At 41.3% G+C, this 72,089-nt stretch overlaps 1 protein-coding gene across 3 annotated transcripts; it reads right to left on the bottom strand.

Moving 5' to 3' along the window:
* Positions 1 to 13,642: 13,642 nt before the first annotated feature.
* On the bottom strand, positions 13,643 to 44,507 carry NEIL3 (nei like DNA glycosylase 3). Of its 3 annotated transcripts, none has more exons than XM_050945341.1 (10): positions 44,321 to 44,507; positions 40,160 to 40,284; positions 33,832 to 33,966; positions 30,136 to 30,349; positions 29,193 to 29,267; positions 27,833 to 27,999; positions 22,851 to 23,020; positions 20,215 to 20,641; positions 15,872 to 16,046; positions 13,643 to 14,382 (listed from the first exon to the last, which is right to left on the bottom strand). In XM_050945341.1, the coding sequence occupies exons 1-10, from the start codon at positions 44,459 to 44,461 to the stop codon at positions 14,200 to 14,202; spliced, it is 1,812 nt and encodes a 603-aa protein (XP_050801298.1). In that variant the 5' UTR covers positions 44,462 to 44,507; the 3' UTR covers positions 13,643 to 14,199. The 3 variants fall into 3 exon arrangements, with proteins under 3 accessions (XP_050801298.1, XP_050801299.1, XP_050801300.1); XM_050945342.1 differs by having other exon boundaries at positions 30,325 to 30,349; XM_050945343.1 differs by lacking the exon at positions 44,321 to 44,507 and having other exon boundaries at positions 33,832 to 33,985; positions 40,160 to 40,191.
* Positions 44,508 to 72,089: the final 27,582 nt, after the last annotated feature.

Below are 72,089 nucleotides of genomic sequence, written 5' to 3'. Positions count from 1 at the left end.
CCTGTGGTGCAAGGATAGCTAGGAGCTTTGATACAAAAACCCTGAGGAAGAGGTGCCCTCTCCTGAGATTGAAGTTAGGCACTAAGAGACTGCTTTTCTGCTTTGTACTTGAATCCCAGAATATTGAAGAAAATCACATAGAACAGAGTGGAAATATTCTTACAAACTTTCATCCTTCCTAGTGATTGCCTTAAACACAGCATCTCTGCCAAGAAGTGGGAAACAAAAATGTCAGTGATAGGTAGTATATAAATTCATCTATCCTTTCCTTCCCAGTTAGAAAATGTTTAAAACAATTGTAGGTGCCCACTAAGTGACTGTATGCTCCCTTCTTATGACCAAGATAAGATATTTTAAACTAGAATTATAGTGTAGCCTTCTCAAAGTATGGCAACATCTATAACTTGGTAGGCTGAGAGATCCATTTCCTATTTCTGAGACAGTCTCCTAGTTTAGCCCTATCTTTTTACTGCAGATTTAGAGCTCTTTGTCAGTGTTCCATTTTTCAGATTTATACTCAAACCTTCCTGTAGGGTAATGTTACTTACAACATCTACTAATAATAAACACTGGTGGATTACAACAGAAGAGGGTCATAGCTAAAACAAGGGAATATTATTTACCATGAATTTTGCATCCTTTTCTCCCATTTTCCCATCTCTTTGGTTTCCCTGCTTAAGAAGTGCCACGAGCCTTACCTATCACTTTCCTTCTACAGTTTTGTTTCTTGCTCTGAAATTGTTCTAAAATGGGGCAAATTGGTGCTAGTGTTCCACCTGTGACTGTCTGATCTTTGTCTTTTGCTTTGAGATAGATGAAGGTGTGTTCAGGTTCACATGAGAATGGGAGAAGAAAAGACTACAATACACAATTACTAGTGAGTAATCACTCTTAGTAAATAAGCATAACAGGATGTCATTGTAGGATATTACACTATACATCAGGCTAAATTGTAAGCCACCAGAGGTTGAGACTATATAACATGTTTTAGTATTATGAAATCAAGCTAACCTTTGAATAAATCCTTCACTTATGAAAAATATGTAATTGTAGAAGGCTAACTAAAAACAGGGAAGAGGAAAACTGAAACACTATAATCTGACATTCTTAAATGCAATTTGTCTTGTTTTTAATCTAGTTTCATATTTAGAACTATATTTGAGTCTAAGTCTTATTGGTTTATCTTTCTGAACCTATTTTTCTGTCCTATGCTCCAAGCACTGAGTTGTGCATGTCTGTCACTAGCTTCTTTGGAAACTGCTTTTAACTTTGGTTTTCAATTAAAATGATTACATTGGAAGTTTACTTACTACTTTATCAATTTAAAATTAAATGAAAGCAAACTTATCATAGTGAACCCCAGCAAAAACCTTGATGTTAAGTCACACTACTTTGAGGTATACTTTTTACATAGAGATTTCATGGTATAGGAAAATTATTGCAGTTCAGTAAGTGTAAAAGTTAAGCACAACTACCACATGTATTTGTATTTCTCTTCTGAATTTATAATTGAAGGCCAAAATATGTAGTTCTTCATTTTGGAAATACCTGTTATCTATATAGAAAACTCCTAGTGGCATGGTGTAACATTTACATCAGCATGAATAGCAGATGGTTGCATTACTCAGTAACTGCAAAGCCATTAATCACTTATGTGGGTTATCTCACATTATGGTAAATAAAATCTGCCACTATACACATTGTCAAACGTTTGACAAAGTATTTAAGAAGTGTCAAATACAAAAATAAGCTAAGTGTATTCCTTCGCTTCTGACCCTCTGTAGTAGCAATGGTCCCAACTGTAAGGAACTAAGGGAGAACAAAATTAACTTAATTTAAATAAAACCACTAAAAACTTTTCTTTAGCTAAATGTCAGGACACTAAAGTCCAATATCTCAGAATTTACAGTATTTGCTTCTAGCCCAGGATGGACCAATGGATGTGGTGCCTTTCTTTAACACTGCAAGTCTGCTAGCTATCAATCATAACTCTGGCACTGGATTAGGACTGACTGTTTCCTGAACCAGTGGATTTCTGGTGGAAGAAATGCTACATTGGGAGGAAAGGAAATGTTTTAAATGGCCACTGTCTGAATGATACTGGAATTCTAGAATAGATGCCAGTGGAGATGGCTTAATGGACAAAGTGCATGTGGGGCAATTAAATGAGCATGATTGTCGTGTTCTAAGGCCTAGGTTATGTGAGAAAACAGACTCGATCATCATATCTGGCAGTTTAATCTCAGAATAAATGCTCTTTAATAGATGGATATCATTTATCAAAAGTGTGCCAAGTAGAGATCTGGTTTCTTGATTAAAATAACTCTCAAATACATGTTTGAATCTGGAGGAGACACCTTGCTACTTCATATTTTTCTTGTCTCAGTCTTTTTTCCTATGAATCTTATCTATCTGGATTCTGTCAGCTTTTGGGTGCATTCTGATTTTCTTCTTCTGAATTCTTCAGAGTGAACATTCTCCAAGGTAAAGAGTCCTCTTTGTTTGGTACATATCTCTGCTGTCATTTTTATTAATATAAGACATTTTTTTCCAAAGTCCAAAAATCTTGGTCATCCTTAATGTTGAACACTTTTCCACCTCACTCCTATGTAGAAATCTGTTACCATCTCTAGCACATTCCTCAATTCTTCCTCTGAAGCAGTTCTCTTCCATGCCTTAATCACATTCCTTATCAAGTAGTGCAAGTCTCTTTACCAATTTGCATTTGTTAAGCAAAGAAGCTTGCAAAATGCTGCAGTCAGATGTCACTCAAAGAGCAGGGCCATATCACTTCCACCATCATTGGTTTGTTAACCATATCCAAATATAACTAGGAACAATCCTCCTTTTTTTTTTTTTTAAACTTTCCCTCACTCTTAGACTTTCATTTTGCAACTCTAATTTTGGCTTCTTTTGTCTCTTTCCTTGTGTCTCAACAGCTGGGGCCTTACTTTCAATTGTACACCCAGCTATCTGCAGCAAGGTGCCATTCATCTTAAGCCTTCCTACTAAAAACAAATACAAAATTTCTAGCTCACACCCACAACCCTAAGAGCTAGAAAATGGCTATGTTATTTGAACCTGCTTTCACAGTGAAAATTATAAAATCTGGGGTCCAAGAAGACTTGCACATCATGGAGAAGTGACTAGTGGCCGCCAAGAGACTAGGTCCTCTTGCAGCCAAGTAAAACAACCAAAGCACCAGTTACATTTAGATATCTATACATTTCCAAGTTCCACCAACTCATAACTTTGCAGAGGCAGAACTGAACATGGAGCTTGTGTGTCCATGGAATTTTAAATTAGGTTTTTATTTAAGTGTGAGGAACTATTCTTACCCATTTATCTGCTCTTATCACCTTCTGTTCTACGTACAGTATAATAAAAACTCATCCATCTCTTTCTGCCTTTGATTGGCTTTTTATACTGGTTATACTGTATTTCTACAATGGTCTGACTGGATTTTTAGTTTATATCTTGAATGTTGAAGTGAAAAAAAATGGAAATAAGCTTTGAGGTATTAGAAGAATGAAAGGGAAGGCAGGTACAATATGCTGAGCATTGATTGCTGGTATCAAGAGCACAGGCCAAATGTCGGTTTAAATGCATAAAAGTGTAGGTGAGTACAGGTAAGATCCAGAATGGAAGGCAAAATGGTGATGACTGTAACCCACCTAGAAGTCTATTAGCTACCATTATACAGTAATTCTTGTTTGGGATAGTGTTTTGGAGGTTATAGGAGAGGTCATAAGCAAAAATATGGCAGCAGTCAATTGCTTTTGGTTTTTTTAGAGCAAAGTAAAAATATTTCCAGCAGCAGAAAATATTAAAATTGCTTTTGATTTAGTGTTGTTGGGTTTATGGTTTTTAATCTCTTGCTTCCTACAGAACAAGTTACACACAGATTTTATTTAAAACACCTCTAATTGTAAGGCAAGTGACTGATATAAAATCTACGAAATCAAAATCCTTACCCCCAGCGGAATTTTCTTCTGAAAAAGGGAGATGGGTCAGACACTCCATGAAGTGAAACAAGAACTTAGCTCTCACTTTTGATTTTAATTGAAAGGTGCTTGGATGTTATGAGGATGGGCAGCTAACAGATAGATAGATCAAAAGCATGCCCTCTTTCAAGGGTCTTAAGCCTAGCTTTGAAACTGTACCTACATTTTTTCTCATACTAGACTTTACATGCTGAGTTCTCATGTACATTTTTTATAGCTCCAGGAAAACATTATGAGCAACTTGCATTTTGCATGCAAAGGCATTTTTTTTTAATATATAGCTCAAACTTGAATCTCTCTGCAGTAGAATGGGAAAAAATTATCACAATTATGCCTTAATATATACTGTGGGTATCTTATGAATTACCTCTCTTTTCTCTAGTGAATTATGAACTTAAAGGCCACTGACTAACCGTGATCCAGCTGTGGAATGCCTATTAACATCGAAGGGGAGTTATGTGTATGGACTGAGAACAGTACATGGCCCTTAGAAAATAAATGGTAATAAAATCAATCCAAATAAGAGGATAAAGGTCTGAGACTAAAGTATAAAATGTGTCAGTCAACTATAACCAGTATGTCATACACTGGAAAACAAGTATTCTTTTTAAAGCCAAAAATTTACTCTTGTAAATTCAACATGAAATAATAGAGAACGTGCTAACATAAAATGAATTGGGTATGATATTAGCATTTTCTGTATTTAAATATTCGACTTCTCATTTCCAATATGACCTTTCTCTTATCCTCAAATAATTTTACCCAACATCTTAGCAAAGTTCACAGTGGTTTACAAGGAAATCTGTGTGGTTATTAAAATGTGAAATAGTACTATTTCCTGCACAAGGCTGAATGACTGGCCTTTAAGAGTAACACTGCCAGTCAGATGATTTGAAAAATTAGTTACCACTTCTGTTTACAGTATTACTGCACTAAACGATCACATCCATTGAAAAGAAAATGTTTATTTAAAGAGGGGCTTGTATAATGGGTTAGTAGTTTGTAATGAGGTGGTGTGGCTCCCCTCCTCAGCCGGGAGGGTCGAGCCCTGTCAATCATCCATTGGGCGGGGCCTCAAAGCGGAAGTCCCGCCCCCCAGAGGGTCAAGCGGCGACCCGGAAGAATAAAAGCCGGCCCTGAGCCCTCAGTTGGAGCCCAGCCACTGTCAGGAGCAGACCTGTCTGCGGGAGTTCCTGACTGGGAAGCTACTGAGGCCGCAGGCCAGTGTCCGGACTGGCCAGAACCTCCCCGCTACGCCAAGGAGCTGCCCCGCGCCTGCTACGACAAAGAACTGCCGGAGCTGCCCTGCGCCTGCTACGACGAGGAGTGGCCGGAGCCGCCCCGCCCTTGTTGCGGCCCCGAGGACCCCCCGGAACAGGCCTGGCCAGACTTCCCAGAAGAGCTGCCGGACCTGCCGCCCAGCCCTGGCCGGGAGGAGCCGATGTGGTGGGACGTCCCTGAAGCTGATCCCATGAACCAGGTAGGCTCGGAGGGGGATACTGGAAGTAGCCTGGGAGCAGCAGACCCGAGTCAGGCTGCAGACCTCCCGATACCCATGGCAGTGTGTTGCGGTCAGGATCCCCACTGACCACCTGCAGCGGTGATCACCGCTACTAGGGCCCCGGGCTGGAATGCAGTGGAGTGGGTGGGCCTGCGTTCCCCCTGCCACCCGTAGCCGGGTGGCAGAATCCCCCCTCCTCCTGGCCTGAGGAGGCCATTAGGCCTACTGTGTGTTTGCCTAACCCTGACGCAAGAGGATTTGAGCCTCTATAACTGTGTTTGGTGCCCCGCCAAACCAAGGGCTGGGCCCCCTCTGACTTTGCCACTGCTCTGCCCTGCTCCAAAGGGCCAGAGCGGTTATAACTGTGTAACTGGTGCCCCGCCCGAACCAAGGGCTGGGCCCCCTTTGCCTGTGCCACTGCTCGGCCCTGTCCCCAAAGGGTCCGAGCGACCCGCACTCCTGCCAGCCCGCCCTGAACCAAAGGGCCGGAGCTGGGATAACTGTGTATTGTTACTCAGCCCTGCAGCAGAGGGTCTGGGCCCCGAACTGACTGAATATTGTTGCTCAGCCTTGCAGCAGGTGGCTTGAGCTCCTAATTAACTGTGTGTTGGTGCCCGCCCGAATCCAGGGCCGGGCCCCCGCTGACTGTACCACTGCCCGGTCCTATCCATAGGGACCGACTACCCACGCGTTGGGCGACAGTCCCAAGACCCGCAGATGACAAGTCGAGGCTGGTGTGGCTCCCCTCCTCATCCAGGAGGGTCGAGCCCCAGTGAGTCTCGCTTACAAGTTATAACAACTTGATATACCAGTTTTAGCATACTCCATTTTTCCTATCTGTACACAGATACAGGTTGAAACAGAGTCCTCAGAGACTCCTAGTAAAGATGGCTACCCCTTCTCATTGCTTTCAGTGGGACTTAAGTCACAAGCTACCCCTGGGAAAGATGACTCCCCTTTCACTCAAGGCTTTGCTATCATAGTTGGCTACCTTCAAACCAGCATGTAACTTAAGCCATCACAATTTCTGATAAAGTACTGAAATCTAAAAAAGCCTGTTTTGTTTCATGTTTTGCCATAACTGACATAGTAATAGGTTTCATAGTGAAAACCTGTTTAAGAAATACAATAAACCAGGTTACAAACCAGAAACACACTAATGCAAACGTAAGAATCCCCCAAACGAGCTGTCAACAGGGTATGAAACCTAGAAGACCTCACTTTAGTGGTTTCAGAGAACATTGCCGAGCATGTAGACCAGGGATCGGCAACCTTTGGCATGTGGCTTGTCAGGGAAATCTGCTGGTGGGCCAAGACGGTTTGTTTACCTGCAGCATCCACAGGTTCGGCCGATCGCAGCTTCCACTGGCCACAGTTTGCCATTCCAGGCCAATGAGGGCTGTGGGAAGCGAAGACCAGCACATTCCTTGGCCCATGCTCCTTCCAGCAGCCCCAATTGGCCTGGAATGGCATACCGTGGCCAGTGGGGAGCTGCGATCAGCCGAACCTGCAGACACTGCAGGTAAACTAATTATTCCAGCCCGCCAGCAGATTTCCCTGATGGACTGCGTGCCAAAGGTTGCTGAGCGCTGATGTAGACAAATGCTTTTTAAGAGGATGATATTGAGGTGTACTATATTATGCACCTACATTTAATTCCTAGCACTGCAATCTTCTAGATACCCTGTTTGTTAAAAAGTGGTGCATCATACTTGACTGCCTCCTGAGGTGGAGCCTTTAAGTATTGTTGAGTAATAAGGGCTGTGAAACACACGAGTATGAACAGCACTGGCAAAAGAGTAGGTGGGATTAGAACTCATTGCCTTGTACTAATTGCCCCTTCCCCACACTAGAACCATCTTCAATCCCTCCGCTTGCCATAATACATACTTAAGAGGGTGACGAGGGGGGGACACCATACCTGCCCCATTATCCCGTCAAAACTTCCTGTGCCTGCTATTTTAAAAACCCAGGAAATTCCATGAACCAACACTTTGTTTAAAAAGGGATTCAGGTTATTTATCCCAAGATACACCTCGGCCCCACCACACGCACCCTAAAAGCAAGGATATAACTGCCCAAATCCCAAAAAGCTTATTTCCACCAAAAAGCACAGCTCTGGAAACTTTACTTATGAACCTCAACTATTCACTTAAAGTGTAAACAGCTTAAGTGTGTGGTATTTTTATGGGCAAGCATGAGGTTGTAATCAAGGACTGGGGTTATACTTGCAGAGATTAATGTGTTCTGTGTAAAATTTCCTTATCAATGAGGGGAAGAGTAGGAAGTTCCTTGGGATGATAGAGAATTGTCAATAGGAACATACTGTATCAATGTTAGAATAAGGTAAAGAGGTAGGTGTCTCATACCTTATTTAAATGCTTTCAAGGGTTTATTGAGGCAGTGGGGAAATCATTCTTAAGTGAAGCTTCTGTATATGGAATTAATGAAAAATAGGTAACTCAGTAGCATCCTTTTTACTGAATATATTTCATTTGCATCCCTAATAGCCTATTTTCTTCAGTTGCTCCCTATTCCTGAAAGCTTTAGCTATTTGCTCTTCAAAATACCTATAATACGTTTTACCAGTCCATATTTTTCTTTTTGATTGGCTTTATTTGAACTAGATTTCCATTTTCTTCAGATAACTGTTTAGCTCAAACAACAGTGTTGTAGCAGAAATCACTTTCATTCATAAAACTTCTAAAATTTCTTGCGAACTTGCTTGGAATTACCTGTTTTACTGAGCCTTTTCTAGTAAAATCAAATATTATATAATCTCCCTTTTATGTGAAGTCATATTCTTTTTCCTTTATGTCACTTTTCCTGGTGAGGTTCACAGGGGTAGCTTGGAAAGTAGGGAATACCAGACCTTCTTTTCCTCCGCAACAGGTTCCAGCTTTTCTGGGGGGATTCCCCAGTGTTCCCAGGCCAACTGGGAAATATAATCCCTCCAACGTGTCCTGAGTCTGCCTCAGGGCCACCACCCAGTGGAACATGCCTAGTATAATTCCAGCGGAAGCTTCCCAGGGTGCATTATTATCAGGTGCCCAAACCACCCCAACTGGCTCCTCTTGATCTGGAAGAGTAGCAGCTCTACTCTGAGAATCTCCCAAATACCTCAGCCCCTCACCCTATATCAAAGAGTAAGCCCAGCAATCCCACTGCAAAACCTCATTTCAGCCACTTGTGCCCACGATCTCGTCCTTTCGGTTAATACCCAAAGCTCATGACCATAGGTGAGGATAGGGATGGAGAGTGACCTGTAAATAGAAAGCTTTGTCCAAGAACTCAGCTCCCACTTCAGTACTATGGATCGATACAGCAGCCTCATCACTGCCACCGCCACCTGAATCTTATGCTCCTGCTTGCCATCACTTGTGAACAAGAGCCCTAGGTACTTGAACTCATCCACTAAGGGCAGCTGCTCCCCCATCAACTGGAGAGAACAGTCCACTTTCTTCTGGGCAGAGGACCACGGCCTCTGATTTGGAGGTGTTAATTCTCATCTCAGCCGCTTCACACTCAGCAGTAAAACATGCGAGTGCGCATCGGAGATCGCAGTCTGAAAAAGCAAGGACATAATCATCTGCAAACGGCAGAGATGCCACCTCCAAGTCCCCACACCAAATGTATACCACAGTTTGTCTGCACCTTGATATCCTAACCATGAAAATCATGAACAGGAGTGGGGACAACACACACCCTTGATGGAGTTCAATGCCCACCTTGAATGAATTTGACGCCAAAAATATGAACACAACTCTCATTCAGAGAATAGAGGGACCAGATAGCATGCAAAAGCAGCATCAGCAACTCTTACTCCTACAGCATTTCCCACAAGACACCTCAGAAAATGCAGTCATGTGTCTTCTCCACATCTACAAAACAAAGGTAAACCAGATTAGCAAACTTCCATGACCCCTCAAGTATATGCAAGAGAGCAAAGAGCTAGTCCTTTGTTCCACAGCTGGGATGGAATTCACTGTTCCTCCTGAATCTGAGGTTCAACTAATGGATATAACCTCCTCTCTAGCAACCTGGGGCTGAGTGTGATCCCCCTCTATAGTTGAAACACAAAGTTGGTCTCCTTTCTTAAAGATTGGGACCACCATCCCAGTTTGCCAGTCCAGAGATACTGCACCTGTCTTCCACGCAACATTGAAAAAGTGCGTTAACCATGACACCCCAACATTGTCCAGGGTTTTCAACATCTGAGTGAATCTTGTCCACTCCTGCTGCTTGACCATTATGAAGGCACTTTACTGCTGTATCAACCTCAGCATCAGAAATAGATCCAATCTCACTGGCGGTTTCTGGTGCTGCCTCCTGGAAAAGGAGCATGTCCATCAAGTTGAGTTCCTCAAAGTGCTCCTTCCACCTCTCGATGATCTCCTCAGTCAAGATCAGCATTTCACCACCCTTTATTGAGTACAGCCTGTGAAATGTCCCACCAACCCCTCCTAAAGTGACAAATGACTTGCTAGAACACCTTTGAGGCCATCTGGTAAGTAGTCATTCTCCAGGGTCTCTCTAAATGCCTCCCACGCCTGGGCTTTCGCTTCCACTGCCTCAGCCGCAGCCCTCTTAGTCGGTACCTCTCAACTGAATCAGGAGTCTGGTTCACGAGCATTGCTCGGAAGGCCTCCTTTGACTTGAGAGCTTTCCTCACCACTTCAGTCCACCAGCAGGTTCTAGTGTTGCCACCATGACAGGGACCAATCGCCTTCAGGTCACAGCTATACAATGATTGAGGCCCTGAACATAGTCCACTCGGACTCTATGTCCAAGACATCACCCAGAATGCAGAAGTTCTTCCACACAAGGTCTTCCACAGACATTCCCAGGTGCCCCATACTGATCATTTGGGCTTCCCACGTCTGTCCGCCTGGTGTCCCATGCGTCAAATCCAACTCACCACCAAGTGGTGATCAGTTGCCAGCTCTGCCCCTCTTCACCCGAGTGTCCAGAACATATGGCCTTAGGTCTGACAAGATGACTATGAAGTTGATCCTCAGCCCAAGGTGCTCTGGTACCAAGTACATTTATGAGCAACCTTGTGTTCTAAGATGGTATCCGTTATGGACAATCCATAACTAGCACAGAAGTCCAACAACAACTCACCTCTCGGGTCCAGGCCAGGGAGGCCATTCCACCCAATCACTCCCCTCCAGGTATCGCCATTGTTCCCCACATGAGTGTTGAAGTCCCCCAGTAGAACCGCAGAGTTGGTTGGTGTGAAGTTTCAGATTTAAAACAAAACTTGAGTTTGTGCAGCTGTTCACAAGCTACTTATCTGCAGTCACTTCCGATTACTTAGTAGGTCATCCTAGGACATTCCTTTGATGCTAAGTCTGAGTCTATGCATTAGGCTTTAATGTACTAATATGTTTAATTGTTATACTCACTGCGGGCTACTAATAGGAAAGTCCTGGATAAACGCTTTCAGCAGAGCTTGCTTTTTTATGATAATAAAAAAAATTAACTGCAAGCTTTGATACAAGATGTACCATTTTAAAAGAATGCAGCTTTTTTAATGCAGTAACTTATTTCTAATACATTTAAATTATTCAGACTTTGTGAAAATTCATTATTAAAGAGACTAGCCATAACCATGAAAAATATTTAGTTTAACATTTCTTACTCCAATTTCTAAATTGCTTTCTGCAATTTATAGCGAGAGACTTTTTTCAAATATGCCTAAATAGCAGTAACAGTGTATGTGTATTAAATACCTAATCCAAAATCTACTGAAATAATTAGGAGTCTATTCATTGACTCCACTGGGTGTTGGATCTGATCCAAACAGACATTTTAAAGAGTAGAAGCCCTTTTCTGATCTGCTGATGTTATGCATGGCGCATATCATGTCCTCAGTTTACGCAGGACTGACCACTTGTTTCAATGGGGAATTCTGATTAAAAATAAATTTAATATTTGATTGCTTTCTATAGCTCACTGCTCTTCGATCAGATTGTTAGCCTTTCAAGTCTGATATTTTTCTATATGGATTCCCAAGTTGCTGGAATAGGGCACAAAAAAAAAATCTGCAATAAAAGGTACAAACAGCTATAAACCTTTAACCTAAAAATAGTGAGATGCATTTGTTTGTTTGTATAGCATAGCATTTAACATCTTGTTTGGCTTTAACAACTGGCTAAAAAGAATTCAAGAGTTTCCAAATTTTGACAAGGGCAAAATTCAATAATTCATCATTTTTTGAAAGGTCAAAATTTGAAAAGTTTCATCCATCTCTAGTTTCAAGGCTGATCCTGTTAGCAAGATGGACAGTGCCAAAAATTAGTAGTAGTTTTTTTAAAAGAATTTAAGCTAGTGTTAGCTACTATTTTTAAAAAAAATCTGAAAAAATGTTTATTTTGAAGTTAGTCATTTCCTTGAAATGTTTACAACTCAAGCATTGCAGAATTATGCCTGTGCAAGAGAACCAACAAAGTGACAAATGACTTGTTTTCGTTTTGCACTTCAGTCAGGTTGCACAAAGTAAAATTAACAACACAGGTTGAACAAAATTTAAAGGCTTTAGTTTTCACAATCTGAGATGTTGTAAGAGGTAAGGGAGACTCTGTAAAATCAAGGCATTGTCCCTTTAGTAGTCTGTCACCTATATAAACCGTGTACTCATTGTGTTCTTATTTTCTATGTAATTTAATATTTTCATTGTATTATAAAGATGCATTAGTGCTTTGTGGAACAAAAGGTCAGAGTTTTATAACTGAGGCTTTGGTTAGCTTTTAATTTGCTTACTACTTTGAGCAGATTATATTTTAGTGAGGAAGTGTAAGGTTTTTCGATTCTCTTTTTCCCCCCTCCATTTCTTCCTCTATTCCATGATCGTGAACAGCCGCCATGCAGACATGACATATGCAAACAGAAATTTCCAGAAGCTGTTAAGAATGAATAGCACTGTTGCTTAACGGATTTACACTGATTGTGAATCACAACAGAATTAGGGTCTTTAGTATTGTTATACAATAGAACACTAGTAACATCCTTTCAGGGGTCTATTAAGTGGCACTAGAGTCATTAAGACAGATTAAAATATGCATTAGAGAGATTTGTAAAATTATAAAACAAATGTTAATGAGTTCACTATTGTTGGTTAGCCTTGTAATAGAAGACACTAAGTGTTATACCAATTATATTAGACCAGTAAAAACCAGCAGGATCTTATTAAAGGGGACAAGGCAAAGATGCCACATTTATTATAACAATTTATGACTAATAACTAATATCTTAATTCTTATACACACACATTATACCTATTACCTATATATACACTCACCTTATACCTAATACCTACACACACACATATACATCAGGTGTTCTGCAGCTGCTGCATAGTTACCAGTCCTGAAGATAGCTTAAGTTCATGGCTTGATTTTGCAGCTTGGGTTCGTAGCTTGTGGCAGCTAACTGGCCAGGAAAGCTGGGCACAAGGCTGAGCTGGATCTCTGTTGGGCAGGCACCGCTGTTCTTCCATGTTGGTGGCAGCAGAATGTTACCCAGTCTCTCATCTCACCCTTCTTTTTTATAGGCTTTTAGTTTGGATTCAAAGTCTATAGGTCTTGCTGTGTCATGCTGCCTCTGGGTTTAGACTGATCACCCATCAATTGCAGGCGTGACTTTCAGCCTTGGACCTGGCTTTGATCTTCCTTCTGTTGTCCTTTTCTTTTTAGGGTGTATACTTCTTACTTTGTTTAGGGCTGTTGTCTAGGTCTTCAGCCATCGGTATTTGAACTTTATCTCATCAGGACAGGCTGGGGCTGGAGGTTGATTCTATCATTCATACATACCTCATTCACACATCTAAACTAATAAGATTACAGCAGGGTTTGCAAAAATGAAGGTTGGAGGAAGCTTTTACAAAATGGAGTGAGTGTTTTTAAAATGGGGTCTGAATTACAATATGGAACAGAAGTTACAGTGTAGGCAAGTGTAGTGAATAGTGAACAGAAGTTACATTAATAAAGTGAACAATTAAAAATCATTTCATTCATCAGTTCTACATAAGTATAAGATTTGAGTGTACAAATACACTGAGCCTCATAACAAATCATTAAACATGGATCTATATAGAAAAAAATTAATTTTCTTAAATTTTATTGAACACCAAATTTTCACTTTCCATTATGTGAGAAGTTATATTAAAATCCAATTATTTAAAATATATTGAGAGAAGTTACATTTTTCAGAAATCACATAATAAATGTTTGAACACCTGCAATGCTGAGGAATTAACAATGCCTACGTAAGGAACAGACAGACTCCAATCAAAACCAGAAATATTGCACTGACAGAATATTACATCATAGACTGCAAGTGACAGCTACATCTTAATGACAGATACATTATTCCCCCTTCAGACTAGGTCTTCTCCCAGGAAACTAGCATGCTAATGTTATGTTACCATTATTTAATTTTCAGAATGCCAGATACATTAAGTGCTAATTCTGAAAGATGCTACAATTAGATAACAGCTACAACAACAAGGAATGAACAAAAACCAACATTTTCTCTAACTCCTCCCTCACATTTTTCCTTTCCAGACACAATCTAGGCAATTTTTATTGTGAAATGTCACCTGAGAATGAATCTCCGAAAATCATCATCTTTGGAGCACAGAACTATAGTACACATAGTATGAAAAGTCCAATGTCACCATAGATGAAAATCTCAACATCCTGGAATAATCTTCATTCCTGGTCCATTTTCTGCCCACTTGAAGAAATCACACTGTTTATCCTTCTGAAGAGGACACACAAAAAAATTCTTTCCATTATTAGGCCCAATCTTCAACACTGTCCTCATAATGCAGCGTTTCCCATGATTGCAGAATGGAAACTGTAAGTCTGCCCACTGTAAAGAGAAATTATTAATTTACCATGGGTGTCACTGTGTCTAATGGTCAAATTCCTTTTTATAAACCCATGACAAAAATTCAGACCTACAGGATAAGCCCTCCCACTTGATTCAGCCATGCAAGTGGCAATCAAAAAAAAAGCTCCTCTTAAAACTGCTTGTTTAATTTCTTAGAGTCAGGTAGTTTGACTTCCATAGCTATAACTGAAGTTACAGTAAATAAATTATATACACAACTTCAACTTGGTATTAAAATGCACTTGTCTTTTGAATGATGAGTGTTGCAAATGAATTAGTGTGTTACAAGTTCTTCTCAGTGGCCTGATAGTCCCATGTGTAGATCAATAGGTCTAAGTTGCAATTTCCTCATTTTACTAAGAATAATGAAGGGAAGCAAGTGCTGTTACTAATTAGACTCATGTGGCATTTGAGGGGGAATCTTTCTTGGTCACATGGTCCTAAAGCCACTGACTTGAATGCACCAGTCCCCCCCCCAACCTCCACCCTACGTACAAACTGCAGTAGAACAATGGGCCTAAATTCATCGCCCTCCGGAGATGGTACACACGTTTTCTTTACCCAAGTGATAGCCTCAAATAACTGAGCATGTGAACTGGGAGTTATATGCCTACCCTGCTAAGGCACTTTTAAAAACCCTATTAGGTAACTATCTGCACCTCACCTAAATACTTTTGAAATTCTGGCCTTTAAGGAGCCTAAGTCACGTTGAAAGTTAGTGGGACTTGGATACTTCTGAAATTTTATCTAAGATAAAATTTCATTTTCTTATAGTACTCAGATATAGAAGATTGCAAATATGCATACACAGTCATACTATGATTCTTCATTACTACTACTACAATGGATTTTTAAATATTTCAATTACTACTGAACTGCGTACAGGCAAGGTTTAAACTCCAAGCTAGGGGTGTGATTCCCCTGCTCTCATTGGGCCATCACAAGTATAAATAGCAGTGTAGCTGTGATAGTATGGGTGGTGGCTGCGGAGATATGGTTTGACCACACCGAGCACATACCCTCTGCTGCCACTGCGGCTACACTGCTACTTATACTTGCACTAACTTGATGAGAGCCAGCATGAGTATATGTATGCGAGCAAGAGAAACACACCTAGCAGATTAGCATAGATGTAGCCAAAGTGGGATCTCCCTCAAGACATTACTTTTGAATAGTAGTAATTTAAAAACCTACAACAATCCAACCTTCCTCAGGTACAAAACACAACAATAGGCCAGAATCGCATCCATTTTCCATGCTATTTTTTTCCTATTTAATAAATAGGAAATGATATGAACTTGTGAACATTAAATATTAAGCTGACAATTCATACTTTCTAAAACATTAAAAATATTTGATGGAAAAAAAGGACATAGTTAAAGCAAAAAAGGGGGTTTTGACTGATGAATAATAGTTTTGTTTGTTTCATTGCAAAGCTTAAAACTAAGGCCTGAGGTCTTGTACTTACTTCAAAATAGTCACACTGAGTCCCTCTGGGTAGAGGACAAGTATAAAATTGTCTGCCCTTGTTTTCTCCCTCCTTTCTCACAACTCTGAGACTGCAGAGGCGGTTGTGTTTACTGCAGCGAGGACTGACCACATTTAAGGTATAAATATCATCTGTCATGTTAACTCGATGCTCACTGTAATGACAGGTTACAAAATAACTCCTGCATAACATTACAGGGATAAGCACCACCAACTCCCTCTGCCCCACACACACACACACACCTGCTTGTAAGACAGGATTATCAATAATGTACTTTTGCACAGAGTGACAGCTGGATAGAATTTTTCTAATCCACCCCTTTGGTTCTTTACATCTAAAATAGATGAATTTCACTGACACTGAACGCTAAAATTTAAACTTCTTAAAAAAAAAGTAGTAAATTCCAGTATACATCTAGAAGCTGTCTTACCTCAGGGCTTTTACATATACCTCCCCCAATATAACGTGACCCAATACAACACGAATTCGGATATAACATGGTAAAGCAGTGCTCGGGGGGGGGGGGGGGGGCAGGCAAGGCTGTCCACTCCGGTGGATCAAAGCAAGTTCGATATAATACGGTTTCATCTATATAAATGGTAAGATTTTTTGGCTCCCGAGGACAGTGTTATATCGAGATAGAGGTGTGCATACCAGTTTTCCCACTATGGATCAGATGTTATCTAGTTTAAGACATCCTGAATTTCAGCAGCAAGAAAGGTTACAGTTACAGTCTTCTCAGTCTCTCATGCCATGGAAAACCATCACAAATAGCTTAGACAAGGATCTTTACCTACTTGTTCACTTTAGAGAATTTTCCACCCTCTTTGATCAAATCTACTGTAATGATCTTAATCATATTCCAACAAGGAATTGTCTAGATGACTGATAGCTGGTAAGGACGCTTTGTTCTCCCCTACTGTTATTAACAATAGTTGGAGATTGTATCTGAATTCAACACAGAAGGACATATTTCTTAGTTACCTACAGTTTAAATTAGGTGAGTTTTTTTTAAAAGTATTTTAGAGAAAAAAGGAATCTGTTTTTAACAGGTACAGGCTACATGTCATTTTTGTGGAGTGGAACAGCCTTACACTAGTGATGTAAACTGAGGTGAAAATGTAAGAGATACATTCATCTCTACCTTAAAGAGCAAAAATCTGACCGGGAAATTTCAGGCATTTTATGCACAAGTTATCTGCGTAACCTTGTGTTCTCATTACTGTTACCATGCCTCCTTTCTCTCCCTTGACCACCTCAGTTGCTTCCAATCTGTTGCATTTTGTCCTATCAGGGTCTGTGTTTGTTCAGAGCTCAGCCCACCATGTTTATTTTAAAATGGGTACATGTGGGGAATGTCTACAAACAGTCACTTTCCAACAGAGGTTCATGCTGGAACCTCTGGTTTGGAAGACTAGTGAAGATCACTGGTGAGCCTAATGGTCTCTTTGGATACAATCACAGTAGTACAGAAGAACCTCTGACCTAACCCTATTTAAAATATGATTGTTAGCCAATTACTTTGCAATATTAAGGTAATGGAAATATACATATTTAAGCAAAAGGCAGAATTTACCTTTGGTGTTTGGTCTATAACTCATTGTCATTTGCTCAATTTTTTAAACAAGCTCTCAAGAAAAATCTCTTTCCTCTCCCTTTAGGAGGTGATAAGCCTCATGTACTAAGTGAACATGTACTTGCAAATAGGAGAAGTCTGAGGCTAACAAATTCATTAACTTGTTTTCCCATTTAAAAAAAATACTCAAAGATAACCAAGGAAGGAGGAAAACACCACCTGGCAAACAAATACCTTAAAAGGCACTCTATCAACTTGATTTTTCATAATAAATTTTCTGCCTTCTGATGATGTGTTTATAGATCTTTCAGCAAGGTAAAGTGAAAGGCTAGTGCAAAAGATCATGGGACTGATCCTCAGCTGGGGTAAATCAGCATAGCTCCACTGACTCATCCATACTGATTTACCACAGCTGAGTTCAGATAATCATCAGGCTGCAATGAAACTGACCAGATGCTAAAAGCTTATTTTTCCAATGGGAATCTGGGTTGCTCTGCACCTCTGAAGTCTGGACATAAGTGCTGTCAAATGCACAAAGTAAACAAACTGGAAGAGAAATATTTTTCCCATTCACTCATTTCCATTTTATTAATCTTAGATATTTCTCTTAACTAGAATAGGTCAAAAATTTTCAAACAAGTGTGATTTTCAAATTGACTGCATCCTTTAAAGCTGTTCTGAAAGTATTATATGTTGTCTAGGAAAAATTAAACTAAATATATAGGATAGAACAGGCCAATGTTTAACTTGTGAAATTTGAAGCAGGGTTTATGACTTTTTGTAGAACCATTTTTTTGGCAAGTGAATGCAAATAATATAATATAATAATTTTGTCCATTCCCAAAGTAACGGCAACAGCAGCCAAAAAACAAAATGAAAAAAAAAGGTCTTCAGAAGTAGTGTGTTTTGTTTTTTTCACAGGAATAAGTCACCTCTGGCAGGGATCCAAAGATGGAATAACTCCATGGAAAGAAGAACTATCACTCCAACCTCCTCTTAAATTTGGTAGTGAATTTTAACACAGGAGCTCAAAAGGCCCCTCCATACCCATCACTGGATGGATTTCTCTAACCACTTAGAACTGAGAATCTGGCTTTTAAATGTGCAAAATATAATGATATAACTACCGTGGCCTGATAATCTTTACTATAAAATTAGTTCTCATTTTAAAACAAAACATTTCCTAAAAGATTAAAAAACCTGAAACAATCAAAGTAATACTGGAACCATTATGCTTTTTTAATCATCCAGAATGAATGAATTCCTGCACCCCAAGGCAATTAAAGATATTTTCATTTTAGACAAAAGTCAAGGTCCAAGGCCCAGTGGATGTTTGCACTGAATAATATAATTACAATCCAATTAACCACAGAGACCAGAGATTACCAGGGAAAAATCGCACTGGTGGCTAGTTTTGTGATTTGTTCCAGTGTTTCTAGAGTAGCTCATTTTCAGTTGCTGTTCAGGATATATTACTGCGACTAGTCAAAGGACAATGAAACAAAACAAACCAAAGGAATTTGAAATTTATACAATTCATTGAGTGGAAGTGCCACTGGGAAGTATGTATTTTACTGGATCTGAATGTGCCCAATAGAATGCTCATGCTAATCAGAATGAGGCTGCATTGAAGATATGTTCCTTAAACTGACGGTCTATCAGCACTATGTAGTGTACCTAACTTGAAAATTAGAAAGAATATGATTTAAAAAAAAAAAGTCACAGTGTTTGTAAGCTACATTCATTTTTACCTATGGGGGTCCTTTTATATAATATCCAAGTGCCAGAAACACCCTTGTGAGATACGGAGATTTCTTCCCAATTTTACTGGGACGAAATCTCTCTTTTACTGGACTATATAGTGATTACTTTTCTTTCTGGCCCACTTAGTGTTTACTTATTTAATTGTTGTGGAATGGCTCTAACAAGAGAGAGCAAGACCCACATAATAATATCCCATAGTCTGGTCCCCAAAAACGTGAAGATATTTCATCCCATCTCTTTCCAGAAATGATAGTGATAGTAATTGAAACGTCAGTGGAACGGAAGCAATATTTAAGTAAATACTGTTCAAAGTTCTCTTATTACAGTGTGATCACATACTGGGCTCTTGGATGTGGGAAGCACTGGTTCGTCCACCAAGGCACCCAATCACATTGTTCCTGCAATGCTCGCCCATTAATTCCTGTTTCTTTGGAGACAAGGTTGCAGACAGTGAAACATGTTTGTGTCAGGCTTTGACATAAATGTATCAGAATCAGCCAACCCAGTGGTTCCCAGCCTTTAATGGTAATAGATTGGCACACTTTCATCATACCCTAATCCCCTTTTGCTGTCTTTTTGTTTTTTTAAAATCTGTTCTTATTTTCTTCCTTTTCTGTGAATTTTCCTGTTTTGGCTTTGTTTTCTCCCTCCCCAATCCCCCGACTCTCACTCAACTCTGACTTGCCTCATTTCCACGGAACATATTGTCCCATCTCCAGGTCGATGTCTCCCCCTGGGCTTTCCTCCCTTCTGCCTCTGAGCCTTCTGAAGTTACAGCAAGCACTTTTGACATTGCTCAATCACACCAGCACAAGAGAAATAAGTGAATTGGCTTAGGTTCCTAAAGTAAAACATCAAAGGCCAAAACCAAATTTCCCCCCAAACGCAGACTTACATTAATTTCCAGTTAGCAAATTTATTTTTATAGAAGACTGATGCACTTTATCTGAAAAGCTTGTTTAAGTTTTGGAAAACAACATACCTATTTGACAAACTCACGTTACTTTTGAAATCTGAGAATGAATGATCAATCTTCTGTTTCTTCGGCAGTGGATTAGAAGAATCAGCCTGACGGTGGGAGAGTGATGCTGTATTTACTGCAGTGAGTGAGTTTGCTGAATGAAATTCATACTTTTTCCCACTCCTCTGGTGGGTGTTATTCTGGCAATATTTGTAGTTTCTTGGAGAGTCACAGTGAGAATTCCCATCTGGCATTTGGCTATCACTTCTGTCATTTTTTAAGGGAGTGAATTTACTGCTGAGATCTGTCAAAACTAGAGTTGTCATTCCAAATGTGGTTTTCCTATTGACCTTTATTTCTGTGTTTGGCTTTCCAAAGCAGTTACAAGGGTACTTGACTAAACTGCTATTAGAGGCTGTAGAATCTTCATCATTCTCTACCTTTGAAACTTGGAGAAAAAATTCTTGGTTATCCATTTGTGTGAAAGTTTGTCTATAGTTCATATACAAACTGCATGTATTAACATCTGCCTTACATCAATATAGACTACTTCACAGATTAGATATATACAGGATTCATTTTCCTCCGTCATAGAAGTTCAGTCATTTTTGGAGTCAAACATGGCAGCTGTTCAACAGCAGGTAACAATACTACACAAGTCTAGAATACTGTTCACAACTGAAACTTCAGGGGAAAAATTAATTATATAAAATTGAACAAAAAAAAAGGGACCAAGAATCTCAATGTCTGTAAAGACAAGTGAATGATAAAGCCCTACATTGGGAAAAAAAAGCCACTTTACATACTACTTTCTGCAACATGAAGAAAATTTGATTTAAAACAGAAAATATGTAATTGAAATTTTATAGATAAAGAGGTTTCATTGAATTAACCAAATCCTCAAGTTACAGACCTCAGTCTTTGATAAAAGCTTAAGTGCTACATGATTGGAATGGGGAAAGAAGTGGAGGAAAAGAAACAGAATAATCAGGATTTTGTTCTAAAGCCTTAGGCTACAATGCCTTTGTTGTACAGAGACTGCTGTAAGTTTTAGAAAATCAGGTGCATGTATAAATTTAAAAAAAGTTAATTGGCAAATCTGAGTTTGCAGACAGGTTTCCTCACACTGGGATTCTGGAGGAAAAGAACCAGCAAGCTTAGCCTCTGCTGTCAACAGAAATCTGTGCTAGCTGCAGAGAGAAACACTTTTCTTCCTTCCTGACCTCGGGAAAGACATTTGTGCCAGCTAAACATGGCATAGGAGTCAAAGCATCTCACTCCCAGTACAAAAAGACACCCAGAATGAATTAAGAGCCTCTGTTTAAATTATATATTATAGTAGAAACACATCAGCACTATGATTAAGATTTTCAAATCGACTAGGGAATTTCAAAACGTTGTGGGAATTGTGTGTTAAAGTGCCCTAGTTGGTTTTGACAATCAAATCATCTTTTAAACTTCTTGCACATATACATAGGAAGCATAAGCACAGTGTAGAGATGCAAGTGTTTTTGAGGTAAAAAGGCACATGTGCCTGTGATGTAAGCAGTCTTCCTTAAAAACACATTTGGTCTTATGATGCAGATTCTTAGAATACATGTAGCAACCAAAGGATTTTTGAGCTGGGTTCTTAACCTAGGCTGTTTTTCAAAGTTCCCTTTGTACACAGACCTCCTTTTCACCTGGAAGAATTGGGAAGGGCTCCTCACCCCTGCCCCACTTAATGTCTCTGTGCAGACTTTGGAAATGATGGAGCCCAGGGAAATCTGCTCTCCACCATTCCCTGCTTGGTACACAGATTTCCAGACAAATCCAGGCAGGAGGTATTACAGTTCAGAGCTCTTTTCCCCACACTGTTGGTCCCATCCACAGCTGCTACTGAGTAGTCTCAGGGAGATCTAGTCAAAAGCAGCATGGCCTAGTAGGAGGTATCCTGACTGCAAGAGGGCACTAGCAGAGCCGAGAGTCATCTCTACTCTGAACAGAGTGGAGTTAAGCATGCACAGCACTTTGTAAAATTAGGCTATTAGTGAACAAATATTACAGCAGGGATTGGCAACCTCTGGCACACGGCTCGCCAGGGTAAGCACCCTGGCAGGCCGGGCCAGTTTGTTTACCTGCCGTCTTGGCAGGTTCGGTGGACCGCACCTCTCACTGGCCGTGGTTTGCCATCCCAGGCCAATGGGGGTGGTGGGAAGCCGTGGCCAGCACATCCTGCGCCGCTTCCTGCCACCCCTATTGGCCTGGGATGGCAAAACGCAGGCAGTGGGAGCCGCAGTTCGTCAAACCTGCTGACACAGCAGGTAAACAAACTGGCCCAGCCCGCCAAGGTGTTTACCCTGGTGAGCCGCATGCCAGAGGTTGCCGACCCCTGTATTACAGAATTCAAAGGGTCAAATAAATTACCTCTTGGTGTTCTTGTGCAAAATCTACACCCATGCACACAAGGTAATAATTGGATATGCAGTTACTCATGTAAAAATAACCTACAGGGTTATATTCTGGGTTGAAATTCACTGAAAATCTGTCCTTAAAATTAAAACTAAGACTGGAGTTTGCAAACAAAAAACAAACAAAACTGATTCTCAATATCATTTCCTATAACATGACAATACTGTAAACAGACTACAAAAGCAGCACACAAAAGCCATCATTACCTTCAGGCCTTGAAGTCAAACAAACGTCACAGATCTTAGCAGAAGGTTTGTTTATTAGAGTGCAGATAGTACATGTCCACTCTTCTTCAGATTTCTGAGCTACATGTTCATTAGAACATGACCCCTTGCCATATGCCCAGCTAATTAGGCTATTTCTAGTTGGCAGTTTGCTGTGAAACAAAACAGAGTTAACCTTTTGTGAAGTTTCTTCCACAAATTGCCTTGCCTCCAGCATGTATTGGGAGATGCAGGGCTGGAGAACAAGTGATACCCAGGGCTACAGCTGTATATCATAGTTTGGATTAGTTAGAGGATTTCTTTACCCAAAGGACAAATCCTCCTCAATGCTGAATAGGCCAATAAAAAAAAAATAGTTTAAATTAAAATGGCATCTCAGAGGATCTCAAAGTGCTTTAACAGAGGTTAATCATCATACGCTATGTTACATATCATCATGCTATAGCCTCTTGCAACCAGCAGCAACAAGTGTAGGAAGTGTAGGGAGGCAGTATCCAGAAGTCCAATTGTTTTCCTTCTCCCCAACAGTATTCATCAACAATGAACCAAATGGCACAGAGAAGCTGACTTGAACAAGATCATACAGTGAATCAGTGCTAGCATAGGGAATACAACCTTGATTTCAAACTGAAATGGGAATCTAACACTTACAAATAATAAGCATAAGCATTTACTTACCTTTCACTGAAAAGAAAACAAAAATATTAAATATATAAATCAGTCTCGTATAATATCAGTTTTATGCATACAGCTGAAATAGGTTTAGTATTGAGGAACTTGTTCAGTATCAGAGCTTTAAACAAACAAATCCACCAGTTTTTTTTTTGTCATAGCTGTAAATCCAGATACCACATTCTTGACTCCCGATTGACCCGCCAAGTTGTACAGAGATCTTAATTCATCTCCAGAAATCTGACATGCAACTGTTTTCATGATACATTACTACACTCTTTTGTTGATACACTTCAGCACTATAGTGGTGGATGTGAAACAGTAACATGATTTCAAGGATTGGCACCACTGATGGGATCCCCAGGGTGCAGCCTGGGACTGTGGCACAGCTCTGTCTCCTTAACTGTCCAACTGGGCTGTCTCTCATAATGCTTTGCTAGTGGCAAGCAGCCAGCCCCTCTGAGCTCTGCTACCATATTAAGCATGCCTAGGATTGTATTTTATAAATTTATCAATTTTGTGAGAGGTAAGAATTATTTACTTTTTAAAAGTTTCACCTTCTCCTTCTTCCCTTGATATTACCTTGTTTGGATTCTGGGAAGCCAGTTCAGCAGCAGATAATGATACAATAGGTACTAATATTTTTTAAAGGTTTAATTAATACTGGTTAAAAAAAATCCATCCAAACTGACCAAAAAACTCAGGTTTTGGCTAAAAGTTGTTTACAAAAGTGTCTTGCCATAAAAACGTAGGTTCATCAGAAAACAATATTTAATCTAAAAATAGATTTTTTAAAATTTGGAAATGCTGCTGAAATACCCCCTGAAGTTTTCGTTAGCTGCTTCATGCCCCTTTCCACTGTGTTAGCCCAGCTCCCTGGCCAGACTACATTTTCCATGATGCACCACAGCCAAGGACTTCCCTGATGCATCACCTCTCCTCTTCAAGGGGGGAGACCATATTGCATCATGGGACATGTAATCAGACCAAGGAGTCTGGTTCACAGAGGAAAACGAAAGCATGAGGCACCCTAACTATGTATTATATGGTGGGCCATGAATGCTCACAAAATTGGGGACTGGGGCCAGAAAATGAGGAGTTCAGGGTGCAGGAGGGGGCTCCTGGCTGGGGCACGGAGTTGGGGTGTGGGGGCCTCTAGCCGGGGGTATGGGCTCTGGGCTGGGGTTGAGGATGAGGGCTTGGGAGTGCAGGAGGGTGCTCCGGACTAGGACCAAGGGGTTCAGAGGGAGGGAGGGAGGGGGTCAAGGGTGCAGACTCCGGGTGGCGCTTACTTCAAGCAGCTCCCAGAAGCAGCCGCATGTCCCCCCTCTGGCTCCAGCACGGAGGTGCAGCCAAGTGGCTCGGCATGCTTCCTCATCCACAGGTGCTGCCCCTGCAGCTCCCATTGGCTGTGGTTCCCAGCCAATGGGAGCTGTGGAACTGCACTCGGGATAGGGGCAGTGTGTGGAGCTCCCTGGCTGCCCCTACGCATAGGAGCCGGAGGACGGACTACTGCTGCTTTCAGGAGCCATGCAGAGTGGGGCAAGCCCCCAGACCTCGCTCTCTGGCAGGAACTCAAGGGCCAGATTAAAATGTCTGATGGACTGGATGTGGCCCACGGGCTGTAGTTTGCCTATCTCTGCCCAAAAGGCTAGATCCAAAAAGGGGATTTAGACTCAACATTTTTAACATTTAGGCACCTTGCTGCCTAGCGGAATCCACGGCCTCGAGGCAGGCGTGCTCCCTGTACAATGCATCGAGAGAGTCATGCACCTAAGAATGGAATCCACAAAAACCAGTCAGATGAGTGGGGAGCTGCCTAACCTAGCCAATAGGAAATGCCAAGGAGAGGGGTGGGTATTAAGTCCCACCCCTCAAAGAGCTTTATGCACCTATGTCTGGGCTGGAGAGAGGTGCCTCTCTCTTCATGGAATTTACAGCAATAAACCCTCTCCTAGAGTTGGGCACCTAACTGCTTTCTCACAAAAAACAAATAGTGCTGGTAGTGGTGATGGCTTCTTATTTTTTCCACAGAACTTTGTATTTCTTGTGCAATTAGGTAAAGAGCAATGATTTTAGAATCCTGGGCAAAGTGTGTTATGTGTTACACTGCTCATGTGTCCCTTGAAGAGGTAAACTGTGGGCCCAGAACACCCACACAGTTGGAGCTCTGGAAGAAGATGTGTTTAAGCTATAGGGGGAAGCCTGAAGGATCAGCACCCTTCAAGGGGTGGGCAGCTGGCTGTATAATTGTGGCTCTCACTGGCACAAAGAGTAAAATCCTCCCAAAACTCATGAGGAGAAAATCAAAAGTATGATTACAAATAAAGAGTCGCAGATTCCCATGATTTGACAAAGACTGCAAAATTTTGTTTCATTATAATATGTTGCAAATTCAAAGTTTTCATTTAAAATATAATGAATAAAATTACAGAAATTTATAACTATAAAGCCAAAACAAATTATGTAGACATGCTGTTGCCCGGTTCATTCACTTTTATACATCACAGCCAACCAATAGCAACATCAACAATGTGAATTAATTCCCTTTCTATCTTGTTCAACCCAACAGCGTGTAAATCACAAAGGCTAACTAGGAACATTTAGTTGGTAACAGTAAGATGATGGAACTTGATTCACTTTAAAAAGGGCCCGAATTGCAGAGGGTAGATGCTCAACATTTCCTAGAAATCCAGCCTCTGTAAAATGTCAAGTTTGGCAAACAAACAAAACAAAGGAAATTTAATGTAAAACCTATGTCATAGTAAGAGAGGGTGCAAGTTTTAATAAAAAGGTATGAAAGTGCAGAAGTTATGATTTCTACCACCACATTGACTCAGCCACATTACATATCTTGGGTACTTTGTGAAATCTGTGTAAACACTGGGCTCGGCACTGCTCCCCCTCAATATCAATGGGTACAGGATTGGGTTCAAACAATATTATATTAACGTAAAGTTAAGCCAGGTCTTGCTCATGTAGCCAATTATTTTCATCAATGAAACATCATTTGAATAAGGACAGCAAGATTTACACTCTAAGAAAAACAGGAAGATAAAACACTACATATGTACATTGTGGCAGGGGAGCTTTCTGTAGGCAACTTCTCTAATTTTTTCCATTTCCTCACATAAAATATATTTCAGCTGCGAAACCTGAATCTTACATAAAACACTTTCTTAAATACTTTTACTATCCATTTGTATAGTATGTCAGTTATACTCACATTTTTAAAAATAAAATTACTATACCCAAATCTTTCAACCATAAGTTATTAAAAAAAAAGTATTTAAAAAGACGTGAAAAGGTTAATCAGTTTATTTGAATAAAATTATGTATTAAAATTCCTCAAATGCTGAAGTGTGATTCTGTTCTGAAAAGCACTGTGAGGTTCCAACATTATTGTAGAATTATAGTATTATCTTTCAACAGCTTCTATATCAAATGGCTTAGTTTAAAAGTAAAATTATTTCCCCCCTAACTGTGACCTCACTAGATACATCTGGGGTCAGTCAAGTACGGTTCTTTTTTTCATATACATCAGCATCAGTTAAGGATTTTGTAAGCCAAACCATGAAACCTTACTGACTTCAAAATCTGTTCAGCAACATTTGGGAAGTTCCATTGCCTTCAATGGCTTATTAGTTATTTACGCTGTGATAGTGTTCAAAGGACTCAGTCAGGACCAGGGTCCCAATGTAGTAGGCGTTGTACAAATATATAGGAAGGCATGGTCCCTGTCCTGAAGAGTTTATGATCTAAAATCCTGATCCTCAAAGATTTACAGAAGTGCTTAGCTTTACACAAGCAACCCCAGTGGGATCAACAGGACTGATATGTACAAAGTTAAGCACCTGCTTATGTATTTGCAGGATCTGGATCTAATTTAAGACAATGACATAAATGAGTAAAAGATGATTGATGGACAATTAGAGCAAGAGTAAAGATAACTTATAAATTCACAGTTATGTAAATTCACATTATGCAGGCTAACAATTGATGGTTCAAATAATTTAAAAAGGTTTGAATAGAGTATTTCAAATTGGAATTTAGCCAATAATTGAAATGATGTGGAATTTAGTCAACAACTATGTTGACACACAAATAGGAATGGAATTCAGTTCACTCTCTTAGCTGAGCTAGCGCTGCAGTGATCACAAGAAAAAATAATAAAAGCTCCTTTTTGTAGTAAAGGCAGCATACAGAGTTTTGAATATACACAGGGAGCAGTTCTATTCAGCACTTTTCAGAGTAGGGTCACACTTTAAAGGGTTATAAAGCAAATGCCATACCTAACATCAACAAGCTGAGGTTTATCCTTTTGACACTGAGGACAGAAGTATGTCATCCTGTTATTCTCTCCTAAACGACAAACTGTGATCTTTCCACTGCACTGACCACAGTTAGGGCGTTTGTACACCTTGTAATGTTTGTAGAGTGCTGATCCTGTTTTGCGGCACTGAAATAGAACATTTTTATAATGTGATTATAAAAAGAGATTTTATCCAACGCAAGACATCTGTATCTTCCAATATAAAGAGAGAGCATACACACACAAACTAACAACTTTGCAGCTAAGTAAATTACACAGATAATTAAGAATGGCCATATTCATCTATTGTCTTTGCATCAGATTCAAACATGAATACCACTTCATTCAAATATTCAGAATTCAATTCTTCTTGGATTTCTGTTCTACATTTAGAATTATGTTCTCATTACCAGCCAATTCTTTCTGTAATTTGTAACATTTGTTTAAATACTTGTGTTCCTTCCCATCTTAGTTGTTTTTAAGAATACCCAACAATGTGTGTGTACACAAACCAGGACCCAAAATATTTGCATCATGTAAAGTTTAACTGGAATTTGTATACACCACAGTATTTAACATTTTAGAAACAATGATAAAATATTACTACTCTTACTAATAACACTTCAAAATGGGTTAGCTAAGGAGCTACCTAAGAGAGGATTTAGGGGCTTAGTTCATTCTTTAAAAGCTCTTTGAGGTCCTTCAACGCAAATGCTGTATAAATGCAGAATATTACATCTATTTTAAAGATTGGAAAACCAAGCCATAGAAAGGGTAAGCTACTTAGCCAATGTCATGCTAAAAATCACTGGCATAGCCAGGAACAAAATCCACATCTCCTAGCTCCCAGTTCTAGTGACCTGTAGCTCACGAAACCTCATGCTGAAATAAATTTGTTAGTCTCTAAGGTGCCACAAGTACTCCTGTTCTTTTAAACACAAGACTGTCTCTCTCTCATGCTGACTTCAATGGATTCAGGGTTTTAAAGCCCCACTCATCCCTGGTGAATAAGAAGATTGTCTTGGTGAATTTCTACAAAATTTAAGTTCAAAATCTAAAAAGCTAGGTCAAATCTACTCTTTGTATTTAAATAACCCCACACATCTTATATCAAATGTTATGAACAAAGCAGTGAGGATCCAATTACCTTCAAACATTTCACATTATTTGCTTGCTTTTTCTCAAACAGTTAATAGTGCCCGAACCAAAAAGTCCTTCCCACTTCCAGCATGTTGACTTATTGCATCTTTTTACTGTTTCCACTAGATGGCTACCTACAGCTTACACATTTTGGTGCAAAGTTTCAGTGGATTTTTTCTCTTAGAAGTTATTGCCCTCACCTTATAAAAGAGAAGAGTAAAATCACGGGTCATTTTCACCAAGTGACGTGTCTGTTCATCTGTCAATTGACAAGCCTGTGAAAAAGGCAAAAATGCTTAAAAAATAGGTTTATACAACTATAATACACTAGAGCAGCTATAGTACACTAGAGCAAAGAGATTTATAATTAAAGTGTCTCTATGGATACTGCCAACAAACATGGTATTACATAGCTACTTGATCTCATATATTCTTATACTTTTTTGCCTCCTTTGCTGTATATTCACACACACAAATATGCTTACTTACTATTCCACAGTGTCTGACTTTGTGCTGCTTCCCCCAAAAGAGCTACAAATTTTCAGTGTTTTACTTCAGTGTTGACCTTATAGTCCCCAGTAGGACAGTTGAATGGGTTTTAGTTTCATGTAGTAATCTGCACTAGCTGCCTCTTGGTTTCTTGATGGAGTTTATAGGTTAACACCAATACATCCATGATTTAGAATCTTGTATTAGAGAATTTAATTCTATTGTGTGTGACATCTCCACCACCTGCTTCAATACGGAAATAAAACTCTTTCCGACCACATACCTCTAGTTATCACTAGGGCTCTGGGTCTTTGACAGAGGTCATGGAAGTCACAGATTTCGTGACTTTTCATGACCTCCATGACTTCTGCAGTGGCTAGTGTGGCTGACCCCAGGGCCGCCCAAGCAGCTGGCTCTGGGGGCAGCTGCTCAGGTGGTCCTAGAAACAGCCACACCGGCTGCTGCTGGAGTGGCCCCGCAACGAGCCGCACTGGCCACTGCTTGGGTGGGCAGCGGTCCCTGGAGCGGCTGGAGCTGCCACTGGTCCCAGCCTCCCCCAGCAGCAGGTGCCCTACAGCAGCAGCCCCCCAGGACACTTCTTAATAGCTGTTTGCAATAAATACAGAAGAGAATCCCAGGAAATATTTCACCTACTTTAGCAGCTGGATGGAGACCACTGTCAAAGAGGGCTTCATTTTTTATGATATTTCCCACTCCAGGTAACACTGCCTGATCCAACAATACATCACATAACATGCAACCTTTCTGCTGCTTAATCTCACTTTCTGCTCTTATGAAACTAAATTTTGGAGAGCATACATCTAAGTCTTCCATCATTCTTACTTTCTGCTCACTTTCAGCAGCATTCCTGCAAGAGAAGATAGATTATTTTGTACTTTATCTTGCATTGTAACATTGTAGTATTTATGAGTGCCATAGTACATTACACACAGATCAAAAAGCCATGCAGATACTCGTGACATATATACAAAAACACAGAAGTCTTACCCTTTTTTAAAAATATGGTAGTTTAATGACACATATATAGAATACACTAGCGCCAGGCCATGTGCACAGGCAAGCATCCCATCCTTGTTCAGGTCAGCTCTAAGAGCAAATTATCAGTCCGTGCCTAGCATTTACAGTGTTAAATGCATTTCCTAAGCAGAGACTCTCAATTGTAACTAATTATAGGGGAGGATGGTCCAGTGGGTAGGGCACTAACCCGGGACTTGATTTCAATCCCTTTCTACACCACAAACTTCCTGTGTGGCAAAACCCTTTAAGCTAGATTCATAAAGATACTAGGTGCTTAACCCCCAGACTTAGACACCTAAATCCCATTTTTAGGCACCACTACAATTCACAAAACTCTATCTGCCAAACCTAACCCTGGGGAAGCCTGAACTCGCTCAGCACCTAAGCTTTTTCAGTAAAAAGTTCCTTAGATGCCTAAGCTTTTGCCTCCGAGCATATATACTGCTGTTTCTAGGCATCCGGGCACGGGTTGCCCGCCTGACCCCCAAATGATTCACAAACAGGGTAAGACAGGTTGTTCTTCTACTTAACCAACGTGTGATCCAGTAGCAGCGGCGGCTCCAGGCACCAACACACCAAGTGCGTGCTTGGAGCGGCAAGCCACCAGGAGGGCTCCCTGCCAGTCCCTGCAAGGGCGACAGTCAGGCAGCCTTTGGTGGCTTGCCTCCGGGAGGTCCGCCGGTCCTGCCGATTCGACAGCAATTCGGCGGCGGGTACACCGACGCTGCGGGACCAGCAGACCTCCCGCAGACAAGCTGCCATATCCATGGGACAGGGGACCTCCCACAGGTGCGCCGCTGAAGGCAGCCTGCCTGCTGTGCTTGGGGCAGCACAAAAGCTAGAGCCACCCCTGTCCAGTAGGCATGTTCAGAGGCCACCTAACTCTCCATAAAACATGGAGGGAGGAAATACGGGGAATAGAGGTGGTGCTCTCTCATAACTTTTAGTCCCATGATTAGAATGCTCACCTAATTAACTCAACATTGGGATGTGGGAGACACCAGTTCAAGTCTCACTCTGCCTGAAGAGGATTTGAACAGAGATCTGCCACCTTTCAGGGGCATTGCACGATGGGATATTCTAAATAGGGCTCCCTCAGTCTTTCCCAGTGAAGCTATTCTGCTGTGGATAAATCATCAAAGAAAGTCACTGGAGCAAGAGGACTACACCCTGCCTCTTTCACGTCCTAGGTGAGTGTCCTAGGCAACAGAGTCATTCTCACTCGCTCTCTGGCCCAATTAATATTTATTTATCCATAAGTGGAACAGCACCTCCAGGCAAGAGATACACATCAGAATATTCCATAGCCAGGCGTTTAGGACACTCCTCTGAGAGGTGACAGATCCCTGTTCAAATCCCTTCTCCTCATTAGGCAGAGGAGATACTTGAACCAAGGATCTCCCACATCCCAGACGAATACCTTAACCTCTGATTATGAGGGAGCTGCTCCTCCTCCCCCAGCTTCTTGCAAGAAATGTCACAGGTACCTAACTCTAGGAGAGGCTTCATAACTGAGAATCACAAGCAGAGATAGGCACTTAAATACAACCTGCAGAAGAGCACTGTCTCTGTGAGGAGGGTGAGACTTAGGACACACCCATGCCACTGGCATCACCCATTCACTAGCTTAGGCAGGAAGTCAGAGTACTGTTTTTTTTTTTTTGTCAATGGCAGTCTAAGGTGCTTCTCTCTCCCTGTTCATTTTATAGAGAGCCCAAGCACATAACTCAGGCTTTGTGAACAGCAGTGTTATTCCTGTGATTTACTAGGCACCTAAAAGTTAGGCACTGCAACACTCAGCAACAGAATGCTCAACTCCCTTTGTGAATCTAGCCCTTATTTTCTGGGTGTCTCAGAACAGGGATACTAGTTCTGCCCCACATCACAGGGTGTTGAGGATCAATAAATTAAAGACTGAGTTACTATGCTCAGATACTATAGTGACAGGAAAGAAATATGAATGATAGATTAGATATCTGCATTAGGGAAATTTGCCCCAAATCTCTCATGGAAACATGCAGCTCCAGCACAAAACACAGTTTGCAGAAGTGCAATTTATTTCATTAGCAGGTCCTCAAAAACAGTTTGGAGATATAGAGGAACCATCAGATTCATTTTATTCATGACCTAAATCAGATTTGAATGCCCATCATTCTTATGCATAAACATATCTGCATGGCATCATTTAAAAACTGTGTGTGTCATTCCAAATGCAAATATTCCTGATGTTCTGAGACAGAATTTTTGTTTTTCATTCTAGCCAAAGTCTAAAATAAACAAATAAAAATTATCTTTTTAAAGTTTAATTTACAAAGAGGGCAGCTGATACTGAATGGAATTAATAAATAAAACAAATAAAAAATTCAGTGTCCAGAACTGAAAGCTATTGGATTGAGATATCAACACCACGTTGCACTGTGAATGCTCAGGAGACCAGCAACTTATTGTGATAAATATTTACATGTTAAAATAAAGTTTAGCCATAAGTTAAAAGAAAATACCCCACAAAAAGTAGTAACAGATTCAAGAAAGCCCAGATTTACATTTCATGCCTATTCTGGAATAGAAAATACATATATTAAAATCACCTTGAATTTATACAATCCCTTTCAGCTGAAGGCTTCACAGTGCTTTACAGAAAAACTTCACAAAGATGCTACTCCTCTACAGCTTCCATACAGGTGAGAAGAACAGTGCCAATGGCTGGGAATATGCCCAAAAAATGTGTCACAAGCACTGCTAAAAAATACGTGCCTACATTTTTTTGGGACAACTCTGAAATATTGAAGCACAAGATAGAAGTACATGGTATGTTTTAAGTATAGGAAACATACAGTAACCATTAAAGGCCTAGAATCGCACCCTGCAATCAGATCCACACAGGAGCAGAAGTCCATCTGCCTAGATTTGACTGCAGAAGCGGGAGTGTAAAGGGCAAAATACAGCTGGCACATTCAGTTGTTGAGCAGGAAGCAGACTCAGGAGTCATGGGTTTGAATCCCAATCTACCGTTGACTCTCTAGGTGCTTTAAGCAAGTCACTTTCTGTACCTAAGTTATGTATACACAAAGTAATTAAAATTACTTACATACCCAGTAAGGATGTTGGGAGGTTTAATGAGTTATACTTATCTATCCTAAATCTGGGAGGCATATTTAATTCATTTTTATGAAGTGCTTTGAAATTCTCAGATGAAAACCACTATATTAATGCAAAATAATATTTCCTCAACTGTATGGTAAAAACCTTATTTTTATAAAAAACAAAAACCACAGATTGAACACTGAAGAAATGATTTAATTTTTACTTTACCTAAGCTCTACTGTTGCATCAAAGAAACAAACCATATCATCAGTAAGGTGTATTTCCAGAATTGGTGGTGCTCCATTTCTGTCTTTGCTTGCAGTTGGGTTAATGCACATGGAACCATTCATGCCAAAGTGAACCCTAGGCGAGAAACACATTTCTGAAAAGAAAAATCTGCATCTTAACAACACTCCCAGGCATGTTAGTAGTCTATTTTCTAGCTTGGCAATTAAATTCACTAAGTATACAAATAATTCTTATCATTAGCAGCAACAGGGTGACATGAAGTGCTTGTTTACGTGATCTCTCTTTCCTCCCACAAAGGACTGTGTTTAGTAGCAACTAAGAAGCACTCAAGTATATAGTGACTTTATTAGATCTTTATATAATCATTCTGTTAATTATTTAAATTTGAAACATGTTTGTGCAGCAATAATACAGTGCAGCATCTTGGGAGTTTCTTCACCTGTACTGCTGCCCTCCTAGAGCCCCTGCCAGGCTCCTCCAGGGAAGTTCAAGTCAGTCCAGGGACAATGGCAAAAAATACACTTGTTTTCTTTCTTGTTGACTCATTTTAAAATTAAGACTCACTAAAACAAGAACTGTGTTCTTCTCAAAGAATATTCTATCATCAGCTCTTCTTCTGCCAAGTGGAAAAGACCCAATATAGAAGACAAAAATGCCAGCTGTTTCACTACCACAACTTTCACCATGGTATCAAGCATCTTCCAGTTGTCCTCAAAACAATATGACTAGTATCTGCCGTATGGTAGCTGGTTCTTTCTTTTTCCTACCTCTATTCAGGGCAAAGATTGTGTAGGTTTTTAAAATTCTTAAAAATTTATTATTTAAATATAAGTGCTGGTGTTTATTAGTTAAAGTGAGGTTGAAAACTAAAGGCACAAAAAATATAAAGTGATGACGTTTGAGGTGGTTGTTAGACACTGCAGAAATTCCAGTCTTAAGCCAGCCCACAGAAAGATCTGCCTCCTTCACTGATGAGCTTTACTCTTGAGGCAACATGCGAAAGGAGTGGAGTTGTCCAGAGCTTGATATATCTTTAGGTACCCCAAGAGCAGCTCTTTCAATGCTTTTAAGATGAGGACAGTGAGCTTGAATTTGATGCAATATTCTACTTGGTATCAGTGTAGTGAGAAAAGGACAAGTAAATCTGATTTGCAGCCCTGATTAAAGTATTCCTTCACAAGTTAATCCAAACATACCTGATATACCCCACTTCCTCAAAGGGAAGTCTTATTTCTGAGCTTCTCCTTTAAAAATATTTTATATTAGAGGAAGGTTAATTATTTTGTGGTTTAGAAGATGAACAACAAAAACGCCTCGCACATGACAGAACACAAAGACAGCATCTCAAACATCTATTTGTTTTTAATCCGTCCCCTATAATGCCATACATCTGTTTACTCTTATTTATCCATAAGTACTGGAAGGATGGTTTTTTAAAAAATATTTACAGTTAACTTCAAGGCTACAGTGTATCACTTCATAAACTACTACATTGTTAGCAATTGATTACAAATCCAAAAGAAGAGAAGTATTGTAAACTGATTCTCAAGAAGTATATTGTACATTTCAGAAGCTTTTTCTTATCGTCCAGTTAAGTTAATAAATGTAACTATTCTGGCAGCAGATGTTACTGCTATATGCTTCCAATTCTCAAGTGCAATATAGCATTGCAGAAGATTAAGCAGTTTGAGTTGTTTTTTTTTGTTTGTTTTTTTTAAAAGGTAGGTGTCATAAACAGATAGTTAAGGGTTAATGTCTCTTTTACCTGTAAAGGGTTAACAAACAGTGAATCGGACACCTGACCAGAGGACCAATCAGGAAACAAGATACTTTCAAATCTCGGTGGAGGGAAGCCTGTGTTTGTTTTTTTGGGGTGTTTTGCTGTGTTCTCTCCGGGATCTGAGAGTGACCGGATGTACTACAGGCTCTAATTTTCTATTCAAGTAGTAAGTGCACGTAGAAAAGTGGTTTAGTCTTTTTAATTGGTTTTCTTTATTTGCAAATGTGTATCTGGCTGGTAGAGTTCTAATGTGTATTTGGCTGGAACTATTTTAAATTGTATTTCTGCTGGAGGAGGCTTTTTCTCTTGTTTCTATAAGCTGACAGACCCTGTTACTTTTACCATCTAAATTACAGAGACACTTTCACTTTTTTCCCCTTTCTTTTTATTAAAGTTTTGCTTTTTAAGACCTGTTTGATTTTTTCCCCTTGTTGAGGCTCAAGGGAATTGAGTCTGTACTTAACAGAGAAGAAGGAGAAGGGAGGGGAGAGGGGTGGAATCCCTTTGTTTTAGATTCACGGAGCTTGAATCTGTATTGCCTCTGGGTGAGGGAGAAGGGGAGGGGAGAAAAGGACATTCCTCCCTGTTTTAAGATTCAAGGAGTTTGAATCACGGTAATCTTCCAGGGTAACCCAGGGAGGGGAAGTCTGGGAGAGGCAACGGTGAGGGAAGGGGTTTACTTTCCTTGTGTTAAGATCCAGGGGGTCTGGGTCTTGGGGGGTACCAGAGTTTATCAGGCACTCCAAGTCCTGATTGGTGGCAGCTTATCAGATCTAAGCTGGTAATTAAGCTTAGAGGAATTCATGCTGGTACCCCAATTTTTTGCACTCTAAGGTTCAGATTGGGGAAAGATACCATGACAGTAGGCTTTAAACTCTGTGTCGTGCTATCAATCATAAATGCATTAACATTTCCCAAAAGTTCTTGATAAGAAAAAAAAAATAATGTGTATATTTGTAATTAATGGTATCAGTTATGGAGGTCATTGCCCTGTTTAAAGGTGCACTACTGTCACAACGATTAACTGTCATAACTACTTCTCAGTTCATGGCTACAGTAATAGAATATTTCACAATCACTTCTGTGCATAAACTCCTTTTATATTAAAAGCCTTAAGAACTTTACAAATACCACTCCAGTGTGCCTCATTATCCCTGATGTGCTGAAACAATGAAAAATAGCATTCTTGTCATTGTAATTAAGGAGAAAGTAGGATGGAAGCTACTTTAACTGAAATCTTGGTTCTGCTGCCTGATGACAGCTTGTGTTAAAAAGCTCAATTTTTTTAAACAAAAAAAGCTGAGCTGTTGTAACTGTTCAGTTGTGTACAAGACTTAAGCTCTTGGGGATTTTGTTTGTTTTTTAATTGCGAAGCTCTCATTAATTCCTAGAAAATAGTTGCTCAATAACAGCACAAATTATGTTATAGGGACAAGATAAAATTCCGTTACCAACTTTTTATTAGAAGGGTGCATTAAAGTCCTGGATCTAACTCCCAATGAAATCAGTGAGAATCTTTCCACTACTTTTAATAGCATTTTATTTGGGCTCTACAAATCAGAATCCTTTCCACATGGAATGTGTCTAAGTTTTGCCTTTTTAAAAGAAAATAAAAATATATGTATTGTTATAGGTTCTTGAAGATTTCCAGATGGAATTATTTAGCTGCGGTCCAAGAATACATTTATAGTTATTCTGAAGAAAACAGATTGTCTGAACATCTTCTATATAGTATCTCTCACAACCTTAACTGTCATTTCCTTCAGTCCAGAGCAAATTATTCTCTAGTCACTGGTAAAATGCATCTACAAACTCTGCTAATTTACAAGATTCCCCACCACACACCTCTGCAAATTTTAACTGATTCATTTTTTTATTAGTTTTAAAAGAGACTACCATAAACAAAGATATCTAGTGGCAATCCTCAAAAATCAACTAAGAGGAAATACAAAAATCAAGGAAACATAGGAGATAAGTTCAAATTCTCCATGACGCTGCTTACGCTGTGGCCTTTGGTGAATTCACTGCACCCGTTCTATTACTACTACTATTAGATGCTTGTTCTCAGATGAAAGAAATTCCTCAAAAGAATTATTCCCTGACATTATTGTTCATCAATCAGAAAGTAGATTTATATCCCATATATCAGTGATAGGTGGATCACAAATTCAGCAAAAAATGGATTTTCCTCATGTGCTAATTATTATCAATGATGAACCTCGTTCATCTATAACTCATTCAATCAGCATAGATGGCCAGATCTTCCTTTTCCCTGAAATGATGCTAGCCAGGGGGACAGAAATCTACAGTGTTTGGCTCTTGGCCAAAGATCAAGTGTTTTCTTGGGCCCTTTCCCAGCTCCTCCCTTGCACACTCACTTGTGTTAGACCTGTACACAGTCCAGCTTTAAGAGAACAATTTTAAGTCATCTTCCCATGGTAATAAGGAATTTCTGCCTGCTAGCTTCAAGATTAATTTCATAGGTGCAATTTATAAAGGCATTCCAGAGCAGTTAGTGATGTGATTGAGTGGACCAACATTTAACAAACAAACAAAACACACACACACACACACGGGAGATCAGTTTCAACTGTTAGACATCCTTTAATTTTCAGATCAGGATTCAAAAGTAACAGATGGGGTTAAATGAAGCATCTACATAATTTTAAATTGTTGTTATACTTAAAGTTTTGATCACATTTTCAGTAACTAATTTTAAAAGGTAGTTTAAAAGTGAAGATTACTTAAAATCCTGCAGTACCATATGATTGTAGTATTAGACTACAATGAGGGCACATACCCTCTCTTTTTTAATAGGCATACAATGAAAATAACTTTTGCAAAATGGTACTGTTGGCAAAGAAAATTCTAGTTAATGTATGCTTCATATTCCTGTAAAATATCTGGGAACTCTACTTGTTTATATTACACTACAGACCATATAAACTAGGTTTTCTGTTTGTTTTTCAAATGAGTCACCCCAAACTTTTTAGTTTAGGTTTGACACATTACACTTGCATTGCAGTAGACATTTGCAATACACATACCGCATGCTGCATTGGAAAAAGGGGGAAGTATAATTAGATCCTTAGACAGTATGAGTCCAAGTTTCAGAGGTGCTGAGTAGCCACTATTTGAATAGAAATCATTGGGAGTTATCTACATAAGGTATTTTTCGACTCTTCAGTATATTGATTATGAACAAACCATTTAAGTTTAGAAAATTACAACAAATGTCATGTAAGTATTACCAATTTTAGAAGTCTGACTTTTGTGCTGTGAAGTCTGTAGAAGACTTCTTTAAAATAATTGGGTGGGCTCATTTTGGTTACCATCCCATGGGACTACTAGAATGTATTTGGTTATTACACAAAAAAGGAATGTTAAGAATGTAAAGCCAAACACTCATCATTTAAGTACCACTTAATGACTATGCAAGCTTGATTTGACCTCCTTGTGCATGTGTAATATCATCCAGTCTTCCCTAACGTCAAATAGAAAGTCTGAAGCAAAGCAAGGAATAGAACCCAGCTCTGCGAACTCTCAGACTTTGCCACAAGAAAATATTCTCTCTCTTCTTCAACCCTCTGCCTCAATTCTGTCATTTATTTCCTAACTTTTGAGTGCTTTACTCTACCACCTGAGTATTCTTTTAATGTTTTTGTATGTGATTTTCTGGTTTTGTTTTAAGCAAACAGAAATTCTATCAGTGATCGGTATGGGTGGAACCCAAGACTTTTAGATCCACAGCACAGAACTCAACTACTTGAGCTAAAAGAGAACTGGGTGCAACAGTATGCTGTTGCCTTGTATGTGGACCAGCTGCTAGAAGGGAATCTGAAATGTTTTGCCAAGGACTAGAAGTGTTGGATAGCTAATGTGATGCCAAGTTTTAAAAAGGGCTCCAGGGGTGATCCCAGCAATTACAGGTTGGTAAGCCTGACTTCAGCTCCAGGTAAACTAGTTGAAACTATAGTAAAGAACAAAATTGTCAGACACAGATGAATATAATTTGTTGGGGAAGAGTCAACATGATTTTTGTAAAAGGAAATCATGCCTCACCAATCTACTATAATTCTTTGAGGGAGTCAACAAGCATGTGGACAAGGTCCCTCACTAAAGGCTCTTAAGCAAAGTAAGCTGTCACGGGATAAAAGCAAAGGATTGGTAACAGGATAAAAACATAGGGTCATGAGGTTATGACGGGGGGGGGGTCATGAGCTGTCAGCCTCCACCCCAAAACCTCGCTTCACCTCCAGCATTTATAATAGTGTTAAATATTTAAAGAGAGTTTTTAATTTATAAGGGGAGGGAGGTGTCGCACTCAGAGGCTTGCTGTGTGAAAGGGGTCACCACTATAAAAGTTTGAGAACCACTGTATATACAGCACCTAGATGCAAACTGCACAGATAAACTTCTCTACAATACTAATTAACTTTCACATAATTGAAAATGATAGTACAGAAAAGACAAAAACTGAAAATGGATAGAGAATACATATGGAGGGAATACTGAAATTTCTCTTACCTCAAAGCGTTCTGTCCAAAATACATAAAAAGCTCCTTCCCCAAAGTTTCTACACCAGTGTACACACATCCTTTCAGCAATCTCAGGAAATCCTGACAGGAGGTTTTATTCCCAGTCACAGCATGCTGAAAATAAATTCACACACACAACACATGTTTAGGAAAGAAACAGTCCTAAAGCCAATATCAAAATTTCACAGTCATCAGTTAATACTCAACTATACAGACAAAATCTGCCACCCTTAATCATATTGAGTACAACCTTATTCCTCCAACCATCCCACTGAAATCAATGGGACTACTTGCAAAGCAAACTGCTATTCAGCGTAACCAAAGCCATCAGACACTAGCCCATTTTACTCTGCCCTGTTGGTGTCCAGAAAATATTATTCTAGAAAAAGATATAAGTAATTCATCATTTATGTAAAAACATAATTTGACAGATGACATCTTAAATCTCTAACAGACACTTACAGAGCATCCTGCCAGATCACCAACTCCATTCAGGAGTTCTGAGAAGGGTATTTTGTTGGAGAAAATGTGAGATACCATTTTTTGTTATTTTAAAAGCAAAAACCTTTTCAAAATGCCTCTGTTTGGAGCCACTGACAGTGCTGATACATGTTCTATGTACTAGACAAGACTTCTTGTGTCCAGCAAAAATCTGCATACAGCCCCAAAGGAGTACCATTCCTTTCAAAGATCAGATTTTCAACAGCAAGACACAAAGGTGTTGGGGAGGGACACTGGTGAGGGAATGGATCATTTTAAAGATCTGAGTCAAAATTCACTACTCACATAGTAAGTTACACTCCATTTATTCAAACAGAGACATAAATACTTACACTAATGATTAATTTAGCCCAGGGAACTACTATTTAGTGACAGCATTTCAGAGCTTATGTTTTGGTGTATGGATCAAGTATTAGCATAATCAGACTAGTTTCAAAGCCACATTTGTAATTCACAAAGTATCCAGGACTTCTATCATCATTGCTGCAAAATCTCTAAAGCCAGTGCTACTATGAGAAAAATAACATTTTTCCATTCGTAACAGGCAGAAGCCCAAGTGAACAGCTTTGACACAGGTCTGAAGCAAAACGTCAAGTCTGAATAAAGAATACACAATTAAACCTACATTTTGGGCCTTAGATGACTAGCTGTTTTGTCAGTATGGTACAATTGCTCCTTATTAACAAAAGATATTCTGTTAAAACCATGTTGACATTTTTAGTCAATTCATTTGCCATACTATTTTAAAATCCTCTCTCTATTTTTGAGATATGTACAGAAGTGTCAAAATTATGAGTAATTAACAGGACCAAGACTGTTATTTCTCACTATCTTTTAATTTTAAAATAGCTTTGTGAAATAACTAAGTTATATATAGATTATCCTATAATTTAGTATTCCTAACTATAATTATAAAATACCTATTCAATCAAAATAAGTTGGACAGCCCATTGTTTATTATATTCAATATCACATTGCCTGTTGACAAAGCAAAAAGAAAATGTAAAAGCTTTTGCCTATATAAGACTGTTGAACCAGTCTCAAGGTGTGATTTTTTAAACAATATATTTAAACCTGTGCAAATCCCTGTACAGACACTTCTTTTGGGATAAGCAAAGTTTATCATAGTTTATCTTAAGCCAATCAATCAGTTTAACCAGAACAAGAGTTTCCACACAAAAAAAGGTTCAATTAAAGGGGTTTCTTTAAGGATTTCAATTAAACCATTTCAACTTCTGTGCTTAGATAAGGTCTTCCATTATTCCCAAAGCAGAGGCCCTTTATGCCCCACTTAAGTTCTTACATGGGCCATGAAGCACAGGACCATCACAAGGACAAAGTGGAGCACAGACCTTGTGATGGTCCTCTATCCAGAGAGAAAATTCATCCTGGGATGAATTTCACCAGCTGAGAATATAATTGTTACTATCTTTTCCTCTTTGCTAAATTCATCAGAGCATAATTTATTCAAAAAATACTATTTAAGTCCTGAAACCAGAAAGTTATGAGAATTAATTGATGACACATTCTCTTGCACTACATTCTTTTTAAAGTTGTGGGCAAGAGCACTGCTGTGGAACTTTAATACAGAGTTATGGCAAGACATTAATCTGTGTCTAGGCTTACATATCAAACATAAGAAAAAATCCTTCTGTGGCTTTCCCATTGCTTAAAACATAAGGGATTCACCAAGTTTCCCACACTGTTGCAGAAACTGACAAAAAAACAACTCCTCAACAGTACTGAACAGTACTGAATCTTCACAGCTCTTAACCAGACCTGCTCATGTATATTTTAACTTTTTCTACAGAAAGGTCCCACAAGCCCCCAAAGTTGTATGCTGTTGAATAGTCTTATATTGGCAACAAAAATGGGTAAAAATTAGCCAAGACATTACATACTGAGTACATGGAAAGCAGATACCCCATTCTTTATTTGGTTAAATAATTTGTCTGGTTAATGTGTTTCTGTAAGTAAAAATTGTTTTTCTGTGGGCTAATGTCATTCTCCCTCTAGGCTTTGTATTGTACACTTCCAAACCCTATATAATTAAAAAGCAACTAATGCCAGCAACAAATTCTATGATTTTCCTTGTAGGGTTCCTGAACTCAAATGATATTAAAAAAATTACCATCTTTTTGATTAGACAAAAGAGTGACTTGAAAAGATTTCCTTCGTTATTTCCTACACGGGTTCATGTTTCTCCAGCTCTGTCTCTTCAAATTAATCAGATTTGCTATGGCTGATTTATTATGTTGATGACAAGAATATATTATGGTACACTGACTTAAAAAAAAAAAGTGAAAAATCTCAAACTGCCAGTAACCTCTGGTGTAGTTAACTCTACAATGATTTTTGCAGAAACAAATTATGTCACTCACATTAATGATCTTGTCTGAAGTTCAGGTCAGGCACATTTTATCATTTCCAAAACTACAAGAGAATTTTTACAAATCTAGTAAAGCTTTCTTGCATTCTTTCAAAGCTTAAAAGGAATGTCAACTGCATCATTTGTATTGGTGTAAAACCTTTGTATCAGATACAGCACAGTAGAACAACAAACGCCTTCTCAACATTTATTTAAAATTAAGTCCACTTAGTCTGGTTTCCTAGCATTAAACAGAGAAGGTAAAGTTTCCAAAAGTACTAAGTGGCTTAGGAGCCTGAATGTCATTTTTAAAATATTTAGGCACTTAGGGCAAGATTTTTTAAAAGTATTTAGGTACCTAAAGATGCAGATAGGTACCTAGTGGGATTTTCAAAAGACATCTAGGAATGTAATTCCCACTGAAATAATTTTGATGGGCCATCATGGGTTTAGGCACTTTTTAAAACCCCACTAGATGCCTCTCTACATCTCTAGGTGTCAGAATTCTTTTAAGAATCTGGCCCTCTAAATGCCTAAATCTCTTTTGAAAATGAACATGTACTTTTGAAATTTTTACCCTGAATGTAATTAGTGGGGAAGCAGTGAAACAATTAGTTCTTGTATCGGCCTACTTGAAAGATTACAGTGCAATCCTTTTTCTTCTTTGTGCGCAAAGACAGAAGGAGGGTGTTATCAAAACAATGCCTGTTTTGAGGAGAGAGAGAATATTTACACTTGGGGGATGAAGTCAGGCTCTCTTGCATAAGCACCAAAGGAGACTGTGCACATCCTGCCAGACTTTCCTGAACTGCTAGGGAGCAGCACGTCCTGACACCTTGCAACAGGGCTCAGCGGTTCATGACAGAATTCAGAAACTTGTGTAACGCTTCCTGTTGCAAGTGTCCTAAAATGCCCAGCGCTTGAAAGAGTCAAAGGAAATGAATGAGGACACGAAAAAGGCATGAGTGCAGCAAGGGACAGGTTCTCCCTTGTATTTTATTTACATGGGTGGTGGGCGGAGGGATTGGCAGGAGCTGCCCCCACCCCGCGTGTCTATAAGTATCGCGTCGTTCCCCTTTCAGCTGCTCCCACGCTGCAGGGCTCAGCCGGGGGTCGCCCCCACCAGCCCCCTTTCCAACCTGGGGATACCAGCAGCGTGTCGCTGCCACTCCCCGTAGCCCTACAGGGGCCCAAGCAGCTATCCTGTCCCGCCCGCCCTGGGGCAGCCGTTACCGTCCGACGCACGCCGCCTGAGCTGCTCCCGCCGCAGTAGCTGCTCACCCCGGTGCAGACGGCGGGCCCCGGAGCCCCCGGTCGAGCTGGCAGCAGCGCGCTGCCCCGCACGCCCCGCACTGCCTGGCCCCGGCGCACTCGGGCCCGGAGCCTCTCCCCGTACAGGGCGCAGCCTGGACCTTCCACCATCCCGGAGTCGCTCAAATCTCCCGCTCAGTGGCTGCCCCGCCCCTCTCTCCGCAGGGCCCTGCAGGAGAAGGAGGCACGTCGCCTACGACTGGGGGTGGGGCAAACTGGAGGCCCGCCTCCCATCCCTGTTAGGGAACTTGCCAACTTTCTACTGGCGGAAAAACAAACACCCTTGCCCTGCCCCGCCCCGCCCCTCCTCCGTGGCCCCGCCCCCTGCTCACTCCATTCCCCCCATTGCTCAGGCAGGGTGTTGGCGTGCAAGTGGAGGAAGGCTCCAGCTGGGGGTGTGGGCTCTGGGGTGCCACTGGGGATGAGAGGATTGGGATGCAGAGGCTGAGGCTGAAGGGTTCAGAGGTGGGAGGTGGATTAGGGCTGGGGCAGGGGTTTGGGGCATGGGAGGGAAGCAGGAATCCAGACAGTGATTGCCTCAAGCAGTTCCTGGAAGCAGCGGCATGTCCCATTTTGGCTCCTACACGGAGGTGTGGTCAGGCATCTCTGCACACTCCCCATCCACAGGTGCAGCACACTCAGCTCCCATTGGCCGTGGTTCCCAGCCAATGGGAGCTGCAGGGCCAGCGCTTGGGGATGGGCAGCATGCAGAGTCCCCTGGTTACTCCTATGCATAGGAGGCAGAGCAGTGACATGCTGCTGCTTCCCGGAGCTGCATGGAGCCATGGCAGGCAGGGTGCCTGCTTTAGTTCTGCTGCGCCACCGACCGGACTTTTAATGGCCTGGTCAGCGGTGCTGACCACAGCTGCCAGGATCCCTTTTCAACCAGGCATTCCAGTCCAAAACTGGACACCTGGCAACTCTAATCTTTTTGCAGTGGTCAAAGGTGGCTTCCTGCCCTGGATCTGTGCACAGGGACCAAATAGGATCCCTATCCCTGCATCCCTATCACCCATAAAGTGGCCTAATTGGCTTCAACCCCAAACCTGAGCCTAGCTCATTCTGCACATCCTCAGCCACAGCTGGAATCTAGGACATCATTCAAATATCATAAATGGACCCTGTCTCTGTAAAGGAACAAAATGCAGGATCTGAATTTCACACCACCAGAACTTCATGTCAGCCAGCATCCAGATCTTGAGTCCTTGTCCCATCAGCATGAGAAAAGGTGGAAACTGTGGTGGGACATGGTAAGGAAGGCATGTCCATCCAGGCATTTTGTTGATCTGTCACAATGAAAGGTTCCAAAAAAAAAAAAAAAAAAAAAGGACTGGAGCTACTGACCTAACACATAATTTCTTTTTTGTTGTTGTTTTCTCCCAGGTCCTGTGGCTCTCTCATGAATTCTTTCCTATTTTCATTGTAATGCTGTATCCTAGATAATGATTCCTGGATATTATCATATGAATCCCTGAATGGTGACATAAGCACTGCTATTGCACGTGTTTATCCACACAATCTCAGGGCCCTCTGAAAAGAAGAGGAGACACCTGCGTGGAATGGCAAATTTCATACCCAAATCAAGAGTGTCGACAGGCAAACTTTAAATGTGTATTTAAAAAAAAAACCCTGGCAATCTCAGGAGCATCCCCACATATGTTTTAATAATCACTAGCGGAAAATATACTTTAGAAATTATTTATATGATTTGGACTGTATGTGACCTGACACAAGAACTGGGAACAGAACCAAAGAATTCTGACCTTTAGTCCCCTATGCTAAACACAGGGCAACACTACTCATGCATTTGTGCATACTTTAGGAGACTTGTTGACTCTCTCCTCACCCCTGCTGCATATACCTATACTTTTCAAGGATGTGCAAATAAATTGCTAAATACAGTACTTTCCAAAAGAAGCAGGTCAAAAAAGATAGCATATGGATAACTTTGCTTATGCTGTCTGTTTTCTTTTACTTCAAGGTTATGTAGCCATTGTAGTCAACTTTATATCATAGTCAGATATTATACAAAGCCCAACAGAAGATTCTCTATAAATAAATCACATGATATGTTGCCCAGGAAATTAAAAAGTGTATGATGTGGTGTACATCACTATGAATATCTATAGCTGGTTGTTTGATAAGCATGCTGATTCAGAACCTATTGAGATTAATTAGTAATTGAAAAAACAAGGTTTGACAAATTGACAATTATTGGCCAGAGAATTAAACTCCCTAGCCAGAGAAAGCAACCACCAATGTTCAGGGGCAGTGTGTGAATCTCAGCCCTCTCTCTCTGCTTTCCCTGCACCCTACTTTGGGGCTCCAGCCACGATTTACAAAAACATGGATCCTAATGTTAGGCTCATAAATTCATGTTTAGGCATCTTCAAAAGTAGTGAGACTAGCAGCTCCCATTTACTTGCTAATCAAAATGTATTTCCCCTCCCCTCAAAAAAATTGTTTATAATTGGACATTTTATAAATGGCAATAACTATCCTGTTATGACATGTTACAACAGATCAGGTTTTAACTGTCACATCCAGTTACAGGGGAAGGTGTATCCGTGGCTTCAATAAGAACCATTTAATAAGGATATCTTTACTTTCTTACTCTTCTCACATACACTAATTAATTTTATTTTAACAAGGTGATTTGTAGTGACCCTCCCTTCACATACACTTTCATTCCCTTTCTGATTGAACTCTAGTTGTATCCAAACCATTATTAGTGAGCATTATATTATTTGGTGATACTTTGTAAACAGTCTGGAGTTTGTTCTCATTAAGAGAAACATTTAAGGATACAAATACCTTAAAGGGAAATGATAGAATGAAAAGCACTGCAACAGACACTGAGTTGACACTTTTATACTTTAAAACAAATGCCAAATATTGAACTTTGTAAATCTCTGTGTTTTTGTTCCATGGTGAAAAGTACAAGTACATCAATGACAGCAGTTTTATAAACAGCAGCAGCTGAGTGAAAATAGTGGTCATACAGTTTTCTAATTACATTGGAAGTGTAGTGAAGATCAAACATGTAAAACTGTTAGTGTTTTACAGGGTGATAAGTACAATCATCCTAGCTGCTGTGATAATGGAAATACTTTTGAATGTTAGGAAATTCAAGTTTGTGGTCCTCAAGTTTTAACCATGTACTTGGCATTTACTTGGGCTACGAGGTGGGGGTGGGGTATTTTTTTTCCAAATAGTTAGTATTATCAGAACACAGTTGAACAACACACAAATAAAACATCTTTGACAACTTTTTTTGTGGTCCACTGTTAAAATGTAGAATACTGTTGTGAAAAGAGATAGGGCACTGAATTTTGGCTATGCAAAATCTAGTGGCAAACAGAAACAGCCCTTCCCAAGGGTAAGTCTATTTGCAGAATTTAAAGAACAAGTTTAATTGTTTGGTCATTTCACATAATGCTATCCTTCCTTTCTGTTGTTACATCAGCAGGACCACATCATTCAGAGGTACTATGATAACAGATGTGGAAACTGGTGGCAAACCTAAATGTTTACTATTTCAGTAAACATTTAGGACCTACTTTTTTAAATCTGCAAGTGAGGAATTCCACAAATGTGCTTACAGTTCCACACAATTATTGTAACTGTGTGTGAAAATTGTGCAACTATGCAAATATTCATTTATGTATCTAACTGGAAATTGGATGCAGTTACCTAATTTGTGTAGGTATCTGTACTAATTGCATGCAGAAATTAGGCATACACTGCACAAATATTTTTGTACACACAATTGCATGCATATGGTTTTTGAAAACAAACCTTGAATATGTTATCTCACATATGAGCTTGCTGGGAAAAAACCACAATAGAATGACATTTTTCCTTTTTGAAAATCATGTTTCCCAGGGTTATATAGAAAATGTATGTATCTCTTTTTGTTGTCTGTTTCCCAAGATTTGTATATGAGGCCTGATTCCCCACTCTATTGTACAAGTTTTATGTTGGTGTAGCATGGGCCTAAAACTTGTGTAACATAGTGGAGAATAAAGCCAGCTAATTCCTCTAACCTTGAAGTCATTTCCACTGCCTTACTTTGATTTTCTGTAGTTCATTAATGTCCTAAGAACAAAACAATTAAAAATCCATAAAAAGTACAATTTATCAAAAGTTTAAAAAGAAGTAGTGAGAAGCAAAGAGATGTGTTGAAACAGAGAAATCTAAATTAATATAATTTAAAAATAATTTATCTCTTCTATTTCTCTGAAAACAACACACACAGAACCAACTTTTCCAAACCTAATAGTAATAAAGGCAATTTTAACAGTGAGATCCTTCATATGGCCGTAACCTTTTTTTCTTCTGGGATGGTGAAAGTATATAGTGAAAGCAGGCATTCATGTGGGTGAAAAAAATGTTAGATAAGAAAGCATAAGCAAGGCTGACATGATCCATTACATGGTTGCCTAGGAAGCTTATGAGAGAGGTGAAACACACACAAAATTGCATACCATGTAATCCTAATGAAATCCCTTCTAAACCTTGTAAAAACATTCCCAAATCCTTCTAAATAAAGTCTGTTAATGCAATTAATCCAAAATTGTGGTGTTAAAGCAGCTTACCCTGTTCATGGAGTCATGAACCTGCCTGTCTTGGCTGAAGGTTATGTACAGTCCACAGAGATGCAAAGTTAAATCACTCTTTGGTTATTAGCCCATAATATAAATTACATCATGTATGGTATGAACCCCTGTTTGTGGAAAGCCAATTTAATTCTATTACACAAACTATACTATTCTGATTTACTTTGTTGTTGAAAAATAATACAGTAGTTATTGTAAAGTAAATTAAAAAAAAAAGTGGAGATAGGAGGTTCCGAGTAAACTACAGTAAACTCTCTATGGCTGAAATAGAGAGTTTAACTGTGTTGTGATTTTCAGTTGAGTGTGGGCTAGTTTGTATTTTTTTAAAAGTTGCAGTCAAGATAAAATGTAACTGTAATTGATATTATATCATCAATATGACTTTACACTGATAGTAATAAAACTCATTTGCATCAATGGATTATAAACAACAGTGGTAATGTAAAGTCACTGGAGTTATCACAATTTACACCTGATGAAGATCTGGCCCAGATTAACATAATTTTAGGATTCTAACTGATATATTAAAGACAAGAACTTTCTCATTTAACTGTAAAAGTTATGGTTTGTATATCTACCTCGATCAAGGGCCCACAGGGAAACCCATACAATATAAATATGCATTCACTTATGTAATACAAAGTTACTCCTATTTTGAGGTTCTCATAACCACCTCCTTGAGCTATGGGCTCATGATTAACAATATAACACCTGAGATGCAGTGCAGAACTAATCTCTGCTGACAGTGATTCCCTGTGTGGCCTTGATCAAGTCATTTATTGCTCTTTAGGTAAAATCTTTTCCCATTTATTTACCTTCCTTAAAGAGTATTAATTAGTTTATGTTTGTGCAGTGTTTTGAAGAAGTAAAGCAGTATATGTAAGGGGTTTAGATTATTACTAAATATCTAGGGTGAAATCCTGGCTCCATTGAAGTCTACGCATCATCAGGGATCTACAACCTATCCTGGACAATGATCCCACACTTTCACAGGCCTTGGGTGGCAGGCCAGTCCTCGCCCACAGACAACCTGCCAGCCTGAAACATATTCTCACTAGTAATTGCACACCGCACCATAGTAACTCTAGCTTAGGAACCAATCCATGCAACAAACCTCGATGCCAACTCTGCCAACATACCTACACCAGCGACACCATCACAGGACCTAACCAGATCAGCCACACCATCACTGGTTCATTCACCTGAACGTCCTCCAAGGTAATATACGCCATCATATGCCAGCAATGCCCCTCTGCTATTTACATCGGCCAAACTGGACAGTCTCTATGGAAAAGGATAAATAGACACAAATCAGATATTAGGAACGGCAATATACAAAAACCTGTAGGAGAACACTTCAACCTCCCTGGCCACACTATAGCAGACCTGAAGGTGGCCATCTTGCAGCAAAAGAACTTCAGGACCAGACTTCAAAGAGAAACTGCTGAGCTTCAGTTCATCTGCAAATTTGACACCATCAGCTCAGGATTAAACAAAGACTGTGAATGCCTTACCAACTACAAAACCAGTTTCTCCTCCCTTGGTTTTCACACTTCAACTGCTAGAACAGGGCCTCATCCTCCCTGACTGAACTAACCTTGTTATCTCTAGCTTGCTTGTATATATATACCTGCCCTTGGAAATTTCCACTACATGCATCCGATGAAGTGGGTATTCACCCACAAAAGCTCATGCTCCAAAATGTCTGCTAGTCTATAAGGTGCCACAGGATTCTTTGCCGCTTTTACAGATCCAGACTAACACGGCTACCCCTCTGATACGGGAGTTTTGTTATTGAATTCAATGAAGCCAGGATTTCACCCAAAGAGTTTTAACAAAACCTACTTTTGGTCCTGCTATAGCTGATAGGATACCTCATTTGCACAGTGCCTTGCACAATATTCAAAAGATGTGGGCACTGGTTTAGCAACACCATGCTGTGGGCCCTTCAGCAGGCTCTGGGGAGGCATCAGGACATCAAGCTTACTACAAAGCTAGATTACAGTTATAATAGCTCTATTGTATGGCAGTGAAATGTGGACACTGAAGAAGGCTAAAAAGCACTGGATTGACCTTTTCAATTCTTATCATCTTCATCAGCTGCTTCATATTAAGTGCCAGGATAATATCAACAACGAGGATATTTGTAGCTGAACCCACCAACAACCTCCATCAGTAGTGGTTTGGTTTTGGTGGCTTTCTTGGTTTGAATATATTATTAGGATGGAAGATGAACTAATTATGAAAGAGCATTAACCAAGGAATGTCACCATATGGTTGGCGATCACATAGCTTTGGTGACATAATAAGATTGCCAATGACAGACATACAGATAAAGATCAAAATGGATGGCACTTGAACTGCAAGGAAGCTACATCCCTTTGTCATTTGCTATGATGATGATAGCGCAATGGCATACTGGTCCACAGCTGGCATTCATGGGCACTATGGTAAAAGAAATAATAAACAATAGCTCATATCATAATGTCTTGTTTTGGAGCCAGTGGCTCAAGGTTCTAGTCACAATGGTACAGGGCTGTATGGTTTATTTAGTAATAGTGCTGTTTTTCTTTTAATTTTTAGCACTGATTAATTCCAGAAAGGCACCTACTGTTACTTTACATATGTAGAAAACTAGTCAAACTGTTGCTGAATTACAGGGGACTAAAAATTACCCTGATTATGGAACCACTCATTAATGACTCCATAGTTCATATTGCAGCTGCAGTTTTATGAAAGACTCTGTCTTCATACCCCTGACAGGTGCACTGAAAAAATGTTTTTAACTAAACTATTTTCTGAATGCATTTATTAGAGTACAGAAGAATTTTTAGTTTTTTGAACCCTCCAGGCAAATTTTATTCAAATTATTTGATGCTTAAAAATCAAAGTTGAAAAAAAAATTCTCAATAACTATATTTGTCCATCTTTTAAAAAAGCTTGATTGCAACATATCAAACTTTAAATGTTAAATAATACCAAAATCTGATCTGTCCACTAAAACACTTTGAAAAGATTTATTTATAGAAATTGTGCGTATTGTCTTTTATGGTGCTATATACTATTTTAGGAAAAAATGAAGAAGAAGAGATGTGGATGAGTCGGGCCCTACCAATTTCAGGATCTATTTTGGTCAATTTCACGGTCATAGGATTTAAAAAATCATAAATTCCATGATTTCAGCTATTTAAATTTGAAATTTCACGATGTTGTAATTGTAGGCATCCTGACCCAAAAAGGAGTTTTGGGGGGGGAGTTACATGGTTATTTTAGGGGGGCTTGTGGTACTGCTACCCTTACTTCTGCAGTGTTCCTGGTGATGGTGCTACCTTCAGAGCAGGGCAGCTGGAGAGTGGTGACTGCTAGCCAGGAAGGCAGAGTCGCTGCCAGGACCAGCACAGAAATAAAGGATGGCATGGTATGGTATTGCCAATCTTACTTCTGTGCTGCTGCCTGCAGTGCTGGGCCCTCACTCAGCAACTGCCGCTCTCCGGCCACCCGACTGTGAAGGCAGCAGTGCAAAAGTAAGGGTGGCAATACCAAGACCTCCCCTAAAATAACCTTGCAACTCTCCCCCCGTCAATCCTCCCCCCCACCGCCCACAACTCCCATTTGGGTCAGGACCCCCAATTTGAGAAACGCTGGTCTCACCCATGAAATCAGTGTAGTATAGGGTAAAAGCACACAAAAGATCAGATTTCATGGGGGGGAGACCAGATTTCACAGTCCGTGATGTGTTTTTCCTGGATGTGAATTTGGTAGGCCCCTGTGGATGAGTCAATTATGAGAACCAGGAACTTTTTTTTAGAAGTGTGGTCTTAAACCTTGCGAAAAATTTGCAGGGATAGAGATACTGCAATTGGAAGGAAAAATCTTCTTTTTCATCAGTAGTGAGTACATCGTTCAAACCCCTAAATATTGACATGTCAGTAATAGAATGTTAATTTATTATATTAAGTAAAGTGTTAATCATATGTATAGCTATAAGTCATGTCTCTACCTCAGCTTCTGTCTTTTCTTTACTAAATCAATAATCATCCCTGGCAATCCTTATCAATGCTTGTTTCACAAGTTAGTCCTCAGTATAGTAACCTTAGCATATAAAACTGGCATAGTAAATTAGCAGTGAATTATCTTTCAAACACTGAGAATTACATTTATTTCGTAAAGGACCTCTGTGCTCTGTAAACCTCCTTTTGTACCTATCATAACCTTAGTCCCAGATTTGGACCTTAGCGTCCAAAATATGGGGGTTAGCATGAAAACCTCCAAGCTTAGTTACCAGCTTGGACCTGGTACCTGCTGCCACCACCCAAAAAATTAGAGTGTTTTGGGGCACTCTGGTCCCCCTGAAAAACCTTCCCTGGGGACCCCAAGACCCAAATCCCTTGAGTCTCACAACAAAGGGAAATAATCCTTTTTCCCTTCCCCCCTCCAGGTGCTCCTGAAGAGATACACAGACACAAGCTCTGTGAAACTACACAGAGGGACTCCCCCTCTCTGTTTCCAATCCTGGAAACAAATAGTACTTTCCTATTCCCCCAGAGGGAATGCAAAATCAGGCTAGCAAATCCAACACACAGATCTCCCCTGATTTCTTCCTCCCACCAATTCCCTGGTGAGTACAGACTCAATTTCCCTGAAGTAAAGAAAAACTCCAACAGGTCTTAAAAGAAAGCTTTATATAAAAAAAGAAAGAAAAATACATACCAATGGTCTCTCTGTATTAAGATAATACAATACAGGGTCAATTGCTTAAAAGAATATTGAATAAACAGCCTTATTCAAAAAGAATACAAATCAAAGCACTCCAGCACTTATATTCATGCAAATACCAAAGAAAAGAAACCATATAACTTACTATCTGATCTCTTTGTCCTTACACTTAGAAACAGAAGACTAGATAGTAGAAACTGCTTCTCCAAAGCTCAGAGAAAGCAGGCAGACAGACAAAAGACTTAGACACACAATTCCCTCCACCCAGAGTTGAAAAAATCCGGTTTCCTGATTGGTCCTCTGGTCAGGTGCTTCAGGTGAAAGAGACATTAACCCTTAGCTATCTGTTTATGACACGCCCCCCAAATTGCAGACAGTGGGGAAGCTCACTGGCGGCGATTTCCTTCTTGAACTTTAAAATAAACAGATTACTACAACACATGCACCTTTACATATACTACTAAGTATATAACTAACAGACTTCTACATTTTAAGAACATTTAACTACTGAATTCTGGGAAACTCTCACGGGAGAGTGCATCAGCTACTTTGTTAGAAGCTCCTGTGATGTGTTGAATTTCAAAATCAAAATCTTGGAGAGCTAAACTCCAACGAAGAAGTTTCTTGTTGTTCCCCTTGGCAGTATGAAGCCACTTTAGTGCAGCATGGTCAGTTTGTAGTTGGAACCGCCGTCCCCAAACATATGGGCGTAGCTTTTCCAGGGCGTACACAATGGCATAGCATTCCTTTTCACTGACTGACCAGTGACTTTCCCTCTCAGACAGTTTCTTGCTGAGAAACACGACAGGATGGAAGTTGTGATCTGTTGCTTTCTGCATGAGCACTGCTCCTATACCACGCTCAGATGCATCTGTGGTTACTAGGAATGGCTTGTCAAAGTCCGGGGCCCTGAGCACAGGGTCAGACATGAGCATCGCCTTAAGCTGGGTAAAGGCCTTTTGACACTCATCAGTCCACTTAACTGCATTTGGCTGGGTCTTTTTGGTCAGGTCAGTCAATGGGGCAGCGATTTGGCTGTAGTGTGGTACAAATCGCCTGTAGTATCCGGCCAAGCCTAAGAAGGATTGGACCTGCTTCTTGGACCGTGGGACAGGCCACTTTTGGATAGCATCCACCTTGGCCTGTAGGGGGTTTATGGTTCCTCGACCCACCTGGTGCCCCAGGTAAGTCACTCTGTTTTGGCCTATTTGACACTTTTTGGCCTTAACAGTTAGTCCTGCCTGCCTGATGCGCTCAAAGACCTTTTTCAGGTGTAGTAGGTGTTCGGGCCAGGAGTCTGAAAAAATGGCCACATCATCGAGGTAGGCAACTGCAAATTTTCCCAGTCCAGCTAGTAGACCATCTACCAGCCTCTGGAAGGTGGCGGGTGCATTTCGAAGGCCGAAAGGAAGGACATTGAATTCATACACCCCCGCATGGGTGACGAATGCTGACCTCTCCTTGGCAGGTTCATCTAGCAGTACTTGCCAGTACCCCTTGGTTAAGTCTATTGTAGAGATGAACTGGGCACGTCCCAACTTCTCCAATAGCTCATCAGTGCGTGGCATTGGATAGCTGTCCGGACGAGTTACAGCATTTAGCTTACGGTAGTCCACGCAAAAGCGTATTTCCCCATCTGGTTTGGGTACCAGAACCACTGGAGATGCCCATGCACTGGTAGATGGGCGGATTATACCCATCTGTAGCATGTTCTGGATCTCCCGTTCTATAGCAGCTTGGGCATGAGGAGACACTCGGTAGGGTGGGGTTCTGATTGGGTGAGCATTACCTGTATCAATGGAGTGGTATGCCCGTTCAGTCCGTCCTGGGGTGGCTGAGAACAATGGGGCGAAGCTAGTGCACAGCTCCTTGATTTGTTGCCGCTGCAGACGTTCCAGGATGGTTGAGAGGTTCACCTCTTCCACGCCACCGTCTTTTTTCCCGTCGTAGTAGACACCGTCAGGCCACTCAGCATCATCTCCCTGGACTGTAAACTGACAAACCTGTAAGTCTCTGGAATAGAAAGGCTTGAGAGAATTAACATGGTACACTTTAGGCTTTAGTGAGGAATTGGGAAATGCTATGAGGTAGTTTACAGCTCCCAGGCGCTCTTGGACCGTGAATGGCCCTTCCCATGATGCTTCCATCTTATGGGCCTGTTGCGCCTTCAAGACCATAACCTGGTCTCCTACCTTGAAGGAACGTTCTCTGGCATGTCTGTCATACCAGGCCTTTTGCTCTTCCTGAGCATCCTTTAGATTCTCTCTAGCAAGGGCTAAAGAGTGTTGGAGGGTGCTTTGTAGGTTGCTTACAAAGTCCAGAATGTTAGTTCCTGGAGAAGGTGTAAACCCCTCCCATTGCTGCTTCACCAACTGTAATGGCCCCTTAACCTCGTGACCATACACAAGTTCAAATGGTGAAAACCCTAAACTGGGATGTGGTACAGCCCTGTAGGCAAACAGCAACTGCTGCAACACGAGGTCCCAATTATTGGAGAATTCGTTGAGGAATTTTCGTATCATGGCCCCCAAAGTTCCATTGAACCTTTCCACCAGGCCATTGGTTTGATGGTGGTACGGGGTGGCAACCAAGTGATTCACCCCATGAGTTTCCCACAGTTTTTCCATGGTCCCTGCCAGGAAATTAGACCCTGAATCTGTAAGGATGTCAGAGGGGCCAACCTACCCTGTCAAAGATGTCTGTTAGGGCCAGGCACACAGTGTTAGCCCTGGTGTTGCCTAGAGCGACTGCTTCTGGCCATCGGGTAGCAAAGTCCACTAAAGTCAGTACGTACTGCTTTCCTCTGGGCGTCTTTTTTGGGAAAGGGCCCAGAATATCCACAGCTACTCGCTGAAATGGGACCTCAATTATGGGGAGTGGCTGGAGAGGGGCCTTGACCTGGTCTTGAGGCTTTCCCACTCTTTGGCATACCTCACAAGACCGGACATACTTGGCAACATCCTTGCCCATCCCCTCCCAGTGGAAGGACTTCCCCCACCGGTCCTTGGTTCTGTTCACCTCAGCATGGCCACTGGGATGATCATGGGCTAAGCTTAAGAGCTTCTCCCGGTACTTAGTTGGAACCACCAACTGTTTTTGCGGCTGCCATTCTTCCCGGTGTCCACCAGAAAGAATTTCCTTGTATAAAAGTCCTTGGTCTATAACAAACCGGGATCGATTAGAAGAGCTGAGAGGCGGTGGGGTGTTCCGTGCCGCCGCCCACGCTTTCTGAAGGCTGTCATCTGCTTCCTGCTCAGTCTGGAACTGTTCCCTTGAGGCTGGGGTCACCAGTTCTTCCTCAGACTGTGGACTTGGGCTTGGTCCCTCTGGAAGCGATGTAGGTGATGGGGTTGTTTCCGTTGCTGGTGAACCGCTCTCCGCTGGTGCACCTGAGGGTATTTCAGGCTCTGGCTGAGCCTTTTGGGTATGGCTGTCTTTGGCTTCTGCCAGTTTTGGCTCGCTGGCGCCCTCTGGCGTTGAGTTTGAAAATGTGGTTGCACTTGCCGGTGCTGGTTGCTGTTCCAGTTCCGGGCCTGGGACTGGAGATGCTGTGGCTGTTTCAGTGGTAGGCATGGAATCCGGTCCACTACCTCTGCCTGGGTCTCTAGTAACACAGACGGGGCGTCTGTGGACGGCTCAGGAACAGGAATGGGTCTGGAAGCTTGCCTGGTTTGGCTACGTGTAACCATTCCCACTCTCTTGGCCTGCCTCACCTGGTTGGCCAAGTCTTCCCCCAGTAGCATGGGGATAGGATAATTGTCATAGACTGCAAAAGTCCACATTCCTGACCAGCCTTTGTACTGGACAGGCAGTTGAGCTGTAGGCAAGTCTACAGCTTGTGACATGAAGGGGTAAATTGTAACTTTGGCCTTTGGGTTGATGAATTTGGGGTCAACGAAGGATTGGTGGATAGCTGACACTTGTGCCCCCGTGTCTCTCCACGCAGTAACCTTCTTTCCACCCACTCTCAAATTTTCCCTTCGCTCCAAGGGTATTTGAGAGGCATCCGGGCCTGGGGATCTTTGGTGTGATGGTGGTGTAATGAATTGCACTCGCATGGTGTTCTTGGGACAGTTGGCCTTGATATGTCCCAGTTCATTACACTTAAAGCATCTTCCATCTGATGGGTCACTGGGCCGAGGTGAGTTACTGGAGACTGGTGAGGTTGAAGGGTAGGGTATCTGTGGCTTTACTTGGGTGGTATGTGGGGTTTTTGGCTGTCCTCGGTTGTAAGGTTTATGGTCTGTGTGCCCCCTGGGGTAATCGTTCCCCTTGACAGTAGCTTTCTTGCTTTCTGCCAGTTCCATCCATTTGGTTCCAATCTCCCCCGCCTCAGCGATATCTTTGGGATTTCCATCTTGTATGTACCGTGTGATGTCTTCAGGAACACCATCCAAGAACTGCTCCATTTGTATGAGGAGGTGCAGTTCTTCCAAGGTTTGAATGTTGTTTCCTGTTATCCAGGCCTCATAGTTTTTTGCAATGTAGTAGGCGTGTTTGGGAAATGACACCTCTGGTTTCCACTTTTGGGTTCTGAAACGCCGACGGGCATGATCTGGGGTTATCCCCATCCTGTATCTGGCCTTGGTTTGAAAAAGTTTATAGTCATTCATTTGCTGCTTAGGCATTTCAGCTGCCACCTCTGCTAAAGGTCCACTGAGCTGTGACCTCAATTCTACCATGTACTGGTCTTCGGGAATGCTGTACCCAAGACAGGCTCTTTCAAAATTTTCCAAGAAGGCCTCGGTGTCATCACCTGCCTTGTAGGTGGGAAATTTCCTGTGCTGTGGAGCAATAATGGGCGCCAGGTTGTTAGGGTTTGCTGGCACATGCAGCCCAGCTTTGGCCAACTCCAGTTCATGTTTTCTCTGTTTTTCCTTCTCTTCATTCTCTTTTTGTTGTTTTTCCATTTCTTTTTGGTGTTTTTCCATTTCTTTTTGGTGTTTTTCCATGTCTCGGCGGTGGGCCGCCTCTTCTTCTGCTTGTTTCCTTCGGTAGGCCACCTCTTCTTCTTCTAGTTTTCTTTTGTGTGTTGCCTCTTGGGCTGCCTGTTCTCTTTGGAGGGCTGCCTGTTCTCTTTGGAAGGCTGCCAGTTTGATGCTTTCTTCCTTTTCTTTCATCTCCATCTCTTTTTGTTTTATTTCCAGTTGTCGCCTGTGTTCAGCGTCTTTGATTTGTTCTTCGGCCTCAATTTTTGCCTTAGAAGTCATGATTCCTGTTTTCTTGTGTTGGGGTGCCCTCCGGTGTTTATCTTCTGAACTGCAGGTTCTCTGTTGCCTCCTGAAGTCTGCCTAGCAATAGTGCCTTTAGCTAATCTGCAATGTTAAGTAAACCTGAAAAACCACTTTATTTGCATTTATATAGTGCTGGTACTTGCCTCCTAATGGGAGGGCTATTGCATGACAAAAGACCCTTAACAGTCTGGTAATGGCTTCTTGCTTAACATGCAAGCCACAAACTGCCAGAGAGAGCAGAAAAAGAAAATTCTCTCTGGTTCCCTTTTAAAACCAACTGTTTCTCTCTGCTAAAAAGCCCTTAGCAGAGAAGAGAAAAATATAATATTCCTACTGGCTTCTGGATTCTGTCTATATCCCACCGCTGCTACACCATATCATAACCTTAGTCCCAGATTTGGACCTTAGCGTCCAAAAATGGGGGTTAGCATGAAAACCTCCAAGCTTAGTTACCAGCTTGGACCTGGTACCTGCTGCCACCACCCAAAAAATTAGAGTGTTTTGGGGCACTCTGGTCCCCCTGAAAAACCTTCCCTGGGGACCCCAAGACCCAAATCCCTTGAGTCTCACAACAAAGGGAAATAATCCTTTTTCCCTTCCCCCCTCCAGGTGCTCCTGAAGAGATACACAGACACAAGCTCTGTGAAACTACACAGAGGGACTCCCCCTCTCTGTTTCCAATCCTGGAAACAAATAGTACTTTCCTATTCCCCCAGAGGGAATGCAAAATCAGGCTAGCAAATCCAACACACAGATCTCCCCTGATTTCTTCCTCCCACCAATTCCCTGGTGAGTACAGACTCAATTTCCCTGAAGTAAAGAAAAACTCCAACAGGTCTTAAAAGAAAGCTTTATATAAAAAAAGAAAGAAAAATACATACCAATGGTCTCTCTGTATTAAGATAATACAATACAGGGTCAATTGCTTAAAAGAATATTGAATAAACAGCCTTATTCAAAAAGAATACAAATCAAAGCACTCCAGCACTTATATTCATGCAAATACCAAAGAAAAGAAACCATATAACTTACTATCTGATCTCTTTGTCCTTACACTTAGAAACAGAAGACTAGAAAGTAGAAACTGCTTCTCCAAAGCTCAGAGAAAGCAGGCAGACAGACAAAAGACTCAGACACACAATTCCCTCCACCCAGAGTTGAAAAAATCCGGTTTCCTGATTGGTCCTCTGGTCAGGTGCTTCAGGTGAAAGAGACATTAACCCTTAGCTATCTGTTTATGACAGTACCCTTGCTGAACTAGGATATTTGAACTGATGTTCATTAAGTCTGGCACACTTTGATTATGTGTGAACTCTAAGAGATTGCGTGCTTTTCAGATATTAAATATGAAACCTGGCTTGATTGTGTCCTTGCCATTTTATATTTCATTAGGAAAACACTCAGACAGAATATCTGTATCTGTCTTGTTTGAAATGGATAATTGACAAGACTTGTTCATTCAGAAATAAACTTAAAACTTGCTTGTGTATAAGTAAGGGCCATATAAACCACCTTTTATAAATATGATCAAATCTTATGTCAACTTAGTTTTATTTGAATCAGGATATTAGTACTTCCCTATTTAAACCACACTAGAAGAGTCTCTGTGTACCAGGTTTGCAATTCTCAATATAGCTCTTTCAGTAGCTAAATGGTCTGGCGCCAGGGCCCTCCAGGAGTTTTATTGGAATAGGTCAGTTGACCTGGTTAATCCCACTGTTATCCAGACTACATAATATGCTATTTCTCTAGTATAAACAAAATAAGTGTTCCTATATTACCTGGGAAATTCTAAAAATAAACATTGTACAGCACTACCACTTGTTGCTGGAGGCATTTGGATATTAATTTTCTTTTAACACAGGGTTGTAATCCTGAGATCAAAAGAAAGTATTCCCAACCTACCCTCGCAGCCTTTTCTGGTTGTTTTAGTTGCTTTTGTGGTAACTTTTGCTTTTTTAAAATCATATTTTACACTTTTATTAAAGAGTACTCTTAAACTGTTTTATTTTCTGATTAGAAAGTGCAGCATGCAAGTTAATCTGGGAGAATTGTCAGGTAAGTATAACAAATACTGTTTCTGGACAAAACTTTAAGAGATATATAAATATTCCTAATTCTTAATGTTTGACTGGATGGATCCCAGCATCTCAGGTCATTATAATTTGAATCATGACCTTTGTTACTCTAAAGGTAGTTTTCCTAGGATTAGAAAGCAGAGCTGGAGAAAAGGGAATATCTCAACACATGAATTCCCTGAGAAATGTCTGAAAATGTTCATTTATGGGGACAAAGACCTTCTTAAATTGAATAGACATATTAGGCAAGATCATGTGTGTTTCCAAATTTATTCTTGTAAATGTGTTAGGCCCCAAAGGACTGTTTCTTTTGTTCTAATATTATAAATGAAGTATTAGAGATGGGTGGTCATGAGCTGAATTAGATTTAGAAATAAAATAAATCAAAACTCAAAACAAACACATAATATAAAAAAAAACAATTAGTGACAAAGGCCCCATGTTCCCCTCCCAAATTAATTCCCAATCCTGCATTTAGATACTTGGATCCTGTAGTAGGCTATACCTCTCTAACACACCTTTGGGGAGAGGGTGAGCACTGCTCCAGTCTCAGAGGGCACAGACCTCCAGCTGTGATGGTCAGGGCATCCATCCCCTTACAGCTGGCCCACAAAAAAGCAGAGTCCTAGGTTTTCAGGAGCTAAAGGCAGGGATGGAAGGGGAGTACAAGCTCTTCTCCTTTTTGAGAGGGCCAAGGCCTTCCAGCCATTTCTCTAATCTACAGGATTATCTTCTAGAGGCCAGGAAGCTCTGAGTTACAGTCCTGCTCCGTTAGCGTATCACATGCAATTGAGCAGGGACCTCCCTTTTAAGGACCTGGCCTCCTCCAGGCTTGACAAGCCTCACAAGTGCCAGGGGATTAGTGCTTACTGTGCCCAGAGGATCTCATTAACTCCTTTCTGACTGGGATGGGGATCTGACTCACCACAGACCCATTAACACAGATCCCTCCACCTGTTCACAGTACTATAGTCTAATTCAGGGTCACAATGTAAATTCATTTGGAGAAGGAAAGCTGACAATGATGAGCAACTGCCTCTGGGTGCAATCAGCAGAATTATTGAAACTGAGGATCCACAGGATACAAATGGACAAACCATATAGAATAGCTTTGTGAGCAGCATCCTGACTTCCTACTGCATCCTGAGGCCCAATCCAGTGCCATATGTCAACAAATTAGGGATGCAGCCAGTAGCACCACCCAAATTAACTAAGAGTTATACCCTGTGTTTGGAAAAAAAGCCCATCACCTAAAATCAACACAGATATAATTTAATTCAGAGGATAAAATGGTAAGCCATTTAAGAAACAAACAGCTTCTCCAGGCTATCCGCATGCTGAAAGAGACAGTATATAGAAAAATGAGTTTGCTAACTGGAGAGCTGCAGAAACAGGGAGCAACCACTCTATGCAGCATACTTGCATAGTATTCAAACCATTCCAGGTGAATGATAGTGCTGTTCTGAGCTGGGTTCACTTATCTTGAATGTTCTATGTCAGAGGGTTAACATCCTGTAGAGAAAATACACAGCAATGGGAGGAAGAGAACTTTGGATGAAGAATCTGCTGTTTCTACTTGGAATAGAAAGGTTGGGCTTTCAGATTCACCAGAAAAACCAAGGGGGAAAGCATATATTGAAAGTAACAGCACAAATATATCATGAGATCCAACAAACTTTAATAACAGAGCTTTAATACAGTTCAACTGGGGATTGTATTGCAAAATACAAACAAGGAGGTCTATCATGAGTGGGGAGTGAAGCTTCCCTTGGGGGAGGCTAGTTCCCTGTCCCGCCTTTTCTGCCCGCGGCCCCACCCACATTCCCCCCCCCACTGTGCCCCAGGCTCTGGCCCTTCCCCCGCCCCCCCACCTGCCCCCCCCACTACTCACTGTGTGTCCCCCTCCCTCCTTTCCTCTTGTTCTGGTGACAGCAGGGGGTCTCACTTTCCAACTGGGCAGCCTAGAGCTGGGCACTGAGACTATTTCTGACATGCTTGACACTGGCAGAGGCTTGTTGCCCAGCTCTGCAAGCCAGGGCCATTGACTGGTGCCTCTCTCTGGGGGCAGGAGCCTGGCTTAGGCCTAACATTTGGACCCAGTAATGGAGGAGGTGAAGCTGCTGAGCCTGCTGTGAGTCTGGGTTGAGGGAAAGCTGACAGGATTCACTCCAGATCCACCAGAACTGTGACTCCTGCAATGCCCTCCAATGCACTATCAGGGCATCTCTCTGACTGGCCAGCCCAGGGCCTCTGCTGCCCCAGAGTCCCATCACTCAGAAATGCACTTCCTGAACAACTTTGGGCAAGGATCATCATAGCCATCTCCAGCCCCATAGCTGGCACCAGGAGCTGTCATTACAGGATGCGAGCAGTGAGCAGCGGCAGGGGGATTGAGTGAGAGGAGAGTAGGGACAGTGCAAGTGGCAGCAAGGGGGATGAGCAGAGAGGGAGGGGAAAGAGACGATGGATGCAGCAAATGGCCACAGTATGGGATAAGCGGGGAGGGTGTGGAGCAGGGCAGGGAGAGGAGGGAAGCAAAAAGGGGCAGCAGGAACCTCTAAAGAGGAGGGTGGAGTGAAGGAGAGCTGGATAGGAGTAGCCAGGCAGCAGCAGCCACTGGGGACCTTCGGGAAGGGGAGGAGCAAGGAGGAGAGAAGGCGGAGCCACCATGGCCCAGGCATCTCCCCAGGCCTATTATACCCACTGCCCATAAGGTTCATAGCGATTTCTGGGTTAGCATACACACCTTCTTTCTGCATCTCTATTATACGAATACTCTGCTTTTCAGTCCTTGCTACAAGCCTTCATCAGCTGCCTGCATATGTGCAGCACTCCATTTTATGAACCAGTGATCTGTCCAGAAAATGAGGAATGAATAAAGTAACAGGCAGTCAGAGGGCACTGTTCAATCACAGAGAGGAGCTAGAAGAATGGAAGATAAGCAAGCAGGTTTTTCACTGACTTTTTGGATCTCAAATTACTAAAAACAAAAACTACAAACAAACAAACAAACAAAAAGACTCCCCCTAAAACAACCACCACTCATTTTTATTAACAAATTGCACCAATTTTAGACAAACATATTTCTTGTCAGAGGATTTGAAATAAATGGTTTAGGTTAAAATTGCCCGGTGCCTATGGAGTGTTTTTTTTTATTATTATTATTTTTACTGTATTTATTTAGGCATCCATAGTATTTTTTGAGGTCTCCTATACAAGAAATATGCCTCCTAGCCATTATTTATAATTATGCTCTCCATATGGGGGGGACCTACTTTTTTTCCATTTCAAGAGATTTAAGACACTAGGATTTAAATAATTGCTATTCACAAGATGGCCTTGACAAAAGGGCCCAGGATTATCTCTTTAGCAACTTCAGAATCAAAGCTGCATTATTGATATGAAGTTAAAAGGGCTTTGCAGTTCTTTATGTAATTAAAAGCAACCATTATGATGGAAATTTCTCAGTGCAGCTGTTGCATCAGAAGAAAAGTTGCACTCTTTTCTGTCAGTAATCCCTTTAAATCTCTGACATGATTCATAGCTCCTTATACACTGTCTATAAATTAAACAGAACTGGCTGCCTTCCATAGGTAAATATTATTTATTTATTACCTTCACTTTCACCTCCATAAGCAAGTTTTATAAGAGCATGGTAGCAGAACTTGAATTTAGTAGATGAAACAATGACAGAATTTCCTTTAATCAGTTTCATTTTGGTTTTCTTTTTTTCAGATCCCTCATTATTTTCATGTGCCCAGAAATGTGATGGACACTCAAAGAAGCCATAGGAAGACAAACCCTGTCCCTAACAGCTTACAAATTTTGTACTTGACACAGCAATCAAGGATGACAGATATGAGGGACAGGACACAGTGTTGCTGAGTTTGGCCAAGGTTGGAGCCGGACTCACAATGACACTAGAAGTTTCAACCTTGACTGGGGGAAAAGATCCTTCTGATTGGCTGCCTGCCATACCTGTTCACCACCTGGGGCATAGCAGCCAATCAGGGCTGCTGCAGCAGGTAGGCTGAGCTTTCCCCATCCCCTCAGGAGCCAAAAGAAGTTTGGGGTTGGGGAAGGGAGAAGCCCACACTATTCTCATTGTGGTGGTTAGGAGGGAGCAGAAAGAATCTAGCAGCTTCGAGTGGCTCTGTTCCCTCCACTGCACTCTCCTCATGTGAGCAGTGCATCATTCTGCTCTTTGTTCCTCTCCATTCCCCTCTACAAGCTCCTTTGCTTCTCCTCTCCCCCTCCCCCATCTGTTCTGGCAACAACTGGCATGGAGAGGAGAAGAGGGGAGTGAAGACCCCCAGGAGTTGCTGCCCTCAGGCCTAGGGGAGCAAGGGACCAGAGGTGAGGCTGGGGGCAGTGCAGATATAGGGACTGAGGGGGTGCATAATGAGTGTGGGAACTGGAGGATGAATAATTCATTGGAAGACTGAGGGAAAAAAATTATTAATTAGAATTTCAGGGTTTGTGGAAAAGCTTGGAGCTCCTTACCATCTGGCTGGCTCAGGCAGGGAGGGAGGGAGAGCTCCTGCAGATTTGGGGACCAAAATCGCCTTGCTCCATACATTTAGGAGAGTGGGCGGCACTAAATGTCACATCTGTTGGGGATGGGTAGAGGAGAAGTTCAAAAATAAAATGTCAGCTGCCAAAACACCATGTGATATCTTTTTTTAAATAAATAAATAAGTAAAAATCTCATGATTTTTGAATCTTTGGGATTGTCAGTCCTGGAGATGGGATGAGGGTTACAGCAATAGGATCACATGATTACTGAGGTTAGGCATTCGTGTTTTGTACGTTTTTTGTTTTGGTTTTGTTTATTTTGTTTTCCTTGAGAATATTTTTACAGTTTGAACAGTTTGCTGTGCTTGTCCCTTTAATTTTGTCTCTTTTGGACTCTATGTATTGTGTCCCATCCCCCCCGTGTGCTTTGTAAAATCTTTACATTTTGTATTAGTACATATTGTGGATTGTCACAGGCTGAGTATGTTTTTCTAATGGTCCTAGGCCCAGCCCTGACCCATCTCCCTCCCCTCTTGGATTGTATGATTGAGAGGCAGGCTGCTGTTAGTAGGAGGGAGAGCTGGCACAAGGACTGGCACTGTGTTTGGAGGCTTTCCAGAAACTGGAACAGAACCAATGTTGGTTTCCTCTGAGAAGGAGCTAATGAAGGAGCCCAGGAAGGGCCCTTTGTAAGAAGCCAGAAAAGACTAGAGAGGAGGCCTAGGGCTGCGCTACAGAAGGATATTAGGGGATGTAATAGGGTGGCCTGCCTCTTTAAGGGCCAGAGGCCTTGGGGCAGTCAGCACCAGTCTACCAGTGCAGAGTTGGCCTTAAGAGGAAGGATGTCCAGAAATAGAGAGTGCTGGCTGGAGAGGGAATCAGAAGGCAGTAGAAGTTAGTAGCTCATAGAAGATTCCAGGCTTGGGAAGAAGCAGGAAGCAACCTAGAGGAGCCAGGAAAGGGCTGAGGGGAGAGAGGAAGAGGAGCCTGGGAAGGTTGAAAGTGGAGCCCAGAGACTGGGCAGAAGAGCGTATGAATTGGAGAAGGGAAGACAGAGCCCTTGGTAAGAAGGGGCTGGGTCCAGTTTGAGACTAGGGCAAAGACTCTGTGTCTTGTGCTTATTTTGGACTTGTAAGGACTGGAAGGGATGGACTTCTTGCTAATGGAATGTCTGAAGGGTTAAGTGTAGGAGGGAAAACTGAGGCAGAACTGCTGCAGAGTCCAACCCTGGCCACGAGAGGGAACAGTGGAAGTGGCAACCCTGTAACAGGGAGAGATTTCTATACTGGGGAGTCAGGGGGAAAGGTCTGACCTATGGACAGGCACTGTAGGAAGTATCACTGAGAAACAGGGAAATAGGGTAGCCTTGGGTTTAACATAAACTCCTGCCTCCAGTTTAGTGTTGAAATCTGGTGTAGTAGGAGGCCTCCATGCATGGCCCTACAGAAGTGGTATGGGAAATCACTACACAAAGAGGCTAAAGAGTGCTGAGCCTGGGAAGGGCCAAATAAAAATCTGTTTTGTTTTTGTTTGATTTCCAAAAGGGAGGACCCTTGCTTTGACCAGAAATCCAATGCAGCCAAGACCCTATCAAACTATCCTACAGCAAGGAAAACAGAAGCACCAGATTATGACACAGTGAAATCGTGAACTGGAAGTGATACAGAGCAATGAGGGGAAAATGAAGGCAGTGATGCCATATAGGTAAGAACCCTTTGTATGGACCATTATCTGAAAAACTTGAGTTATGAGACTCTGTAGATCTCTGATGAACTAAATTTCTGATAATTACTCTGTTTCACTTGCAATATCTATGGATAACTCAATCCAAGCTAACTTGAATATGAGTCAACTGAAGGTAAACAGACTTTGCCCTCAAAATAAAAGAAAATAATTTATACATTTTTTCTAAGGTGTTCTTGATACTTACCGAGGACATAATTGTTCTTTGGACTTTTGTGATGGCTATTTTATTAACCAATGTCAGTAATGATCTCAGACACACAGAATAAGCCATATAAAAACAGTCAGCTCCTCTTCCCTCCTAACAGAAAGCCATGAGAATAGATAGGTTTGAAATTAACATATTTTGGTTTTGACCAATGAGAAATGTAAGTTCCACATTTGTTGCTCTCCACTACGAGTCACCTACTTTCATCTTCCAGAAGTTCAGGTCTATGGGCCGGATTGCCAGCTGGTGTAAATCTGTGGCTCTCCAGGGAAGAGAGTGGAAGGATGCTGATTTACATCAGCTGAGAATCTGGCTCTATGGATTGCTAGGAAGAGTATCTGTGCCGATTTTTAGCTGTTGAAGCAGTTGCAGTCTCTTAGGTGGCCAGGCCAACTTTATAGATCAATGTCAACAACACTCAAGAATTGCTGCCAGAGGCAAATAAAAAGGCAGTGAAGTTTTTAAATAATTGGTGTAATATGCTCCCTGTGGTTAACACAGCCAAGCAGGTGGGCAGCCTCATTTTGCATCAGCTGTATCTTCTAAGCAATCCACAAACAAAGGGTTGTGATAAATTGAGTTGGGAGGGAGGTGTCTGAGATACCATGGGGACTAGTGTTACAATTGGTCTTATTTAACATCTTCATTAATGATCTGGAAGAGGGATTAAGCAGCATATTAATTAAATTGGCAGATGTTACACAGAAGTAATTCCAAGGGTCCTCAATAGATTATGAATGTGAACAGATATTAACAAAACACAATTCAGTTTGGGGAAAATGTAATCTCATTGCTTGGCGCTATCTGAGTCACTTTGCTCTTTGGATCTGTTTTCCTGTGGGTTTGCCACCCTTTCTAATTTGTATATCCAGGATGTTTGAACACTGTTGAATTTATAACCAACATTAATGAGAAAAGAAGCAGCAGCCATACAGGATACAAGAAAATTGCTTGTTTTGAGTATAGAGGGATAATGGGGTAAGAAGGTTTCTTGGTTTTGAGAGGGAGCTTTGTTCAAGAACACCTCTGGAAGCCCTAAAAGTGACCTAACTTAGGCTACAACTATCAGGAAAAAATAACTGCAGATGTTTCACTACTGTGACAAAGCAGTTCCACAGACCAACTGGAAACATTTTGGACATATGTCCACTGATGATCCATGAGAGCAGGCGACTGGACTCGATGACCTCTTGAGGTCCCTTCCAGCCCTAGAATCTATGAATCTATGATTCACAGATGCAGAATTACTGCTTTAGATACTTTCTCAGCCTATCTGTGTCACCTCACTATCACCTGAATCTAGCTTGAGCCAGATCAACTTCAAGGTCCCTAATGGCAGTGGGGAAAAAAAAATCTGTACTTTCAAAGATTGATTAAATTTAATCATATATTCCTTTATGTCCCTGTGATGGGATGGGCACCCCACACTAGCACTGCAAGAGCTGAATTAAGCCAGGTGGGCCCAATCAGCTAATTAGGCTGCAAAAATAGGCTGGGGTCAGCTAAATAAGGACAGGCTCACCCCTGCATGAACAGGCAGGGCCTGTATTAATCAAGGTAGAGGGCAGTAAAGAGGCGCTGCTGCTGGGAAAGACTGTAGAAAAGTAGGCTGTAGTCACTCCTTCAGTGGAGGAGACTTGGAGGCTGGCAAACACAGGAAGGAGGGAAGCCTAGGGAAATAGCTGCAAGAGGTAGGACTGTATAGAGACTGCAGCTGCTTGTTATAGGGTCCCTGGGTTAGAACTGTCATAACTTAGTCCCAGATTTGGACCTTAGCGTCCAAAATATGGGGGTTAGCATGAAAACCTCCAAGCTTAGTTACCAGCTTGGACCTGGTACTTGCTGCCACCACCCAAAATATTAGAGTGTTTTGGGGCACTCTGGTCCCCCCGAAACCCTTCCCTGGGGACCCCAAGACCCAAACCCTTGAGTCTCACAACAAAGGGAAATAAATCTTTTCCCTTCCCCCCTACAGGTGCTCCTGGAGAGATACACCGACACAAGCTCTGTGAATCTAAACAGAGGGAGTCCACCCTCTGTAATTCCAATCCTGGAAACAAAAGCACTTTCCTCTTCACCCAGAGGGAATGCAAAATCAGACTAGTAAATCTAACACACACAGATCTCCCTCTGACTTCTTCCTCCCACCAATTCCCTGGTGAGTACAGACTCAATTTCCCTGAAGTTTCCCAGAAAAGAAACTCCAACAGGTCTCAAAAAGAAAGCTTTATATAAAAAAGAAAGAAAATACATAAAAATGGTCTCTCTGTATTAAGGTGACAAATACAGGGTCAATTGCTTAAAGGAATATTGAATAAACAGCCTTATTCAAAAAGAATACAAATCAAAGCACTCCCGCAACTATAGACATGTAAATACCAAAGAAAAGAAATCATATAACTCACTATTTGATCTCTTTGTCCTTACAACTTGGAAACAGAAGATTAGAAAACAGAAATCAGTTCTCAAAGCTGAGAGAAAAGCAGGCCGACAGACAAAGACACAAACTTCCCTCCACCCAGAGTTGAAAAAAATCCTGTTTCCTGATTGGTCCTCTGGTCAGGTGCTTCAGGTGAAAGAGACATTAACCCTTAGCTATCTGTTTATGACGCCCCCCAAATTGCAGACAGTGAGGAAGCTCACTGGCGGTGATTTCTTCCTAGAACTTTAAACTAAACAGATTAATACAACACATGCATCATTACATATACCACTAAGTATATAAGTAACAGACTTCTACAGTTTAAGAACACTTTTCAACTACTGGATTCTGGGAAACTCTCATGGGAGAGTGCATCCGCTACTTTGTTAGAAGCTCCTGTGATGTGTTGAACTTCAAAATCAAAATCTTGGAGAGCTAGACTCCAATGAAGAAGTTTCTTGTTGTTCCCCTTGGCAGTATGAAGCCACTTTAGTGCAGCATGGTCAGTTTGTAGCTGGAACCGCCGTCCCCAAACATATGGGCGTAGCTTTTCCAGGGTGTACACAATGGCATAGCATTCCTTTTCACTGACTGACCAGTGACTTTCCCTCTCAGACAGTTTTTTGCTGAGAAACACGACAGGATGGAAGTTGTGATCTGTTGTTTCCTGCATGAGAACTGCTCCTATACCACGCTCAGATGCATCCGTGGTTACTAGGAATGGCTTGTCAAAATCCGGGGCCCTGAGTACAGGGTCAGACATGAGTGTTGCCTTAAGTTGGGTAAAGGCCTTTTGACACTCATTAGTCCACTTAACTGCATTTGGCTGGGTCTTTTTGGTCAGGTCGGTCAGTGGGGCAGCGATTTGGCTGTAGTGTGGTACAAATCGCCTGTAGTATCCGGCCAAGCCTAAGAAGGATTGGACCTGCTTCTTGGACCGTGGGACAGGCCACTTTTGGATAGCATCCACCTTGGCCTGTAGGGGGTTTATGGTTCCTCGACCCACCTGGTGCCCCAGGTAAGTCACTCTGTTTTGGCCTATTTGACACTTTTTGGCCTTAACAGTTAGTCCGGCCTGCCTGATGCGCTCAAAGACCTTTTCCAGGTGTAGCAGGTGTTTGGGCCAGGAGTCTGAAAAAATGGCCACATCATCGAGGTAGGCAACTGCAAATTCTCCCAGTCCTGCTAGTAGACCATCTAACAGCCTCTGGAAGGTGGCGGGTGCATTTCGAAGGCCGAAAGGAAGGACATTGAATTCATATACCCCCGCATGGGTGATGAATGCTGACCTTTCCTTGGCAGGTTTATATAGCGTTACTTGCCAGTACCCCTTGGTTAAGTTTATTGTAGATATGAATTGGGCACGTTCCAACTTTTTCAATAGCTTATCAGTGCGTGGCATTGGATAGTTGTCTGGACGAGTTACCGCATTTAGCTTACTGTAGTCCACGCAAAAGCGTATTTCCCTATCTGGTTTGGGTACCAGAACCACTGGAGATGCCCATGCACTGGTAGATGAGCGGATTATACCCATCTGTAGCATGTTTTGGATTTTCCGTTCTATAGCATCTTGGGCATGAGGAGACACTTGGTAGGGTGGTGTTCTAATGGGGTGAGCATTACCTGTGTCAATGGAGTGGTATGCCCGTTCAGTCCGTCCTGGGGTGGCTGAGAACAATGGGGCGAAGCTAGTGCACAGCTCCTTGATTTGTCGCCGCTGCAGACGTTTCAGGGTGGTTGAGAGGTTCACCTCTTCCACGCCACCGTCTTTTTTCCCGTCGTAGTAGACACCGTCAGGCCACTCAGCATCATCTCCCTGGACTGTAAACTGACAAACCTGTAAGTCTCTGGAATAGAAAGGCTTGAGAGAATTAACATGGTAAACTCTAGGTTTTAGTGAGGAATTGGGAAATGCTATGAGGTAATTCACAGTTCCCAGGCGCTCTTGGACCGTGAATGGCCCTTCCCATGATGCTTCCATCTTATGGGCCTGTTGCACCTTCAAGACCACAACCTGGTCTCCTACCTTGAAGGAACATTCTCTGGCACGTCTGTCATAGCAGGCCTTTTGCTCTTTCTGAGCATCCTTTAGGTTCTCTCTAGCAAGGGATAAAGAGTGTCGGAGGGTGCTTTGTAGGTTGCTTACAAAGTCCAGAATGTTAGTTCCTGGAGAAGGCGTAAACTCCTCCCATTGCTGCTTCACC

Source organism: Gopherus flavomarginatus, chromosome 3, assembly GCF_025201925.1.
Source record: "Gopherus flavomarginatus isolate rGopFla2 chromosome 3, rGopFla2.mat.asm, whole genome shotgun sequence".
NCBI lineage: Eukaryota > Metazoa > Chordata > Testudines > Testudinidae > Gopherus > Gopherus flavomarginatus.
The sequence above is the reverse complement of the archived record's forward strand: the minus strand, read 5'-3'. Positions and strand labels throughout refer to the sequence as shown.

What these genes read in the sequence shown, in the direction of transcription:
- NEIL3 (XM_050945341.1), bottom strand. Translation starts at nt 44,461, where the DNA reads ATGGTGGAAGGTCCAGGCTGCGCCCTGTACGGGGAGAGGCTCCGGGCC. An exon ending in GTCTCCATCCAGCTGCTAAA is followed by an intron (nt 29,268 to 30,135) that starts GTAGGTGAAATA and finishes CCTTTTTCACAG; the next exon opens with GCTTGTCAATTGACAGATGA. An exon ending in AACGTGAGTTTGTCAAATAG is followed by an intron (nt 16,047 to 20,214) that starts GTATGTTGTTTT and finishes CTGTCATTACAG; the next exon opens with TGAGCATCGAGTTAACATGA.